General features: G+C 42.7%; 1 protein-coding gene across 1 annotated transcript; it reads left to right on the forward strand.

The window, feature by feature from the left end:
- Nucleotides 1-17815: 17815 nt before the first annotated feature.
- Usp38 (ubiquitin specific peptidase 38) lies at nucleotides 17816-44320 on the forward strand. Its single transcript, XM_052166292.1, has 10 exons — nucleotides 17816-18504; nucleotides 19972-20107; nucleotides 23979-24108; nucleotides 26776-26877; nucleotides 30340-30498; nucleotides 31581-31774; nucleotides 35420-35513; nucleotides 37683-37789; nucleotides 39096-40458; nucleotides 43048-44320. Exons 1-10 carry the CDS (start codon nucleotides 17823-17825, stop codon nucleotides 43207-43209), a joined length of 3129 nt encoding a protein of 1042 aa, XP_052022252.1. The 5' UTR covers nucleotides 17816-17822; the 3' UTR covers nucleotides 43210-44320.
- Nucleotides 44321-72089: the final 27769 nt, after the last annotated feature.

Genomic DNA, 72089 nt, shown 5'->3' on the forward strand with positions numbered 1-72089 from the left:
CCTCCTGAGTTCTGGGATTAAAAACATGTGCCACCCTACCCAGCTCATTTTTTTAACTAAACTAAAGATTTGGGGGGGGGGAGGCAATTTGTCTGAAACATGTCACTGGGAAGTAAAAATGGTGACTCAAATCACATACAAATGTGGGGTAGTCTCAGATTTACTATGGGGAATACAGGAAGAAGAAGTGTAAGATTTAAAAACAGAGAAAGTAAGACTTCCCCTTCAAACTTTCTAAAGGATGGTTCTTCTAGGACAGAAATCTGTTTATAAGCCAAACATAGTAGAAAACCTTTTTACCCTCAGCACTCAGGGGCAGAGACAGACAAGACTCTGTAAGTTCAAGAGCATCTTGGTCTACAGAGTGAGTTCTAAGCCAGCTAGGGAAGCAGAGTGAGACTCTACAATTGACTAGTGGCCAGCTGTGCACCCAGTTTAAACTCTTCAAGTCTTCTTTACACAAGCTATGTTAAAAAGAAATAATATTGATTGAATGCCTCAAATATGTTTTCTAATTCTTAATTTTCACGACTTCAGCAAATAGATATGACAGCCCAGTGGTTTATAAAACAATTAGAGTAATTTCAAACTCTATCATAACAAACAATGACAAACTAGCACATCACTAACCTTCTATTTGACATAGCTATAGATGTCTGTCAGATGTGAGGCACTATGATCCAGAAAAATCAGGGAAAGGATGCTATCCTTAGTAAGGTTATAGGTGAAGAAAGGAATTTAGGCCAAATATCTAGCTCACAACATGTCACAACACTGTCCAATGGTGAGCTGACCCGGCAGTTGGCTCGGCACTACTCTTGGGAAAGAAGAGGTTGCAATATGGTCATTCAGACAATCCTTTAAATAAAATTACAGTTGAGATGAGATTTAAATTGTCTTCATTTTAAAATAATCCCCTCCAAAACATCATTTCAGCATAGCCCACCAAGGCCTCCTCTGTAACACCTGTACATAACATTCCATAGGATCTCTTACAAACACCCCTTTTTAATCTCACCCCTTAAAAAAACTAACTTCTATTTGATCTAAAACTAATTTACATAATGGAAACCAAACTATTCTGAAGACGGAGTTAGAAAAATTTATTCACAGATAGACGCAGTTCACCTTGACATTTCATTCAGCTTTTATAGGTTTTGGTTTGCAGTTGAACAACTCAATTGAATCTTAAGTTATAAGCCTTTCACAGCAATAAAACATTTTAAGCTCCCCAAAAGTAAAAGCTGGATGAAGCTCTCTGAAATTTACAATATTTAAAGAACTTATAAATGTTATCAGTTTCCAAAGCACAGATCTTTGTCACCAGTGCTCATCACAAGGCTTGATACTTCTAGTGTAGATTCCCCACAACTATTTGTTAAATTGTATAAAGACAGAACAAAGGAATGAATTATGAGAGACACTTTGGGGGAAAGATACCAAAACAGTGGTAGCCCAAAAGTAGCTTGTATAAAGCTGTTTGAATATAAAGATTAAATTTGAGAGCTTGTGAGGTAGTTCAGTGGGTACAGAGGCTTGCCACCAAGCCCAGTGGACTGAATTCAATACACACAGATAAAGATACCACATGCACACACACACACACACACACACACACACACACACACACGTCAATGTCTGAGAAGATGGATGGATGGCCTAGCTCAGACAGGGGAGGGGGAGGGATGGAGGAGGAAGAGAGACAGAGACAGAGAGACAGAGTGGGGGAGGAAGGAAAGAGAGGCATTTTTTAGTTTCTGTGGTCCTTAAGGAACCTCACATCATTTCAGTCATCCTGCATACTTACTGTGAAACAGTAAACATAAGTGGTTGAACCTTTCTATACCTTATATCTATCTGCTATAGGGGTGAGGAAATGAGAGAAGCACTCAGTGTATGGCTGCACAGGCACAAGGCCCTGGGCTCCTCCCCAAGCAGCAAGAAAAGACAGCAAGGATGAAAGCGACTCCATGCGTGGCATATTAAATGATCCACCAGAGCCTGATGTGCAGCTCTGGACCTGTAAGACTCCGGCCCTCAGTCAGTAGTACTTACTTTAAGATGCCCCTGAGTGAGAACCCAAGATGCAAATCAATGCAAAAGCAAGAGGCTTATTTTCTAGCACATGGGGTCAACCTTCAATTAGTCATTCAAGACGAGCTACCAAGAAGGCAATTCTGAATGGCTATTAAAAGGAGTTTTTATACTTTTTAGGGGCACAGGTTACATCAGCAAGGTTACAATTCAAACCTATTGACTACGCATATTGACCTTTAAGTCTATTGGCTAGCAAGCCTGACACACATTTGAACTCCACCTGGAACTTTCCAGAGGGTCAGGTGATGGTCAGTCAGTACATTCTGAGAATTTTTTACTCAAGAATGTTTCTATGGGTGGAGAATGGAACTTGGTCTAGCCTTGACCTCAGGCAGGAGGGGGAGGCTGTAAGGAGGGCGTGGGACTGGAAAAAGCCCTTAGGGTCCCTTACAGGCAAGCTAACAGACATAGGAGAGAGAAAAGCCAAACAACCATGTGAGATCTCAGGCCGAGCGTCCATAGGCCACTTTTCCAGGCTGGAGGCTGGGGTGTGGAGCTGGTACTGAAGGTGGCTGAGCAACTGAAGATTAGGGCAGACAGAGTGCTGAGCTGGGAGTGCTGGGAAGGGCACGCTAGCCAGGGTGGATTGGAGGTACCCAGCAAAAAGGCAGGTTAAAATTGAACGTGTGTGTGTGTGTGTGTGTGTGTGTGTGTGTGAGAGAGAGAGAGAGAGAGAGAGAGAGAGAGAGAGATTCATCTAAGAATCCAATATTCTCTGGACAGGGTCCAGTAGCATGGCCCATTCCCAGAGCTTTATGCAACAGCTGAAAACTAGAGGTGACTGTAAAAAGAAATAATTCCATAAAAGGTTGTTAGTAAATAATGAATTGGAGTCTTCTTAAAACATTTTGGTCCTAAATCTATACTTCCTTTAGCTGTGACTGCAACCATATGGAAAAAAATTCTAGTATTCAATTAAACATAAACTGTTGGGGGAACTTGGAGGGTTGACTTTTTAGGATGGGAATCTTGTTTTGTTGCTCTAGCTGGCCTTGATCTAATAGGCTAAAGGGATCCTCCCACCTCAGCCTTCCTAGGAGTTGGGACTACATGCAGAGCCCATCAGCCTAAAACCAAATCTTAACAATTATCAGACAAGCATAAGTTATACTACTTAACATGAAAGTTGTAAAACTAAATGGGGAACCTATAAAATTGTTCCTTTTTCTACAAAATGATAAATAAAAGCTATAAATTCCTGGTTTCTTTTTGAACTCCATCTTCATATTACAGTTTTAGTATCACCACAGAGCCTCTATGAGATATCTCACCTCACTGTCCATTCTCTTTAGCTCTAAATAGGACACTGCTTCCTCTCTTACTTCATTCCCATCCAGGTGACCTCTTGAGAACTAATGTCACACACCAGAATTTTTACCCAGATGCTCCAAGTTAAGATCACTATTACTGCAACAGAACACCATGGCCAAAAGGCAAGTTGGGGATGAAAGAGATTATTTGGCTTACATTTCTGCATTGTAGTCTATCACTGAAGGAAGCCAGAACAGGAACAGGACAGGACAGGAACCTGGAGGCAGGAACTAATAATGCAGAGGCTATGGAGGTGTTGCTTATTGGCTGTCTCCACATGGCTTGCTCAGCATGCTTTCTTATACAACCCAGGGCCAGCCAAGGGATGGATCTGCATAAGGGGCTGAGCCCTCCTCCATCAATCACTGAGAAAATGCCTTGCAGCCAGATCTTACAGAGGCATTTTTCTCAATTGATATTTCCTCCTTTCATAGAACTTTAGCTTGTGTCAAGTTGACATAAAAATATCCGATACACCTGTATTATGCTGAAAATGTTTAAGTCAAAAATACATTAATTATGCTAAGGCTACCAAACATCATAGCTTAGTACAGTCTAGTTTACTGCAAGATTCTTTTATTACCCTATGTTTGGGCAAGATCATCTATCAATAACAAAGTGTTGACAGTTCTTACGCGTCTCACTTTATCCAGGGATTTGTTTTCTTTGCTGTCTTTAGTTTTGGTTTCCCATCATTGATCATGACCTTGAAAATATTAGCTGGAAATTTTCAGAAAGTTTGAAATTTGTGTACTTTTTTAAAGGACTGTGATGGAATCTTATACTATCCTGCTCCATCCTATTGAGTCTAGAACATGAATTACACCTTTGCCTTGTGTAATGTAGTGATGATGTATACATCACTAAGATTAAAGAGGCACTAGAGTGTGTATGTGCATTCATGCCTCTGTGTGTATGCACATGTGTATGCATGTGTACATGCCTCTGTGTGTGTGTGTGTGTGTGTGTGTGTGTGTATTCAAGCATGCATGCATCCATTTGTAGCATCCATAAAGGCTACTTAGCTGTAAGTAAAATTAAGTCCTGTAGTTTTTTGGTAATGGAGATCCAGTTAGTGGTGCCCAATGTTCATTTTCATTTCATTTTGCTCATCAGAAACATTGTTTTCTACCACTCTAAAAACATTTATCAAGTATTTACTATATGTCAGATGCTATGCTTGGAGCTGAGAATACAAAGGTGAATGAAAACAAATATTACCATTCCCCTTTGGATTCACACAGAGTGGACAAAGCAACAGAAATCTAATAACCATAAAACAAATCTACAAGGTAAGGGTACATGATGCTGTAAGAAAGCCAATTTACCAAAAAATCAATTTGCAGAAAGCCAATTTGCCAAAAGTCAATTTTCCAAATCACTGATTCACTGGATTCCGTAACAGACAACTCTCTGGAAGCTAGTTTGCCAAACGCCAGTTTCTAGAAAATCAATTTGATGAAAAGTATTCTGCCAGATGGTTGTTTCAGCAAGTGATCAATTCACTAAATTGATTTTAATTTAAATTTAAATTCACAAAATTGGCAAATTTTGAAGTCTTCATTCCATACTTTGAATACTTCCATGACAGCTCCTTGACCCTAAATGTGACTATGTATCTGGGCTGATGTCAGGCTCATGGTTTCACACTGTAAATGCCAAGCCCTACTCTGCAACTGCCCAGTGACAAATATTCCAATGTAAACATCTCCTTTAGTGTCTCAATTCTGGCTTCTGCCAGTCTCACACTGCCAGAGAGGCAGCTGCGGCAACCCTCCTGGATCTGGATGATGAAGTAATCTGCAGAGTGTCTGTTGCCAAACTGTTGTCAGCAGATTGGTCATTTGTAAAACTGACTCTGCACTGTTTCTCAGTAAAACTGCCTGAAGTCTATGTGCTGAGGACCTATAACAGAAGTCTTCAGACTCATGAAGAAGACTTCGTTAAAGTAAAAAAAAAAAAAAAAAAAAAAAAAAAACTGAACTCAGATGTGAAGAATTCATGAGGCTGGGCAGTGGTGGCGCACATCTTTAATCCCAGCACTCAGAGGCAGAGGGAGACAGATTTCTGAGTTCAAGGCCAGCCTGGTCAACAGAGTGAGTTCTAGGACAACCAGGGCTACACAGAGAAACACTGCCTTGCCAAACCAAAAAGGAAAAGAGAATACATGAAAACAATCAGAAGAAGGAACACAGGACAATGTCCAAGCAAAAACAAGAACAAAAGAGAAGACCATTTGGAAAAGAAAGTGGTGAAGCCGTAAGTGTTGTATTGCTTAGCTGCCTGCAGCTATTACGAACTGGGTTGCTGGAACAGAAGCTGAGGGATGGATGAGGAAGGGGCGAAAAGAAGAAGGGCCAAGACAATATTTCATTGATCAAGGCCGGAAACGTTAATGGCACCAGACCTTTTAACAGTTTGGGCAAACCCTTCCCCCCAGACTCCGGGCTGAGTTTCGGTGGAAGTTGTCTAGCTTCTCTTGGAGGTCCTCTAGGAAATGCTCCGGCAGCTGGGTGGGTCACCTGCTTAATTTGGGAATTCCTAGACCTGGAGGAACAATGAACTTAACCTTCACTGAACTTCTCTACCCTAGGATAAAAATTCCTGCTTTAACCTACTTCCCTATTATATCCTAACTGCAGATTCCTGCCTGAAGCCAGGGATTGTCCTTGACCAATGTCAAACTCAAACCCTGTGCATGACTGCCCCAATATGGCTCTGTATACATAAGATCTGTAGGAGCTAGTGGGTGGAGAAGAGTGCAAACCCGGCATAGATAGGATAGATACGCCTGGGGTCATGACGATCCCAGTCTTATCTTAAGGCTTGGAATCTTTAATGCATTTTAAGTAGGAAAATCACACCATCAGTCTTGTGTTTTAAAAAGATTATTTTACAAATGCTATAGATTTTAAGTGGACTAGAGTATTCTTAAATAGTCTATAATCTTTCACCTAAAATTTTTTATTTTGATAGTTTAGGGAAGAGATGATATTATTCAGACATGAGAATATGGAAGAGACGAAGCAAATTATAATAAATCACCTGTCAAGATAAGAGGTAGCAAAAATAGAATCTGTTACGGAGGCATTGCACCTGTGAGTGAAGAGGAGGAGCCACAGACAATCCTATATCCTGTTTGCATCACTGTATTGCAGTGCTGTTGCTAAGAGAACACTATCAGAAAACCAGGATTGCATGCTATTTTATCAATACATTGTCATATATGTTCTTATATTGTGTACCTTTTAGAATATCTTTTCAAATTTTTATTAAAAGATTAAATGTTTGGTCAAAGATGTTTCATAAAACTTAGTGCCTTATCTATATTGATAAAAAACAAATTATAACTCCTTTTAGGGTATCATTTATTTACTGGCAATTTCATACACAAATATGACAGTTTGACAAAATGTCCATTTAGCAAAACAACAAGAATAGCTTCTCCAAGAGCCTATGATCTCTTGTCCTCTGACAAAGTTTACAGGTTCAGGCATGAGTTTCTTCCTATGGAACAGGCTTCAAATCCAATAAAAAAAAAAAAAAGACTTCTTGGTTAGTCCCCCATAATGTATGTGCCATTAGGTGCACCACTTGCCTGGCAGTATGGTACTGCAGCATACAAGGATTACTGCTGGGTAATATACCATTGATGACCCTTCCCGCCCAGTAGCCAGCACAGCACCTTTCATTACCGTGAAAGCTAGCCAGCAGTGAGAAGTTTCTACTCCAGCTTGATTTCTGTCTTGCAACAAAAGTGTGTTGTGGCTTCAGCAATAAGGTCTTACCATCTAGCGATGATAAGCAGCCACAAGCGATGCTTTGTTTTGGAGGTTTCTGGAGCCAAAAGTCTCACCCAGCACTGCTATCTTTTCTTACTACACTTATGTAAAGCCTTTGTATATTAACACATGCATGAATTCCTGACACAGTAAGAAGAGATATGAAGAACAGTGTTGGTGGCCCTGGTAAGCCTGGACTGTGATGACTTGGAATGGATCTAATAAAGCTTGGCTTGGAACAAGAACTTTAACTGTGTGTGTGTGTGTGTGTGTGTGTGTGTGTCCCCTTTTTATTAAGATCAGTACTACAGTGGATTGTTATGGATTCAATGAGTTAATCTTGGGAAATGTCTAGAACAGCACCAACCTCATTTACACATCAAGTGCTATTATCCATACAGTAATAAAATCAAGGAACAATGGAGCTATCATTTATAAAGTGAGTTATGAGGCAGGTGCTTATGCATGCAGAGTGTGTTCCCTCATTACCAAAACCCCAAGTTCTGTTTTTGTGTAACTGTTAACTTCAGATTGAAACGTTGGCTAATGGAGCGGGTGCAACGCAGAAGAAAGTTACTCAGACAATCACTAAACATATGAGAAGCAAAAGGACTCCCCTCAAGGTGGAGGAACAAGAGTCTTCAGTGCTGTAGGTGACTGCCACATTTGTATGGAGCTTCCGGAATCAGCTTTTGAGTTGTCATGCATACCGGGTGGGACTTTTTGATGATATAGCAGAAGTCGCATACACTGTAACCTTTACCTGTTGATAACCCAAAAAGACTCACTGATTTGCCAGGCTCGACTTGGACAGAATCATAACTGTCCTTTCTGTGTGGGGTGAGTAGAAGCAGCCTCCCTAGGCAGCCATGCAGTGTTGCCCAGTCTGTAGTATTAACGGATTTGCTTCAATTATATTCTATTGATCTTTTTTCTCTGCCACACAAGCTACTACATCATTCTATACAAGGGGCTTGTGCTTGTTTGGGTTTTATAACCAGTTTCTCACCAATAAAAGGGGAAGCTATACTCCCTGAGTGCCTGTTAAGTCACATTATTCACGTTTCACTCCACAAAGCATTTCTGAGAATAGACTGACACTAACATTCTGCCAATGAATAACTAAAGATCCATGCAGTTTACCCAAGGCAACAATTAACTGGAAGTAAACCAAGTTTTGTCTGTTTTGGAAACAAGGATATATCTTCAAGAATCCACAACTCAAACTAGATAGAGCATTCAAGAGCAAGCCATAAAGACTGCCTGCCTGGGTCCCAGCCTCAGCCTTTGCGTGCCCCACCCCCCCCCACCCCCTGCAGCTGTATCCTAGTGAGAAGACAAACACTTCCAGTAAGCATTCCCTAATACTCAGAATATGAAAGTGCTTCGTCAGTGAGGTCAACTCAGACACCGTATCAGATAGCCCTTCCTGCATCACTCTAACCCAACAGACAAGCACTTTGACCTTTCCATAGGAAACGAAAGCTTTATTTTGGCTTAAGGTTTCAGATGATTGTAGTCCATAACCTCAGGGAAGTTGTCACAAAGCAGCTCAGCTCACATCGGTGAGAGCTGTGGCAAAGGCTCTCACATCACAATAGATTAGGAAGCTGGAAGCAAAGAAGGAACCTAAGGCCAAGTGTAGCCTTAGCAGTCTGCGCCTCCTGGCCTGTTCCTGTCATCTAGAGCCTGCCTTCCACTGTAACACTACCAGCTGGGCACAAGGACTGCAATCTGGAGTGAATACCTTAAATTCAAATGTAACAAACACCCTTATCCTACAGGACTAATACTTTCTTCTACACTGAAGTCTATCACATTTAGTTTAAGAAGCAAATCTTTCTGGTTGAAATATCAACTAATAGGCAGGGAGGGGGAGAGGAGCACTAATGAAGAAATGACTCAGTAGTTAAGAGCACTGGCATGAAAATAAATAACAGAACTATTACCTTAGAAACATACAGCGTAACATTTTGAGAAGAGGTGGAATATATACAATGTGGAAGTCCAAGTTAATAATTAGCATGGCCACTTTATGTCATCAGCTAAAATAACTGTTTTTGCAAGGACTTTAATAAATACTCTAGAAAAGCTGAAACATGGAAAATTTAAGTGGATATTTTAATCTCACTAAATATCTTGCTCAGCTTATTCACATACTTACCCTAATTATGCATATATTTTACATATATTAGAGTATAATTTAAGTTCTAGTCCTATAATTTGATTAAGTGACAAGATGTCTTTTTACAGACAACTGTAAAAATCACACAGTATACAGCAAACTACCACAGATTTCCCACAATTTCATCTTTCTGCCATGAAAAGAATTTATCAGGCAGAATTACTGCCTTATATAAGTGATTTTCCCTGAAATTATGTGATATTCCGTGGAATAATTACACCATTATTTGTTATTTAGTCTCTAACATTTTTATTCACACAATTATGAAATATAACTTACTTAGTAAGCGTATCCTGCCTTAAAAAATAAAAATGTAACCAAGACAAAAAAATGTGACTTTAGTGTCAAGAAAGAAGATAATGCAAAAGATTATTAGTAATATTTCCCTCCTTAGGGAGGGAAGTATCAAAGAGTAAAAATATAAAAAGAAACTTATTAGCATAGAAATAAGCTTTTCACTAAAAATTATAATTTATTGGTTTGGAAGTGTTTGCAAAGTTTTTTCCTGTTTGTTTTGCTTGTTTTACTGTTTGTGATTCTGTATATAAACCCCAATACCTATTACCTTATTCAGACTTAATGTCTGGATACAATTTTAAAAATTAAACTAAATTTTTACCTTATTAAGACATATGAGCTTTAATAGGATCTTCCTCTGACAAGGATGTTAGTATTCTGTTCTAAGCTCCACCCCACAATAACCTAGCAACAGCTTATAAATAAGCTGACCCACTTGTAAAAAGGGGATGTTTGCCCCCTCCTCCCTCTCCTACTCTTGCTTCCCTCTTGCCTCTCTCTGGTCTCTTGCTCTTTTGCTCCCCCCACTCCCTTCCTCATTCCCTTTTCCCCTCTTTCCACGTGGTCATGGCTGGCCTCTACTTCTCTACTCTCTCCCTTTCTCTGCTTCTACTACCTTCCTAACTCCCCTCCCCACGCCCTGAATAAACTCTATTCTTTTTTTTTTAATATATTCAATATATTCTTTATTTACATTTCAAATGATTTCCCCTTTCCTGGATTCCCCCTCCCCAAAAGTCCCATAAGCCCTCTTCCCTCCCCCTATTCCCCCATCCACCCCTTCCCACTTCCCTGTCCTGGTATTCCCCTACACTGCTGCACTGAGCTATTCCAGGACCAGGGGCCTCTTCTTTCTTCTTGGACATCATTTGATATGTGGATTGTGTCTTGGGTATTCCAAACTGTAGGCTAATATCCAGTTATCAGTGAGTGCATATCATGAGTGTTCTTTTCAGACTGGGTTACCTCACTTAGGATGATGTTCTCCAGCTCCATCCATTTGTCTAAGAATTTCATGAATTCATTGTTTCTAATGGCTGAATATTACTCCATTGTGTATATATACATTTTTTGTATCCATTCCTCCGTTGAGGGACATCTGGGTTCTTTCCAGCTTCTTGTTATTATAAATAGGGCTGCTATGAACATAGTGGAGCATGTATCCTTATTACATGCTGGGGAATCCTCTGGGTATATGCCCAGGAGTGGTATAGCAGGGTCCTCCGGAAGTGTCATGCCCAGTTTTCTGAGGAACCACCAGACTGATTTCCAGAGTGGTTGTACCAGTTTGCAATCCCACCAGCAGTAGAGGAGTGTTCCTCTTTCTCCACATCCTTGACAACACCCACTGTCCTGAGTTTTTAATCTTAGACATTCTGACTGGTATGAGGTAAAATCTCAGGGTTGTTTTGATTTGCATTTCCCTAATGACTAATGATGTTGAACATTTCTTAAGGTGTTTCTCAGCCATGTGAAGCTCTTCAGGTGAAAATTCTTTGTTTAGCTCTGTACCCCATTTTTAATAGGGTGATTTGGTTTTCTGGGGTGTAACTTCTTGAGTTCTTTGTATATATTGGATATTAGCCCTCTGTCGGATGTAGGGTTGGTGAAGATCTTTTCCCAATTTGTTGGTTGCCATTTTGTCTTTTTGAGGGTGTCCTTTGCCTTACAGAAACTTTGTAATTTTATGAGGTCCCATTTTGTCAGTTCTTGATCTTAGAGCATAAGCTATTGGTGTTCTGTTCAAGAACTTTCCCCCATGCCCATGTCCTCAAGGGTCTTCCCCAGTTTCTTTTCTATTAGTTTCAGTGTGTCTGGCTTTATGTGGAGGTCCTTGATCCACTTGGAGTTCAGCTTAGTACAAGGAGATAAGAATGGATCAATTCGAATTCTTCTGCATGCTGACCTCCAATTGAACCAGTACCATTTGTTGAAAAGGCTATTTTTTTCCACTGGATGTTTTCGGCTATAACCGTTGTGTGGCTGGTCCCTCGACGGGGGGTGGGGGGGGGGGGGTTGGGGGGGGTGGGCAAGAGATGCCTCCACTAGGCCTGATGAGACACTCCCTTCCCCCACACCTGACCACACTTCCATAGAACATATCTCCTATACTTCTTTACCTTTTTATAAGCACATCAAAGGATATGTATGTTATGTGAATTAACCCTTAGAAATATATAAATACATACATAATTTTTATGTTATAAAATGTATAATAGTAAAATCTTCTTGGCAAATATTTCTTTGAAAATAGACATATGAGCATATACTTCAAAGAACTTTTCTTACAACAAAGATCACATTTTAAAAAATCTTTGAGTGCTAAGTGCTAGGAGATGCTCTGGTGGGTGCTGGGTGATGAGCAGGAGAGATGAACCTTAACTATAAGGAGCTTATATCCTAGCACATAATAAAGACAGACAGGAATTATAGAAATATAACTGTGGTAAATGCTAGAAATACAGGACACTATGAGGATGTTTGTTAGAATAACTGGCTACTGCCAAAGTTTGGTAAAGTGTCCCTGGAGGCTGGTAAGATAGTTAGTTTTAGTTGTCAGCTTGAATGGATTTAAAAGCTGCAAAAAGGGCTGGGCATGTTGGGGCATGCTCCCAGTGCTTGGGAGGCAGAGGCAGGCAGACCTCAGTGAGATTTACATGGTTAATTTCAGGACTGCCAGGGCTAGGTAGAGGGATCCTATCTCAAAATAATTAAATAAAAAATTTTAAAAAACAGATTAGTACAGCTCTGACATACATATCTGTGAGGCATTTCTAAAGACAATTAGATTGTGAGGGCTCTGAACTAATGAAGGGATTGCTGAATGGTAGGATTAGTAATATGATGTCACTAAAGAGTTAGAAGGTAGAGCATGGAGCTTAGACGAAGTAGGTCACTGACATGTCCCTGAGGGCTTTATCTTACACCCTCCTATGCTCCCTTTCTCTAGTTCTTACGTCATTCTCCCACTTCTGACTGAGCACACAGGGCCAAGTGACCACAAACCGAAACCTCAAACTGTGAGATAATATTAGACAGTGTGTCACAATCACAAATAAGCTTGAAACACAGAGATATCTGAGCTGGCACCCTACACACACACCCTTTTCCCCCACTGTATCTCACTCCCTCACAGTCTCTATAATACCTTTTCCAAGTCAGATTCCATGGTCACTTATGCAGCCTTTTTACTGCTTTCATCTTGTGTGGGGAAATAATGGAGCTGGCCTGGTTTAGCTCCCTTCAGAGGACTATGTCAAAGGTTTTTCAAATTAAGAGTCTAACTCCTAGGGCAGTATGCCTTTGAGATCCTGAGAAACAGAGACACTCCCTCAGGATGTGAATCATTCAAGACACCTCTTTGTTTCTCTGTGTCTCTTAGAAGTCAACAAAGCATACAGAAATTTGACAGAACACTTGGTCTTAGACAATCTTGTATACCCTATACAGCTTGCAAACGTCATTGTATCCTGGCAACTACCTTCTATTCTTCCTCACAACTGCCAGTACATTCTGTTTCTGATAAAGGCATAAAAAGTCTGATTGCTTACAACAAACTTGTCTTCAATCTAGCTGTGATCCCTCCAACCTGTGCCAGGTCAGTAGTCATTTCTCACCAGCCAGATGAGGTAAGTAATCTTTGGTCTGCAAACCAGTGTGGTATTTACAATTCTGCTTCCCTGGACTTGGCTACATCATAAGTAGTTCTGACCCACTTTCTACTTTATTCTCTGCTTAGATTTGTAAAAATGAATATGGCTATATGCAAAAAAAACCCTAACTGGCAGGTCTTGTTAGCATTCATGATCTCTAACTTCAGATAGGTCCCTAATACTGGCTAGGAATCATTGAGCCATATGTAATTCCATTTTTCATTTCTTTCCTTTAAAAATATTAACTTATGCTGCCAGGTGGTAGTGGTGTACCTTTTTAATCCTAGCACTTGGTAGGCAGAGGCAGGCGGATGGATCTCTAATTATGAAGCCAGCCTGGTCTAGAGTGAGCCTGGTCTAGGACAGCCAAGGCTACAACTGAGAAACCCTGTCTCAAAAAAAAAAAAAAAATTAACTTCTTTATTGGCAGGTACCACAAGCACCTGTTGTGGGAGATAAAAGAACAACTTTAGGAAGTTCGCTCATTCCACCATGTAAGTTAAAGGATGTTGAGTCTTTGATTCAGAGTCCCATATAGCTCCGAATGGGATCAAATTCACCATGTAGCAGAGAAATATTCTGAACTCTTGATCCTTTCTGCCTCAACCTCCCAAGTGTCAACACCACGTGTGGCTCACAACACAAGGCTATTTGCTTCTCGGTCTGGAATTTTAAGATGTCTTCAATTTCTAAATCTTTCAAAGTGAGTTTCTCTCTTTACACACACACACACACAACCACTTTATTGCAGTTATACACCTAGGAACATAGAACCTGTACAGCTATGTCAATAATTGACTTAACCTGCTGTACATTTTTCCCTGATCTATAATGTAGTGCAAGAAGATCCTTAAATTAATGTACTCAAGCCTAACTAAGAGCTAGCATCAAGTGTACTAAATTTTCAGATTTCTGAGTTTCTACCACAACTTAAAGTTTAGTATCACCCCAGGTGATAAACTGATCTGATTTAAAAATGAGTTCTTTTTCAGGTATGAGCAAAATTAGTCCACACAATTGGGAAAACTGATTTCCATTGTGGACTACAATTTGCCCACCAAAAGCTAACTCCCAAATCTGTATGTTGAATTTCTTCTCTCCGTGTGATCATATTTGGAGATAAAACCTTTAAAATATAATTAATGGTAGCACTTAATCTAGTAAAACTGGTGTTCTTTTGGATTTGTCATTACTATGTTATTAAGCCTTTTATTTAGCATAGAGAATGGGTTTCATGACATTTTTATATATACAATACACACACACACACACACATACACACATATATATATATATATTTAACCCCCATGCCCTCTCTTGGCCTTCCTCCTTCTCATAGTCCTCTTCCTCCCCAGTTGCACTGCTGCTTTTACACACACACATTCATATACATATGTATATGATATATTTAATCTTGTTTCCACAGATAAGAGATAATGTAATATTTGTTTTTATTCTCCCTCTCATTATTCTTACCTGTTCTCACCTCTCATCTCTCTGGATCCAGTCTTCTCCCCACATAATCCTTGTTCTATTCTTATAAGACAAGAGAGAAAGAAGTGGGATGGAAAAGACAGAGCAGAAACTTTTCTTTCTCCTTGCACTCCATGTGTTTGCCCCAGCAAAACACCATCCAACACAAAGTGACTTTCCGAAGAAACTTTTCACTTCACACACTACCTACACATAGTACAATAGAAAAATCAGGAAACTGACACTGGTATGATGTATGTATGTGTAGTTACATGCCATTTTATTAAGGTGAAGAGCCTGTCCATCACAATGAATCAATCTACTCTTTCATAGTTATACCCACTCTCCTCTACCATCCTAAACCCTAATAATTATATCTTTCATCTCTGAGAATTTTACTTTTGGCAATACTATATAAAGGGACTTGGAGTATGCCATTGGAGCTTGCCTCTTTAACTTGGAATAATACCCCTGAGATCTGGTAAGTGGGTGTGCCTATCAAGCCTGTTGCATCTTCTTGTTGATATTCTGTTTTGAATGAACCAGTTTATTCATCCAGTTTAACCATTCCATTGATTACTATTGTTGACTATTACACATTAACCTCCTGTAAGCATCTGTGTATGATTACTTCTGTTTTAATATAAGTTCTCACTTCTGGGCTCCTCCAAAGGGCTGCTGTCACTTCTCCAGCTCTGCCCTCTGTAGCACTCTAAACTCAGGTTGATCCACTCTACAGCTACTGCTGTTCTTGGTGATAATCCCTTGATACTGGCATCTACAATACACTGGGTCTTCCACTGCAAGTAGGCTTCACCAATAGCCTCTCATAGGCTCTCTTCATGGTGCCAAGCCTCAACTTCTTTGCATGACCCCTTCAGTCCTGGGCTGTCAACTGCAACTGAGGCTGGACTTTCACCAGTGGTCTTCCATGGCCTCTCACAGTGCTAAGCCTCAGCTGCTCTTCCTGACCCCTTCATGCCTTCAAAACCAGTACCACCTGGGTGACTCTTCCACATTACCATGTTCAGCTGCAGCTCAAGGTCCAGCCTTGGCTATCTCTGGAAGACAATTCCCAGCTTCATTGATGCTGGTCTCTTCTTAATCACCACTAATGTCTTAACTCCAGCTAAGCAGCATCAATTGTCCTAGCAGTCCCTCTATTCTTGACTCTAAAGCCAGAGACACATGGCTGAAGCTGCCAAGTTCTGCTGCTTGCTGGAGCTGGGACATCCCCCCCACCCCACCACCCCCGCCGCCACCCCACCTTGTTCTATTACCAGGTTTCTGTTTTCTAACTCCCTCTCTACCTAAGCTTGGGTTTCCTGGAATTTGCTTGAAGTCATAGATCTGCATGGCTGTCTCCTGTAATGCTGGAACTAAAGGCACATACCACCATGCCTGGATTTAAGCTCTTCACCTAGAACTTGTTTTGTCCCAGGCTGGCCTTGAACTCGTAGATCTGCTTGGCTTTATCTCCAGGGATTAAAGGTGTGCACCACTACTCCAGGATCTAAATTTAGCTGGGAAGGATTTTGCTTATACACTGAACACTGAATACAAAAGCTCACTATTTTTACCACAACCTTGTTTCGAATCACTGCTAAACGTATGAGCCACCAGTACACTCTTTACATTAGCAATCGTTTCATAGGAAAAACCCAGCCATTTAAGGCAATGGAGTATGTCTGGGCCTAACAAGGTCTTTAAAAAGATTTCCCCAAAAGCTTGCTTTTTTTTTCTTATACTTTTCTCACTTCCTCAACCAGTGCTCTTCTCGCATCTCCAGAACCTTCTCAGACACAAGATTTTTAAAAATTAATAGCACTTCCTTGAATTGTCTTCATAAGCAACATGCCTCAGGCTATGACAGTGTAAAAGGGTTCCTCCATTTTGTCTGAGCTGGAGCCATCTTTGGTTTATGCTGAAACTGACACCATCATCCCCTGATGGAAGTGAAAAGTTCTGCACCCCAACCCTGTCCTAGAAACTCCGGGAAATGCCTCAGCTAACTGCACGTTTTGGGCTTCTATTACGCCATTTTCTTACTTTGTTGCCCCCTGCCAAGAGCAAACAAGGTGTTTCCGTGTTCTTTGCCTTTCAGAGCTCCCTGTAAAATGCGTTATTCGGGCTGCTCTGTGAGAAGGTTTTCTCCCCAGGCAGTCGCCAGCGGCTTAATAGACTCGATACGGTCGTGCCGAGTGCATGCCGAGACTAACACGCAGCACGTCGGGCGACAAGAATGAGTACAGACGCGCCCTCTAGACTCCCTTCTGCAGCTCCGGAAGTCCTCCAGTGACGTACCATACCGCCTCCAGTGACGCGAGAGTGGCCGCGTGACTCGCTCAATGACACCGCGCCTGCGCGCCAGGGAAGGGGGCGCGGCCTGTCAGGGGAGGAGCTAGATGGAGAAGAGGGGGAGGGGCGGGGCCAGCAGGAAATGGGTCGAATGTAGACGGGAAAGGACCGGAAGAAGGTGGGCGGGGCGAGGGCGGAGCTATCTGCTGTACCTAGGAACTTCACTTCCTATTTGCCGGTATTTCTGCTTCCGGGTTAAGGGTGTTCGGCGCTTCCAGCTCTTCTCCTTGGCAGATCGAGGTAGTCTCGTTGACAGTGCCTCCTGACTCAACCCAGGGCGGCTTTTTACTGCCCACCCGCGGGAGCCTGGACCCGGGACGCGAAGGCGCTCCTCACCTTCCAGCTCAGTCTGGAGGCCTGGAGGGTCCCTGCGCCCGGATGCTGAGAGTGGTCGCGGGCCCAGCGAGGCAGCCGTGTGCGGACCTCCGGCCCCTTAGGCGGACCGCGGGGACTGGCAGCCTTTCGGCGTCCCGGAATCCCCCGCTCCCGTCCCGGCTCGGATGGACCTACCCACTCGATAGATGAGGCTGCTGAGCCAGCGGTGGCGGTGGCCGGACCTGCTGCTGCTTGGCTCCAAGCTCACCCCCGCCGCGGCGCTTGGCTGCCCCCCGGGGCTGCCGCCGCCAGCTCCTCTTCCCCTGGGCCTGGCCTCGCAGAGTGGCGACGATGGACAAGATTCTGGAGGGCCTGGTGAGTTCCTCTCACCCGCTGCCCCTCAAGCGGATGATTGTGCGGAAGGTGGTGGAATCCGCGGAGCATTGGCTCGACGAGGCGCAGTGCGAGGCCATGTTTGACCTGACGACCCGCCTCATCCTGGAGGGCCAGGACCCTTTCCAGCGACAAGTGGGCCACCAGGTGCTGGAGGCCTACGCGCGCTACCATCGGCCGGAGTTCGAGTCCTTCTTCAACAAGACTTTCGTGTTGGGCCTCCTTCAACAGGGCTACCACTCACTGGACAGGAAGGACGTAGCCATCCTGGACTACATTCACAACGGCCTGAAGCTGATTATGAGCTGCCCGTCGGTGCTGGATCTCTTCAGCCTGCTGCAGGTGGAGGTCCTGCGAATGGTCTGCGAGAGGCCGGAGCCACAGCTCTGTGCCCGGCTGAGCGACCTTCTGACCGATTTCGTGCAGTGCGTCCCCAAAGGGAAACTGTCAGTTACCTTCTGTCAGCAGCTGGTTCGAACGATAGGTCATTTCCAGTGCGTGTCCACTCAGGAGAAGGAGCTACGGGAGTATGTCTCCCAGGTAACAAAAGTGAGTAACTTACTACAGAATATTTGGAAGGCTGAGCCCTCCACGCTGCTACCGTCTCTGCAAGAAGTTTTTGCAAGCATCTCTTCCACAGGTAAGGGTCATTATTTCAGAAAAGTGTGTCTTGGAGTTTCAACATGTGTGCCTCATAAACACAGTGCACTTTCTTCCCGGAAACATTCTTTTTTGGGGGGGGACTGAAAGGGTTTTGCAAGCGTATTTTGTTAGAGTAGATCCTCCAGTAAGAGACATTCTTGATGGAGAGCAAAACTAAATACCCTTATCCAAAAGTTTACTCCACTTGACTGCCTTGTTCAGAATGGTACACTGGAGCCAAAATGTTGAGGATGCCTAAGTCCAAAGACCTTTGTCACTGAGCAAGTCATTTAATTACACCACCTCTGCTCCAGTTTTGGAATTCTTCCAGGCTGACAGCCAGGAAGGAAAGCTTCTAGTCATTACTAATGGTCATAGATGATGCTTGCCACAGGGCGTTATTGACACTGTAACCTGTCATCTTATTGAAGGGTTTGTTTTGGTTTTTTTTCTGTTTTCCAGTGTTCTCATTTTTTAAAACTTCATGAGTTGGGCACAATCTATTATAAGATTGTCCCCATTTACCTTGTAGTGTTTTTTAAAATATCAGCATTTCACTCCACAACAGTGTATGTTACAAGAGATCCAGGGAGCATGAAGACAAGTGTCACAGCTTAGGACCACCTTGTCTTTATCATGAACTGCATCCTCAGAACCGAAGGGAAGGTCAGATGGCAGAGGATCACACTTAGAAAACCTCACCTAGAGTTTTGTCTGTGTCTGTTCTTGAAGGTGCTTTAAAATCTGTCAGTTGTGAAATACTAGTTCACAGCCAGGGTCAGACTGAGCTTTACAGAGCTACCTGCCTTTTCCTTAGCCAGAAATGAGGGTTAGGCTTTAAAGGCCCACATAGTCTAATGGGTTCAGTAAATACCAGGTGTGCTAGCGTCCCCTTCCTGTAATCGTGCTTGTAGTTCAGCGCAGCTGTTAAGAGTTCCCCCACCCACCCACCCCTTCCCCGAGTCTTTCACTGTAGTACAGAAGCAGATCATCTTGATGCCTGACATTTTATATAAGCAGAACCAGCCCCCTTTGCCTTAATCTCTACTCTTAAGATTTTTTTCAAGTATAACAGTAGTGTAATGACTACAATATATGAGTCTCTAACATAGAAATTAGGATATTTGACTGGTTCTTACCCGCCCATGATTACTGCTTTCCAAAGTATTTTCTAAACCCAAAAATGTACTATTAACAACAAATTAGCTTATTGAAAAAAACAATAATTTTTCTAATTTATTATATGGCTATAGAATGAGTGGTTATTGCTGTTTCCTCTTAACCTCTCATTTCTATGGTTTAACTTGATATATAAGGTAACATCTTAGAGCACCGTGTGTGTGTGTGTGTGTGTGTGTGTGTGTGTGTGTGTGTGTGTGTGTGTGTGTGTAGTTCATTTCTCCCTTGAACTAGTACTTCACTTTGAACCTTCCTGCCGTATTTGTCTTTCTTTGTGACTAACTAGATGCATCCTTTGAGCCCTCTGTTGCCTTGGCAAGCCTGGTGCAGCATATTCCTCTGCAGATGATCACAGTCCTCATCAGGAGCCTGACCACGGACCCGAACGTAAAGGACGCGAGTATGACCCAAGCTCTGTGCAGGTACTTTGTTGTTTTCCTGCTGGGACACAGGCTGGCTTTTTGGATAGTGAAAAACTTTGAGAAATTTCTAAAACTAACATCTAAAAGTAAATTTGTAGTTTCTCCAGATTAATTAGAATGATTTACCTTTGTATAGTCTCATCTGAAGTTGTGTGGTTGGGTTGTTTTTCTAGACGATTACTTACTGTTTCCTGTAGCCTACTTCCGTGGGGGGTGGGGGGGTTGTTATCCTTGTATGGTTCTGGGTTTGGTTTTGTTTCTCTTAGCTAGGTAGGGGCTTAATTTTTCTCTTTCAACAGGACTCCATAGGTGATACCTCTGCCCTTGGATGTATTTATCTTATTTTATGTGTGTGTTTTGCTTTTGAACATGTATGTGTACTATGTGTCAGAGGTCAGTTCCTGCCAGTAGAGGTATAGATGCTTATGAACCACCAGGTGTGTGCTGAAAATCAAACCTGGATCCTCTGTAAAGCAAAGTGGTACTTATCCACTGAGCCATCTCTCCAGCCCTACCTGCCTCATGAAATCTGTTTTCTCTCCCTTATTCTAGCTGTTTTCTTTTAACATTTTGAAAGCAATGCACACTGTCACTGGGTACCTGCTGTTGCTGGCAAGAGCTACTGCCAGACTGCTTGTCAGCTGTTTCTGATAACATACCCAAAGTGATTTGCAGCCTTACTCCCCAGGTCTAAATAGAAACTAATTTGCCCTTTGTAACACTTTTATGCTTGTCCTGTCATTCATTCAAAGTGACTCACTGAGTACCTAACAAGAGTGTCGGACCGCTCAAAATTCCCTGAGCAATTAATAAAAATAGCTGCTTTCTAGTCAGACCAACAGTAATGTAATAGCGCTTCATTGATTGCCTCATTTACCCTGATTTTAAGATGTTAACGTGTATAGAAATGGTGCCCTAGTTACAGGCCTGGCTTCCCTGCCATATTGCTGCATTGGTTTTGCTTTGGATTTAGGTTTTGTTTTAGAACATACAATAGATAAATGATGAATGTTTGTTGGAAACGGTAGACAAGAAGAGGAGTAGTCTGAATAGGTAGTTTGCAGTTGTCAGTAAGATGGCTAAGGAAGGGATTGTTGAGGTGCCCACGGCACTAAAGTAAAAGAGGAAGCCATGCTGTGGTTCTGTATTAGACAGGGCAGCACAGACAGTGTGTGACGTTAGGATTTCTCAACTTTCTGGTGCTTCCAAAACAAGCATTCCATAGAAGCCATGCTTTGACTTCTGAGTTCTCCTTTTCCTGGTCCACCATATAAAGTAGGAGGCTGTCTACCAGGTAAATACAGTATGCCGCAGCTCTAAGTCAGTCACACAAACAGGCTAAGTGCCCAGTATTCTCAAGTGGAATAGGTTGCTAAATCAAGGTGTCTGGTAGGCTGTTGTATTGGAGGTTTGTGACATTTTTCATTTACAGTAAACCTCCAGTGCTATGGTAAGTACAGGAGTACCTGCCTTGTCCTAAAACTCGCTCAGTTTCCTTATGACAGTGCTTGTCTGCAGTGCCTGACCCAGCTGCTGAGTTCTGTATTTCAGTGGCAGTGTGGTTTTCACACTGAGCTTGAACTTTATTTAGCTATTTAATTTTTGTTTAAGTGTTTCTGTCTTGTGTCTTTAGTCTGTTGAAGCAGGTGAGGATTACAGTGGCTTTGTGTCTCTTATTACAGTTCCATGAACCAAAGTATTCTATGTTGGGCCCTCAGAAAGTGCCATGTGCCCTGACACCACCTTCCACAACACAGACTCACAATAGCTGCTGCTTTGTGATGGTCAGTCAATGGAGCTAATTAATCTGTAACTTGTGCTTCTAATTTCTCAGATCACAAACCTAGACGCAAGGAACATCCTTTCTCTTAACTTTGATTAATATCACTAGTCCTTTGAATTCTATCTTTAAGACTACTGGAGAGATGGCTCAGTGGGTAAGACCTGCTCTTCCAGAGGTCCTCAGTTCAATCCCCAGCAACCACATGGTGGCTCACAGTCAACTGTATTGGAATCTGATGCCCTCTTCTGGCACACAAGTGTAAGGTGTAAATACAGACAGAATGCTCATATACATAAAATAAGTAAATCTTTTCTTTTAAAAAAAATAATAATTCTTAGAATGTCATTTTTCTGTCTCTACTGTTTTTGAAATCAAACCTGTACTGTTACAGTAGTCTAGTTAGTGGAATGTAAATATATTCCAAGAACAGGTATACCATTCAAGAAGGAAACAGACCAGGGACCATTGAAATGGTGTGGACTGCGCTGTATAAGCAGCTTCTGAGTGAGGAAGATGGCCCTCAGCCCAGGGGTCTCTTGATACTTGAATCTGGTCTTGCTGCCTCAGAATTTTCAAAAGAAGCCTCAAGTCAAATTATCTTTATAAAATATCCTATCTATAAAACCAGATAAGACGGAAAGTGGGTGGAGTCCTCAGGCTGCCTTGGAAAGCGAAAGTTGGTTTTAGATTATAGTCCATAACTTATGGTTAACTCATTTGTTGATTTTCAGAATATTGCCTGGCAGTGTTGTTGTTGTTGTTGTTGTTGTTGTTGTTGTTGTTTGGGAGAGGGGGCTTGGGTTGGGTTTTTTTTTCGAGACAGGGTTTTTCTGTGTAACCCTGACTAGGACTGGCTGACCTCAGATTCACAGAGAACCATTTGCCTCTGCCTCCCAAGTGCTGGAATTAAAGGTGTAGCTTGGGCAACACTGGGAGACCCTGTCTTGAAAGCCAAAAGCAAAAGAAAGTTTAACAAAAACGGTACTCCAGCCTTAAGGTAGATGATGGTTGTGTAGCCTGGTGTCATGTGCTCTCCAGGTCACAGACTTATGTCCTCGGTATTTATATCTGAGTTTGTTCAGTCACTGAGATGAGAAGGCTCAGATGTGCATTCTCCACAAGTCTGGTGACCTCAGATCTCACACTTTGGCCTCCTTGTGTGTGTTAAGGCACACATATGCACACACGTACATGTATGCATGCTCACATTAATAATAAACTTTAGAAGGATGCAAATTGCTCCTTGTGTTAATATTTGATGGAGGGTTACCATCATGATGAATCTTTCTAGTGTTAGAGTCCCCCAACTAATAAACCATGAATTGAGATTTTTAAGCCTTCAGAAATCTGAGGAATTTTCCTTACTCTTTTTATTAGTATCTAATCCATCTAAATAGATTGCTTCATCAGGTTTCATAAACTTGTAGCCTGGCTGCTTTCCAAAGAGCTGTACAGTCTTCAGTGTGCTATATATCTAGCTTTAGAAAGCAGCTCCATCAGAACCCAAATTACTTTGTCTTTTTTCCATTGAAGTGACATGATATTTAAGAAAGGAAATTGATGGTAATGTAAAACAGGTCATTAAAATATTTACATAGTCAGTGTTTGTTATGATTGGAGGTTTTCTTCTGTTGTCATTGTGTATAGGATTTTGAAAGGGGTATAGACACCTACTTCAGGATTCAGAATGTAGCCTCTTTAATGGTGTCTTTCACATTACATTGCTTACCAAAAAGCAAATTGATGTCTATATTTTAAACTCCTCTTATAATCTTTACTGTTGAACAAATTTTTGATATCCCTATATCAAGCATCCATTTGAAATTTGGCATTTATGAGAAGTGATCTCTTATCATAAAGTCTTATGGGACTATATTGAGTAAAGAAACTGTCAGCTTACAAGACCAGAAAGTGCTTCAAGACAGGCCACAGCTACACTCCTGTGTATTACTTTTTACTAGAAGCTCAGTAAATACTGAGTCACAAACTGAATGGTTCCTTATTGTAACTCTTGCTACTACCAACTAATGTTGAAAGTATTTTAAATACTGATAATTGTGTTTTGTTTTTTGTTTTTTTCTTTTCCAGAATGATTGACTGGCTGTCCTGGCCTTTGGCTCAGCACGTGGATACATGGGTAATTGCTCTCCTCAAAGGACTGGCAGCTGTTCAGAAGTTTACTATTTTGATAGATGTTACTTTGCTGAAAATAGAACTGGTGAGTAGAAGTGGACCATCCCATTGGAGTGCATAGAGTTCTGAGGATGTTCCTAGTTTTAGTTTTGTTTTAAATGGGTTTTAAGGACAAAACCCAGTGAAACAAAAGGTAGTCACTTGAAACCAGTTTGCAGTTTTCAAACAGTTTTCATGTTTGTTGTTTCTCTGTTCTTAGTGTTGATTTGACTATGTATGTTTTCCATCTTCAGGCTTTTAGAGACAGTCTCACTATGGAGCCCAGACTGACCTCAAACTCACAATCCTCCTGTCTTAGCCACACAAATAGAAAGGTTATAGATGTTTGGCACCATGCTCTGCTCCCAAGAGCTCTTAAATGCAAAATGTCAAGACTTCTAGCACTACACTCTACCTAACTGCTTGAGACTCTGCTTTCTGTGTTGCTAACCCAGGACACAATTGATCATCACATTTTTTGCTTTGGGTTTTGGTTTTTCCCCAGTGCTAGGAATCCAGCCCAGGGTTAGGCAAGCTTCACCCCTGAACTACATCCTCAGCCAAGTCACTCCCTCATTAAAACACTGTCTTTATTTAATTCCCAGGACATTATGTCCTCTTGACTCTAGTCTTTTACTGATATATCAGGCTCTGTTCTAACTTATCTTTGGTCTACTTTCTCCTTAATCCATACCTATTGTAAGTATTCTATACCATACAGTAACCATAGATGTTGCATGGATTTAAATAAGGTGTCCAACTTAAAGCATAACAGGTTTATATTTTAGTTCATTATTTATTCTTGAATTAGGTATTCATTTTGTCTTAGTATTGTATTGCTGTGTAGAGACACCATGACTGTGGTGATTTGAATAAGTATGGCTCCCATAGACTCACATGTTTATGCTTGGCCCAGGGAGTGGCGCTATTGGAAGGTATGGCCTTGTTGGAGGAAGTATGTGCTGGAGGGGAGGGGGCTTTGAGGTCTCCTATGCCCCCCATGGGTCATGTTCTGCCCAGACACAGTCCCTTTCTGCTGCCTGCAGATGAAGGTGTAGAGCTCTCAGCTCCAGCATCCTATCTGCCTATTCTCTGCCTTGCTCCTGCCATTAAAACCAGCCCCAATTAAATGTTTTCTTTTATAAGAGTTGCCTTGATCATGGTGTCTCTTCACAACAATGAAACCCTAACTAAGACAATGACCAAGAATGGCTCTTATAATAGAAAGCATTTAATTGGGGCTGGCTTACAATTTCAGAGGGTTGGCCTATGATTCTCATGGCTGGAAGCAGGCAGACAGACATAGCTCTGGAGCAGTAGTTGAGAGCTTTTTATCCTGATCCTCAGGCAGCAGACAGACACAGACAGGCAGGCAGGCAGACAGACAGACAGACAAGACAAGACAGACAGACAAGACAAGACAGACAGACAAGACAGAACCTGGGCCTAACATAGAAACTCAAAGCCCACACATACGTCCTAGTCCTTCTAACCCTCAAATAGCCCCACTCCTCGCTGACTACGAATTCAGATAAAGCTATGGGGGCCACTCTTATTCAAACCATCCCACATTTATTCAGTTATCTAACCGCAGATCTTTCTCTTTTGCTTTTCTTTTCTTTGGGGTGGCGAGGGGCTAGTGGAGATATTTTGGATTTTGTTTGTGGGGTTTTTTTTTTTTTTCATAAAAAGAGTTATTTTAGCAACAGAAAGCTAGAATACAAAGACACATGTTCTGACTAACTCACGAAGTGAATACCCTATATTGGAAAATATTAAATTCCTGTCATCCACACTCTCACTACTGATTTTTACTCCCTCTTCATAAATAGCTATCTTAAATAGCTTCCATCACTTGGGCCCTGGTCTTTGGAGCAGCCCTTCTCTTTTTATTCTCTATCAAGCACTGTCCTATACATTTGACTAACTTCAAATGCCTAGAGTCATCCTACGACTAACCCATTCCATCCCTGTTGGTGTAAAGTCGTCATCTAATATTACATTGATTTCAGCAGCTTCCTACTCCTGCCTTTGGTTCCTATATATGTTGCACAAGAGCTCTTGTTGCTGTCTTCTGTCATCCTAGCTCCAGATAACCCTGCCTTCCTCTCTCACTTCAGGGACATTGTCCTTAGCTGTCTGGATGGCCTGGGGCCTTTGCTGTGCTGTCTGTCTGTTCTTAATGCTCTGTCCTAACTGTCTGCAAAGCCCATGTCCCTCAGTTTACACTCAGCTGCCGTAGTTTTCTGGGTCATTTTTAACACCCTCTGGATTTTTAACATTTTTAACAGACTCCTTTGCTACCCAGTGTTGCTGGTCACTGTGCCCTGCTTGTATTTTTAGCATGTATTGCTATTTATTTCTTTTTGTTATCTTGTACATGTCCTTTCAGCCATAGCGGTGTATGACCCACAGTAACTGGAACAGTGCCAAATACTAGTAGGTAAATACTGACTGAGTAAACTGAATAAATAGTGGCCTAGGGGGCTACAGCCTTATTTACGTATTTTCACTTAATGTGGGAATTTTGAGAATTGTTTAAACCACTAAGTTCTCTTTAATTTCCATCCTGTTGTTGTTTATTTCATTTTCTTCTACTCATGTGTTATGATAGGGCTTTCAAGGAAGAGGGTCATTGGCATAAAGAGCTGTCAGCTGTAGGGAAGGGTTAATACTTAGCTGTGAACTCTGAGGCTGGTGTCTCCTTCTGCAGGTTTTTAATCGCCTTTGGTTTCCTCTTGTGAGACCTGGTGCTCTTGCAGTCCTCTCTCATATGCTGCTTAGCTTCCAGCATTCTCCAGAGGCGTTCCACGTGGTGAGTACAGTGCAAGCTCTCGGAACTAGAGATACGTGTCCTCAAAGTGTAGCTCACCTTGGATGTTCAGTGACAAGACTGTCATGTAACTTTATACATTCTTAACAAATTGAGCTTGAGGAATATCCTGACAAAGACAGTATTTTGACAAAGTTTGTACTTCACCAAAACTCTCCCACTGACAACCATTGCCAGCAACCAAAGTTACTGCTGTAGGTAGCTGTCACCAAAGGGTACCTTTTACACAGCAGCATCAAACAGTGCAGGATCAAAGTGGCAGAAGCCACAGAAACAGGTTAGACCTGGATGTAGGGCTTTTTCCTCTTTCTCAGCCCTTAACCCCATCTTAATGATAGTCACAGTTCTACTGATCACCCAAAGCCAGTTGCTTGCTGGCTTTGATTCGATTGCAGTTGTCAGTTCCTACATGTGAAGAATGACAACATTATCGGAAATCTGTTTCAGGAAACTGTTATGTGGTTATCTGCACTTCCAAGGTCTCAACCATGTTTTACAGGAATAGAAACTCAGCAGCAGCCCGTCCCACGTGAGGGACACTAATGCATCATGACAAGTCAGACATGATGAAAAGCGGAGCTCAGTTCCCTTGGCTCCGCCCAGCCAACAGGTAGCCTCAGCCCCTAGGCTCACACGGGCTGCCCAGTGCCTTGTCGTCGGGGAACCTGGGCAATAAGTCACTTCATTTCATATTTTGGATGAGTGATTTCTGTAGTAGTTGCTCTCATAGTAGTGAAACAATAAGATTCTTTGTTTATCAGATGAATTTGCATTTTGAGCTAGTTTACTTAAATATACAAACAAAATGCTCCAGAAGAGAAACTATTTGTTCCTGTCTTCTGATATCATCGTGTGCAGGATATTTAAGTAAAGTCTTCGTTTCAAAAGTTGTGGGACAGGAATTACTGCATACAGCCTTGCCCTCTGATGCCATTTCCTACCTCTGCGGAGAATCACGTTGGCTCTGCTGAACTCTTATTCCCTCTTACAGTTCATTAAAAGAAGAAAGAAACTTCCTTAGCTTTTGTATTGTTTTTTCCTCTATCTCTTTCTGAAAAGGGAAATTGAAATAGCAAAGATGAAATGCTTGACTGAAATTATAACTGCTGGATTAAAGCAGTTTTAAATCACCTATTTAAGAATTATCTAGGTTTGAAATTTGAAGTTTTTGATCTAAGTGAAGCCTGAAAATCAAGACCTAATACTGTGTGAATACTCTGCAAAACTCAACTAACACTAGCTTGGAGGCCAGTAATGAAGCTCACATGTGGCAGCTAAGCCAGCAGTGACTCCAAGTAACTCACTCAGGAGGATTCTGTGTGTAGCGGGTACGTCTGAGCAGCAGCCCAGATGAACACGGGAGCCATTCATGACATCTCGTGTTTAGAAATCTGAGAGTAGTCCAGTAAGTTGGGTTATGTGTGATTACAGGCCAGGTTTCTTTTCATATATTTTTATAAAAAGAAAAAATCATTTTAGACAAAGCTGTGGTACATAATTAAAATGAAAAAAACAAATACAAAATTAGTAATTAACATATGTATTTCCTCAGGTAGTTTAATAAATGTTGCAGTAATTTGTAAATGTATTTAATTTCATACATTAATACTTACTTTGGGGCTAGACAGATAGCTCAGTGTTTAAGAGCACTTGTTGAGCAATGCAGGCTCAGTTTGCAACACCCACGCTGTGACTCCCAACCGTCTGTGACTACGGTTGCTGGGGTGCTGACACCTTCTGACCTCCCTGGGTATTCACCTTTGTTTACATGTATACACAGGTAACACTCATACACACAAAGTAGAAGATTTTTTTAATCTAAGTTGGAAACATTTAGAAGGCATCAGCAGTCTGTGCTGCTGGGAAGGACTGTGTCTCATTTCCATGTTGGTGTTGAGAGTGGCCATTGACAATGTGATAGGAGACAGAACTGCATCCTGGATGTGAAGACCAGATCTCGACTAGAAGAGCTTTGGAAGACTTGAGACTGAAATTCACTTTTAGAGCCCTCCTCTCTCAACTTTCTTCCTTCACCTCTGAGAAAACAGAATAGTTTTGGATTTCATACTAATTTAGCAAGAAACTGACGATTTTAGTTTTATGAAATAGTCCCTGAGATGTGTTAGAAATGTAGAGATGAGATCTTGGGATGGTCTCAGTGATAGAGCACTCTTCTAAAATGCAGGCAGCCCTGACTTGTAGCCTCAGGGTGAAGGGGGTTGGGAGGAGGAAAACCAGATGTGGCAGCAAAAGAACAGACTCCTTTGTTGGAGCAGGTGTTTGTTACTACAGGTTTGATCTATCTAAGGTATCATTCCTGTTCTTATCAAACAATATACTCCTATTACCTGAGCACAGTTTTAGTGACATACACGGAGACTTTGGAAGTACACATTGCTATGTACTTTTTTCAATTTTTTCATTTGAAATTTTTAAACTTAACACTAGATGGAGCTCTTTCACTAATTTCAATTGGGGGGCGGTTAACATTGTTCTGTTAAACACTCTGGTTGGGTTGTGTGTGTACCTCACTAATAGAGCACTTGCCTGGCATATGCAAGGGTAAAGCTTGAGCCATAGTACTCAAAAGAGGGTTTTAAAAAAAAAAAATTGACCTATTCAATAGAATGGCTGTAGCACTTTCACCTGAAAGTGATTTTTTAAGTGCAACAATGACTGAAACTCCTAGTTTGTATTTTAGGTGGATTGTGTGCATCCTATAGCATACATACAGATCAAAAGACAATTTACAGAATTGGGTCTCTGGATCAAACTCAGGTCCCTAGGGCCTGGCAGCAAGTATCTTACCTACTAAGGCATCTCACGGACCCTTTTAAAAACATTTTATTTAATAAAAGTGTGTCTGGAAGTCAGAGCACAGTTTGACAGTGAGTTCTTCCACCATGTAGGTTCTAGAGATTGAACTTAGCTTGTTGGGCTTGTGAGAGAGAGGTGCGTTTTACTGCATCTGAAGCTGCAGGGGGACTGAGCTGCTGAGCTGAAGGGGAAGCAGATGAACTGCACTCAGAGGAGCTGGAGAGGGTCAGCATTACGAGTGCGTGCTAGAGGGCCGGAGTTCAGTTCTCAGCACCCACTTCTGTATGGTTCACAACCACCTGTAACTCCAGCTCCAGGGGAGTTCAACACCCTCCTCTGTCCTCTGGGCGCGCACACACACACACACAGACACAGACACACATAAATAAAAATTAAATTTTTATAATGTAAATGAAGACAATATTCAATAAAAAATTTTAAAAAATTAATTTTTAATGCAATTACAATTATGTGACTTAAAAAAATTAGATTTACTTTGCCAATTGAATAGCATGTGACTTTAAGAAAAAATTACTAAACATGCAGAAAAGTATGTGTTTACATGTAGCGATTGCATTCTGCCATCAACTTGTGTGAATTAAGAGTGCTTGTCTGTTTTCTCTTCAGATTGTCCCTCATATAGTTAACTTGGTCCACTCCTTCAGAAGTGATGGCCTGCCTTCCAGCACAGCCTTCTTAGTACAGTTAACAGAGTTGATTCACTGTATGATGTACCATTATTCCGGATTTCCAGATCTCTATGAGCCTATTCTGGAGGCAGTAAAGGTATGCTGGCTTTGTACCGGTCATTGGGAGCTACACACAAAATAAAGGACAAATTCAGTAAAATGTATGACTTTACTGTAATGAGGTACATACCTCCAAACTGTGCCTATTCCAGCAAGGCCTCACCTAATAGCCCCGCCCCCACAAGTGGTTGGGGGGCATTTTCTTTCAAACTACCACACTTGTCTAGAAAAGCTAATCATTTAAGCATGAATGACTTTTCCAGCACTCCTCATTGGCCGTTGCTCTGCTGAGGCATGAAATCATTTGCACTTAGATTTTTATTTTGTTATTTCCTGCTTTACTATGTAAGAGGACTGTGTGTAGTAGGAATTTTCTAGATGGCAACCATGAGATTACATTTTACTTTTCACAGTACTCCCTTTTCATCCTTCCCTACGTAGGCCACCATTTCTAAAGACTGGTACTGGGTGCACCAAAGTCATCTTCTGTTTTCATCATAGATGCAACTTAAATTCCTTGTTTCATTGACTTGTAAAGTATTGCATGCCCGTGATCTCAGCACTCGAGATACTGGGATAGGAGAAGTACTGTGAGTTCATGGCCAGCTTAGGCTACAGATTGAGATTTTTTTTTTTTTGTCTCAAAAAAAAAGTTAAAGCCCTTAACAAGATTGTGGGAGGCATGTGTCCCAAGTCTACTTTGTGGATGCTGTGATACGTGACTAGAAGGAGGAGGGGCTCCTGTCGCTTAGCCTGAGGGCTGCTCCATCCCTGGGGAGTCCTGGCGGCAGGAGCAACTCGCAGCTGTAGTGAGAGTTCCACATCTGAGCCCGCATTGAGGGTGAGTCTACTTCTAGGGTAACCCTCTAGAGACACCCTCACACACACCCAAATGCCCTCCTGCTTTTAATTCAGTAAAGTCGACAATTAAAATTAGCTGTCACCCTGTAGTGTGACGTTTTAAAGGCTGACAGAGTGCTCTCTGTCATGTACAGAATGAGTGAGAGAAAAGACAGCGCACACATCAGCAGGGAAGTCAGGCCCATGTCATGTTGTTGATTTGTTTAACTAAAACAATAGGTTTTCTCTTTTTAAACTGTTTTTTTCATTATGATCTAGGATTTTCCTAAGCCCAGTGAAGAGAAGATTAAGTTGATTCTCAATCAAAGTGCCTGGACTTCTCAATCCAATGCTTTGGCATCTTGCTTGTCTAGACTTTCTGGAAAATCTGAAACTGGGAAAACTGGTCTTATTAACCTGGGAAACACGTGTTACATGAACAGTGTTTTACAAGCATTGTTCATGGCTACAGAGTAAGTTTCAATGTGAACTTTCTGATTTGAAGTAGAAGTGATTATGTGCTGTGGAGATAGCAAGAGGAGAGAATCGTCCCCTCCCGTGTAAGCGCACAAGTGTTCCCAGTATCATCAGTTGCCTCAGTTTGAAAGGAAACTGCTCTTTAATGCCTAGGAACAGTTGAAATGCCGGCTTGTAGATTCTGACCAATTAGATTGTACATTGAATTTACAATGCCACCATTTGATTTTTAATCAGTATGACTTTTTTCTTTTTTGTAATGTAACCAAAGGGATTAACTGAGCCTACTCCAAAAAGTTTATGTGCCCTACAGTCCTGGTGCTTTTTACCCTGTTTCTTTGCTTCTACTGTCCCACTGTATTTTTTTTAATTCATATATCATGGCTTCTTTTTGCTTTTAGGAAACCTAAGCTTTGATTACATACCAAGATGTTGGTTCCTGAACACATATGAAAAGAGGCATGCTCTTTTGCATTCCTGTGAATTTTCTTTCAACCCTGTTTTCTTTTGAATGCAACAAACCTGAAATCAGTTCTTAGCTGAGTGACATCCTTATGCTGGAGACACAGTTGCTGGAGTGCGTGCCTCTGATGCGACGCTGGCCTGTGCGGGATCCCCAGCTCCTCAGAAAGCCAGACTTGCTGTTGCACATCAGTAATCCCAGCACTTAGGATAGAGGCAGAAAGATCAGTAGTTCACGGTGATCGGGTCTACACGGTGTGTGTAAGGCTAGCGTAGACTACATGAGCCTCTGTCCTCCAAAAAAATTGTCCTTGAAGATACAAAATAATTTCAACTTTTCCCTAAAAATAGTGCCGATTGAGCTGACCCAAAGATGGAAGCTGTTAGCACTTAAATACTTTTTAGAGGAGTAGACTGTTAGATGTGGGCTTGACTTTAGGGTTTTGTTGTTTGTCCCAGACTCTAAAGCTCACGTGTCTGGGCTTCCATTCAGTTTCATTGTTGGTTAGTTTGTATTTGACAACTTGTTTTAAGATAAAGCGGGTACTCTTAGACACACGTGGTGTTAAATGTAAGACTGAAGAGTCCGTAGCTCACCACCAGAGGTCACCTTGCTAGCCATGTCATCTTATGGAGGGTAGAGACCCAAATCACTTGTTACTGAAAAGTATTGTGGCAGCCAGTAATGCTGTCTCAGAACAGGAGGATCTCCTAAGAAATACATGAATTATTTCCTTGGTTAAAAAAAAAAAAAAACCTTCTAAAAACCAAGATGCATACATTCTCAAGAATGTCAGCTATGTGCATTTTTGAATTTTTTTGTATAGTTATCTAATACAGTTGCATATAATTAATGTATGTGTGCACACATCTGGAAGGAACCCTGTTGAAATTTTCCTTGCTGGTCACTTGACATGGTATTTATCATTTTTCTTTAAATGTGTTTGTTAGTGTTGGATGGAGATATGCACGCATGCTATGACGTGTAGAAGCCAGAAGAAAACTGTAGCGCCAGTTCTCTCCTTCCACCTTTCCACGGGTTCCAAGACTAGAACTTAGATCACCAGGCTCGTGTGGCAAACACCTTTCCCAGCAAGCCATCTTGCCAGCCTGACATTTCCTTACCTATAGTTTTGGTAAATATCAGAGTGTTTTGCTCATAGTTAACATTTGTCTAACCATGCACAGATGAGGCTTTCCTTGACTAGGATATGCCAGATCATTTTCCCTTAAACACTGCAGAGGCTGAAGAGCGTGCTCGCCCTTGTAGATCCACAGGATAGCTTCCTCAGTCACTTCTTGACCTTATGACTCCTCTTGGACCCTGGAGCTCCTCGCTGCAGCCAGAGCTGCTGGCCAGCAGTGTCCCACAATCCACTTGTCTCTGCCCCACAGTGTGGCATGAAAGAGGAGAAACTTTGTCCAACTTTCACATATGTGCTGGAGACATGAGGTTACCCACGGACCAGCTCCCTAACTCAAATTTGACCTTATATACCAATATATGATTATACCTGTGACCCTGTACCTCTGACAGCACTTGATTCAATCAGTCTTAAATTTTTCAGATTTTAGCAAATGTTATTCCTGTTTTCTTAGTTTAGAAAAGTAGGATCTTATCCAGACTGGCCCCAAACTCATGATCCTCCTGCCACAGCACTCTAAGTATTACATACGACAGATGCACCCCAGTTAGTTCTTATGTTCGTATTTGAACATTGCTGACCTGAGGCAGAATGAAGTAAGTGAGCTATTTTCTTTGTGTGTTTCTCTGTTGACTTGTTGTTTGGTTTACATGATATAAATCAGGTGTGTAACATTGTAGCACTCTTTCTTCCAATTGTGTGATTCAAATTTATGTTTTATTTACATATTTTTTGTTTTATATAGTCGTATCTTCAATTTTTGTATTGTCTAGATTTTAGACCCACAAAGAAATCCCTTTTTATTTTTGAGTGTTTTTTTAAGAGATATTTAACCAATTATTCCTATATTGTTTTTTGAGATAGTTTGTCTCTTGTGTGTGTGTGTGTGTGTCTCACACACACATACATATACACACACCCCTTTGTTTGAACAGATTCTCTTACCCTTCCTTCCCTCCAATGTTGGCCTGGAATTTATTCTGGTAACTCTAGTTTTAGTAGCTCTGACACCCTCTTGTGGCTTCCACATCACCAGGCACTAAAGTGGGGTACAGATAGACACTCAGGAAAAACATCAGCATAGACAAAGTAAAAAGAAGTCATATGGCGCCAGAGAGAAGGCTCGGAGTTGGGCTCCCAGCACCCATGTCAGGCAGCTCACAGCCACCTGAAACTCCAGCTCCAGGGGATCCTACAGCCTCTGTAAGCCTTGAATTCCTTTCTCTTCACAGAGAAGCCAGGTGTGGTGGCATGCCCCTGTGATCCAGCACTCAGGAGGGGAGGGAGAGTGTGAGTGCACACAGTGTGCTGATGCAGCACTCAGAGTGTGAGTGCACACAGTGTGCTGATGCAGCACTCAGGAGGGGAGGGAGAGTGTGAGTGCACACAGTGTGCTGATGCAGCACTCAGAGTGTGAGTGCACACAGTGTGCTGATGCAGCACTCGGAGTGTGAGTGCACATAGTGTGCTGATGCAGCACCCAGGAGGGGAGGGAGAGTGTGAGTGCACACAGTGTGCTGATGCAGCACTCAGAGTGTGAGTGCACATAGTGTGCTGATGCAGCACCCAAGAGGGGAGGGAGAGTGTGAGTGCACACAGTGTGCTGATGCAGCACTCAGAGTGTGAGTGCACACAGTGTGCTGATGCAGCACTCAGAGTGTGAGTGCACACAGTGTGCTGATGCAGCACCCAGGAGGGGAGGGAGAGTGTGAGTGCGCACAGTGTGCTAGTAACTTTGTTAGTAAAGAGCTAAGGCCGAGGATGGCCATCCTTAAACTAGCTTCCTCTTAGCTTCTTACTTTTTTTTGTTTGTTTGTTTTTTGTTTTTCGAGACAGGGTTTCTCTGTGTAGCCCTGGCTGTCCTGGAACTCACTCTGTAGACCAGGCTGGCCTCAGAAATCTGCCTGCCTCTGCTTCCTGAGTGCTGGGATTACAGGAGTGCGCCACCATTGCCCAGCTGTTTTTTTTTTTTTCTTTTAGCTTCTTTATGAAAAGTGCATGTGTGCATAGATAACATGTTTTGTTCTTTTTCAGGTTCAGAAGACAAGTATTATCTTTAAATCTAAATGGATGTAATTCGTTAATGAAAAAATTACAACATCTTTTTGCTTTCTTGGCTCATACACAAGTGAGTGTGTGTAACATGTACATGTTAACTGCATGATCGTGTCCTTTAAACTATATATCATAATGACTCTTTAAATGATGGAATTGTGTATCACGTGGCTTGCCTAAGATAACAGATCCCCTTCCAAATGCTCAGGGACCCTGCCTGGACACCTAGAACTCTTGTTTCTTCTTCCTGCTTCCCCTCTCTGCAGAGGATTATTATACTGACTGCTGGCATAAACCCTACTACTTCCTATAAAGACTACTTCCCTGGTGAGAAAGAATTTTCTTTGTGCGAAAAGCACTTTAAAGCTAGGCTTCATGTCACACACCTGTCAGTCTGGCACTCAAAAGACCGAGGCAGGACTCAGAGTTCAGGGCCTGTCTGGTAGCATGATCCTCTCTCAAAGAGACAAGAGGGGAGGGAAGGAAGGATGGAAAAGAATTGCCTATGGTTGGGGTTTTGTTTGTGGTTTACAGAAGACTGAATATATTGATATAATAATGAACACAAAATAATTGTGGTCTAGGCTGTTTCCTCTGTGGTCCTTTTGTTTGGATTTTGTTATAGTTTTGTTTTGCAAGACAAAGTTTCACTATGTAGCCCTGCTGTCCTGGAATTGCTATTCAATTTGTAAACTAAGATGGCCTTGAAATCACAGAGATCCACCAGCCCCTGCCTCCCAGGTGCTGAGATTAAAGGCGTGGTGCCACTACACCCAGATTTTCTCTAGTTTCTTTTAGGTATTTTATTGTAATTGCATATCTCTTTGTAGGTCATTATTCATCTCTTAAGCTCTTGAACTTAAAACTTTGTGGTGTTCTTTTATATCCACAGATTAATTCAGGAAAGTCAACTTGAGACAGGGTCTCTAGGTCCTGTAGTTAAATTCATTGAACAGACATTGAGAGGTCCTGTGTATAGTCTGGTAAGGATAAAGCAGGGATCCTGCTCTCAAGAAACCTCTAGCTCGTACATGTCGCTCATCTAGAGCGTAAGTCAGGATTCACGCTGCTTGCCGCTGTCGCACAGTGTGACTGTCATCAGGGAGGACAGCTTTCTAGAACTGAAATGAATGTCTCAAATGGAAAGAAGGAGAGCAAGTTTGAGATGACTGCAGTGGCTGAGTTGGTGATACACTCAGAGGATATGATTCACCTGGAGAAATATGTTAACAAATTAGCATCAGGACCCAGGGAAATGAAAACTGCCTCTTAGCCACACTTCTGTGTTTCCAGTATTCCCAGAGGTGGGGTAAGAGTCTCAGACGCAAGTCTCCAGCCAGTCATAATACTACAAGAGCAGTATTAGACCATAACCAAAACCAAACAGCACCAAAACCTCTGCCCCCTCTCCTGTTGCTTTCTACTAATTTACTAAGTTAATGTTATTCTATACTTACTTCATTCATAAACGTGTGTCCATTTGTGTAGCTATGTATTCTTTATTGATTTACTCAATCAGCCATTAGGAAAGAAAACCTTTAGGAGGCTTCCCTGCATTTGAGAACCAAGAAGGGTACTGTCACTTTATGCCACAAATATTTCAAATACAGAAAGAATCCAGATTTTTAATTTAACCAGGTCTATTTTTATGTCTGTTCTTTTTGTGAGAATGCCTGGGATTTGAGCCTGCATGACCCAGGTCTGTTATCAACTGTCTTTGTATTTCTGAAAGAAAGGGGTATGGGGAGGAAAGAAGGAGGAAAGTAAAGAAAGCAAGCAGAGAGAAATAAAGAGAATGAAAGGTCATCGCAGTCCCAAGCAGCATGCTCCCATTCGTGCACACTTGTATGACTTCTGAAAGACAGAAGTTTTCAGCAAAGTAAATATGTGAGCGCCTATTGCACTGCACAACACACACATCATTTGCCTTCATTAACATCATTCTCACACTGCAGTTTTTCAAAAGATTTATGGACTCAAAGCCATGTGTATCTGAGAGGGATAAAAGCAGGGACCTCACTTGGCAGTTCCATCTAAGCAGTCCCATGGTTTTTCTGGGTATCAGTTCTGTGCAGAATTCATTTGTGACTAATCTAATGGTTGCTTATTGTAAAAGTTGCCTCTGCCTCTGTGTTGTACCCATGCCTGGCATATCTTGGTAAAAATGAGAGTACAGGAATAATCTTTATGACTGGTTTGTGCTGTAAGAGTCACTTTCTTGCATTTCCTTTCCACAATCAAGAGGGAAGCATACGCACCTCGGATATTTTTTGAGGCTTCCAGACCTCCGTGGTTTACTCCCAGGTCACAACAGGACTGCTCTGAATACCTCAGGTTTCTGCTGGACAGGTACAGCTAGTTTAAAGTTCATTAAGCTATCTTTTCGTAGTACGTTACTTCCCTTGATACTGATTTCAGACTTGATCTTTAAAGCACCATGTGTGACTGTGTGTTTATAAAGTTATCCTTGTTCTTAGTTTGGTTTTTGTTTTGGATGCTTTCTCTTCAGAGTACCTGTTATCAAAATATAGCAACAGGATTCCTAAGGGGCTGCCAAAACTTCAGAATTCTGTCAGGTCCCCTCTTAACTACATATCTGTGAGAGCTCAGCTCTCCTTTACCTATTTCATCTTGTAAAAACAGATATCAATAAGAAAGAATGCAGATATCATATCCAGCTGTCTTCTGTGGTGCCACATGCTTAGAATACTTACAAAGTGTGAAGCAATAATGCTTACTTTAAAAAAGGTGGAAATTAATTTGTGATGGATTCATTTTAGATACATTGTTTTATATATTGTTTTTAATATAGTAAATACCTATTTATATGTATATGTATGTATGTACATACATTGATTTTCTATTGCTTGATAAAATACCATGGCCAGAAACAACACAGAGGGAAAAAGTTTATTTTGGTTCACAGTTTCAGAGAGCATATAGTCTGTCATGGCAGAGGATGCCTGGCAGCAGAAGCTTGAGACCCGCCTGGCAGTTGGGAAGCAGAAATGGAACAGAAAATGGGACCAGGCTATAAAATCTTCAAAGCTTGCCCGAGAATGTATAGCAGCAAGGCTGGCTCCATGACCGTTGAGAACAGCACCACCAACTGGGGGTGCTGGCTCCATAGGGTTTAGTTGTTTGGGTTTGGGGTTTTTTGTTTGGTTTTTGGGCATTTAATAAGTATTAAGGGGCCCTGAGACCAAAGTCTTTTAAGAACCAATTGGTAAACTCTAAACTCTAAGGACTTGGTATTTTGTGGTATCTTTTTCCACTTCGTTAACAATAAGGCCTTCTGTACCTGTAGGTACATTTCTTTCTCTGGTATGAATAACTAGTAAAGTTAGCCTGCACAGCCTTCCTTCCTCAGTGTAGTGCTGGTTTCTTGGTGCTAGGCTGCTGAGATGTCAAGCGCAGGGAGCTGTGTGAGGCAGAGCATCAGTGCATGTGACTGACTGCAGCTTGTATGTGTGCGCGCTGAGTGGAGAGCCAGCATGCTGTCCCCGGCCTTTCCTGCTAACTGTTCACACTCTTGCATAAGAAGAGAAAACGACTTCAGCATCTTACTTGACTGAATGAACATGTTTATAAGCTACCAAGATCTCAAATATGAATACCATTAATCTTGGCTATGTAATGATGTACCCTCTTTCAGACTCCATGAAGAAGAAAAGATCTTGCGAGTTCAGTCCTCACATAAGCCTTCTGAAGGTCTGGGCTGTGCTGAAACTTGTTTACAAGAAGTAACCAGTAAGGCAGCTGTGCCCACAGAGTCTCCTGGTACAGGTGACAGTGAGAAGACTCTAATAGAGAAAATGTTTGGAGGGAAACTGCGGACTCACATCTGCTGCCTGAACTGCGGGAGTACCTCACACAAAGTGGAAGCCTTCACAGATCTTTCGCTAGCCTTTCGTCCTAGCCCTTCTGTGGAAGATTTGTCTTGCCAGGATCCAGCTTCATTGCCCAGTGTACAAGATGATGGCCTAATGCAGACCAGTGTGACTGACCCAGAAGAAGAGCCAGTGGTTTATAATCCAGCGACAGCTGCCTGTGTCTGTGACTCAGTTGTGAATCAGAGACTGTCAGGCAGTCCTCCTGTTGAGTTTCACTGTGCTGAAAACTCTTCTGTTCCTGAAGAATCGGCAAAGAGTCTCGTTAGTAAAGATGTACCTCAGAACCCAGGAGGTGAAAGCACGACTTCAGTGACTGACTTACTAAACTACTTCTTGGCTCCAGAGGTTCTCACTGGTGAGAACCAGTATTACTGTGAAAGCTGTGCCTCTCTACAGAATGCAGAGAAAACTATGCAAATCACGGAGGAGCCTGAGTACCTTATCCTTACGCTCCTGAGATTCTCGTATGATCAGAAGTACCATGTGAGAAGAAAAATTTTAGACAATGTGTCACTGCCTCTGGTTTTGGAGTTGCCAGTTAAAAGAACTGCTTCCTTTTCTTCCTTGCCACAGAGTTGGTCTGTAGATGTTGACTTCACTGATATTAATGAGAACCTACCTAAAAAATTAAAACCTTCTGGGACTGAAGAAACTTTCTGCCCCAAATTAGTGCCCTACCTATTAAGTTCTGTTGTTGTGCACTCTGGTGTGTCCTCTGAGAGTGGCCATTACTATTCTTATGCCAGAAATATCACAGGTACAGAGTCTTCGTACCAGATGTGCCCCCAGTCTGAAAGTCTGGCATTAGCACCCTCCCAGAGTTGTTTACTAGGGGGAGAAAGCCCCAATACAGTCATTGAACAGGACTTGGAAAATAAGGAAATGTCACAAGAGTGGTTTTTATTTAATGACAGCAGGGTGACATTTACTTCATTTCAGTCAGTCCAGAAAATCACAAGTAGGTTTCCAAAAGACACAGCTTATGTGCTTTTGTACAAAAAACAAAGCAGAGCTAATGGCGTATGCAGTGACAATCCCTCCAGCGGCGTCTGGGTCAACGGAGAGCCACCCCTGCAGAAAGAGCTGATGGACGCCATAACAAAGGACAACAAACTATATCTGCAGGTGAGTTGCACAGGTGTCGTTTCTGAACAGTACTGAGTAACAGTTAATCCATGCTCTAAACCTGACACATTTCCCAGGGATACTGAACCTAAGTCTGTATGTATATATTTCCATTCGTCATACATGTAATATTAAATATTGCCAGTTGTGCCTCAGTTGTTTATACCTGCAAATGATGCCATGTTAGTTAGAAAGTATTATCAAATCATGCCGTACAGAAACTCCCCCCCCCACCCCCAACAGGGGTTTCTCTGTGTAGCCCTGGCTGTCCTGGAACTCACTCTGTAGATCAGGCTGGCCTCGAACTCAGAAATCCGCCTGCCTCTGCCTCCCAGAGTGCTGGGATGACAGGCGTGCGCCACCACCACCCAGCTAGCCTTACAGAAACTTAATGGAATGTAAATGTTCTGCTCCCTCCTGCCCCTCACTTCCTCCTGCAGGGAAAAGAGCTATTTTTTCCTGGTTTTATTTATTGTGGGGCAAGGTCCAGCGGTGAAGGTCAGAGGCAACTGTAGTGCCAGTTCTCTCTGTCTACCTCTGTGGGTTCTGTTGAACAACAGACCCTTAGGCCTGGCCTTCACAACACACACACTCAACCACTACACCCACATCGACTCCTACAGGCTCTTTTTGTCTGTATTTTAAGAAAAGGGTATAGGCATTCAGGTAAGTCAGATGAAGAACTTAATGAATATGTGAAGGATGTTTGTGTTCTTCAAAGATTTACCAGAGCCAAGAAATGAAGAGCATTTACTGAGGAAAAGCTATGGAGCAAAAGGTTCAGATGAGAGGGGTTTGTCATCAATGTGTCTTTTCCAAGAAATTACTTCCTTTGATGTTAATCGGTCCTCAAATTTGGTTTTGTGTGTGTGTGTGTGTGTGTGTGTGTGTGTGTGTGTGTGTGTGTGTGTGTAGTGTTTTCTCAACTTTCTGTCAACAAAGAGCCACCAGAAGCTAGATGTGGTGGTGCATGGCAGCAAGCAAGCCAAACAGGAAGGAACTGGAGGCAGGAGGATTGCCAGTTGGAGCCTGGCATATGTCACTTAAGGAGACCCTACCCTCAAAACAAAAAAGGAACCACAGTAACTTACAGATGAAATTACAGGGGTATTCAAAGGCTTTCAAATTTACTGAATTATAAACTATCCAGAGGATGATACATTTTAAAGGGATATGGCTATGTTCTAGAGTATTAAAAAAATTAATTAACTTTGCAAAATAATTAAATTTTAGAACTAGACTGACTTACCATTAATACTTATGCAGATGGCTTAATATCCAGGTAAAAGCAATAGCATGTATCCGGCCACCTCTTCCCTGCCTGTGTCACTCAGCATTACAGACGGCAGTATTTGAAGGCTGGGGGTTGTGAGAAGAGTAGAGCACCAGATGAAATAGGAAGATCTATAAAAGAATGTATACCACATACCAGGACGGCCTGCCTTCTGAAGAAAACAGATGATCAGCATTACGATGTTTCTCAGATGAGAAGCTGGCTGGTTTCCATGACTGAGCTGGCGAGCACGTTTTATAGCCACAGCTGCTCGTACTTGGAATATAGTCCAAGTCCGCGGAGTGCTCTGGCTTACCCATTCCTCCTGACCACATGGTGCTTGGCCATGAGCAGCCGTTCTTCTCATTGTTGATTTAGGTCCGGGATTGCACTCTACCGTATAATTCTGCCATTATTTATTCACAGTTGCCCTCTGTAAAGCTGAACAATTAATGATTTTAACTTCTTACCTCTTTGTGCATGAGTGTATGTGTGTGCATGCATGTTGTTCACATGTGGAAGTTAAGAGAAGTTTGTGGGAGTCAGTTCTTCTACCATGTGGGCTCCAGATGTGGAACTCATATCATTAGGCCATCTCAGCTTCTCAGTAACTAATGATGTTTTAAAATAGGAGCATTAGTGTTTATTAAACATCTGACATGTACTTGACACGAATTCAGACAATATTACTGATTTCCTTTAAACTAATAAATAGTGGGGGAGAGTTGAAGTACCCCTGTACAGAGATAGGCTTCATTTACTTAACACTGTTCCTCAAGATCTGCCTGGCTCTTTAAGGAAGCAGTAGAGGGAAAACTTTAGGCATTGGTGGTCATTTTCAATCTATCATACTCACACACTTCCAAAATGGATTATAGATGTTGAAGAATTCTGTTCCTTTTGTACTAGAGGTTTCACATGAGTTGACCCTCTTCTGTTGTAACGTGTCTGTCACTACAATTACATGAGGAATTTGCCCTCTCTGCCTTGTTTTCTCCAAACATGATTATGTACTTCAGAGAGAGCGATAGCAAACATAGATGCCAGTTTTTATTTTGTTTTATTTTTGTTTAGTTTTCTTCAAACAGGGTTTCTCTGTGTAGTCCCAGCTGTCCTAGAACTCTATGTTGACAAGGCTGTCCTCTGCCTCCTGGGTACTGGGATTAAAGACATGTGCCTGTCTTAATGTCAAGAGTTTTTAAATGAAGGATGCTTGCTTGGTAGAGACTAACACAGTTTGAGAAGGTGTGTGTATGCGCCATACTCATCCGTTCTACTTAGCTAATTAATTTCATAAACATTACTTTTAATTTTAGGAACAAGAATTGAATGCTCGAGCCCGGGCCCTACAAGCTGCATCTGCTTCATGTTCATTTCGGCCCAATGGATTTGACGACAATGATCCACCAGGAAGCTGTGGGCCAACTGGTGGAGGGGGTGGAGGGGGATTTAATACAGTTGGCAGACTCGTATTTTGACCCTGAGAGAATTGAAAATGCATCTGGTCACAAAACATCCAATACTGTGGCTGTTAAAATGTCAGGCTGTAGCCTATAGCATTTCTATCTTTTATTTTTCTTTTCATTAGACCCGAATACTTTAAGAAAATACACTCAGTGGTTGTTTTTATTTTCTTGACAAAAATGCATCATGGAAAAAAAAAAATCTACCTCTTAAACTTCCATTTGCAGTTATGGTTAGACATGTGCGGCCACAGGTGTGGAGAGGACAAGGCACACCTGCTTCCTAATTAAGCTGCGTTAACTTGGTAGAAGACTACAATGGTGTATGTTCAGTTTTACTGAACAAAATAACATTCTTTATAAAAGAATTGATGCTAGATATATATATCTTGTTTTAAGAAAAATGAAAATCTTTGTTTCTGATATAATTACCCCAATATTAAATTCAAGTCTTGAAAATATTAGAGATGGTGAGTCTCTGGAGGTGGAGGCGACTCCACCATCAACCCCAGCTGCCAGTCTGGGCTGCTGTCTCCGCTGTCCTCGGCATTGCAATCCAGTTTCAGGAACAAGTGTCACTTAAAGGATCATTTACACACGTTGCGAGTGAATTTACAGAAGGTGCATGACACCGTAGGGCAGTGTTTTTAACTGAACTTTGTAGTATTTCCAATTGTCCAAGGACTTTAAAAGCCTGTTCCAGGAAGTGTATCTCCTGTGTATTTTAAAGGAGGTGAGTCCTGTGTGTGCCTTGCAGTATGTAATTCAAAAATAGGTAATCTTTGGCTGTGGAAAGTTTTCTAAAACAAAGTGTTAGGAAATAATTTTGTGCTAACATTAAAATTATAATTTTTTAAAGGTATTAGATTTTTCAGAAGTAAAATCTGGTGATTCTAAACTAGTAAGTGTAATGGTAAATTTCTAACTCTTAGCAAAATTCAGAGGAAATGAAGCTAGTTTAAGTAAAAAATCTTTAATTGATTTGTTACTTAATCTTCACATTAAATATTGATAACATTTTTAGAGTTGTATATTTGTTTTTTTTTCCCCTTTGAGACACATGCCTTACACATAAAATATAATTGCTTCATAAAATATTAAAATTCCACACCCCACATCCCTACTATCCTGTTTTGGTTTTCCTTTTTGTTCCTGGGATATTTGCTATTTAGGTGAGAGTGTGTGTGTGTGTGTGTGTGTGTGTGTGTGTGTGTGTGTGTGTGTGTATTGTGGCAGGAAACTGGAAATATGCCAGTTCTCCTGGGACTTGATTATGTAGTATTCAAGCATTGTCCCAAAGATCTGTCTTCCTAGCCATTTTAGCATATCCATGCCCATGTATTGTTCTGAAGATCAGTCACATATTTATTTTGAAAACACTTTACGGAAATAATGGTCTTTGGTGACTTAAGGTTTATCTTTTTCCCAAGCTTTTGTGGCAGTGATTAAAAACAGCTCCTCATCTTCATCCTGCTGCCCCCCAACCCTAACCTGTCTCCAGTTACCAGGAAGATTCTGAAAGCAGGCTGCCCCCCAACCCTAACCTGTCTCCAGTTACCAGGAAGATTCTGAAAGCAGGCTGGTCCACAGCTGGAGTGTTGTACAGATGAATGATGGTTGCTCTTCCCTGTGGTGTGAGTGGATGAGCCTGTGGCTTCAGCAGTCCTGACAGTGCGTTCCTGAGTTACCGTGTTCAGTTAGCCACAGGCAGAATGGTAACTTATAACCAAACTGTGTTAGTCTTAGCGTTTGCGGAAATTGATAATTCATTCAACACTTGGATTGAAATTAGGTTAAGGTGCTTCTAGAACATCCACAAAGGCAGTAAGCCCCCAGGTTGACTTGTGACTACCAAATATTTCAAGGGCTTTATGTGTCAAACAATATGTATTGTATTGCATGTGAGAAAGTTTAAATTTGGATTGTTCACATTTTAGTTGACTAACCAATACCAAAGTTAAGGGCTTTCTTTTAAGATCAGAACTGTAGTGTACTAATAGCTCACTGGTTTTGATGTTTGACAATGGAGGCGCCCCATTGAGAAGTCCACCAGCTGACCTGCTCTGCCCGCACATCTGAGACTAAGTGCTGCCTTATTTATACACTAACAAGGCGTCCTCTTCTCCTGTGCCACCATGTTCATCTATGACTAAGATGTCATTAGAGTCGTTTGGTAGAGACACAAGACTCATTCGTTGTGTTTTAGAGGTACTGAGATCTTTCTGACAGTTTCAAGCAGCTCATTAAGTCACATCTGAGAAGGAAAAAAAATGATTCTTAAATCTGTATAATTTGGAGGACCAATGAGATAGGTTTGTGAAAAGGCTTGAGGACCTGACCTCAGTCCTGAGAAGCCACATGGTAGAGAGAGAGCCAACTTCTACAAGCTGTCTACTGGCCTCCACACACACGCCATGGCACAAACACACCCACCCACATACATTCACATACCAGAGGAAAAGTGTATGGTTTTCTATTTAACTGTTCTTTTGTGATGGTGTTATCTACAAAAATACTTTCTTTTCACATCCTAGCCCTTTAATGCTGTCCTACTATATGTGAGGATTGGCTGTTCTTTCAGCACTGTAATAAATTTAAAAAATGGGGAGGGGGGAGGACATCTTGTCCAGTCACCTGAAGTCACCACTATGTAATGTACTTATCTTGAACAAAAGAAATAATCATAGTATAGTCTATATGCTCTAGAGCACTTTTAAGGGAGTGTTTCAAAGGCAATAATACTGTGCATTTGTGTGTAGTGGCTTCTCAAAAATACTATTCTGTAGGGTCTGGGGTGTATAGTTCAGCTAGCAGAGTGCATGCCTAGCAGGCACAAATCCCTGGGTTTTCTTCCCAGCACCCACCCATAAAGCAGTCTTTAATGACCCACATCTTTAATCTCAGTGCTTGGGAAGTGGAAGCAAGAGGGTAAGTTCAGGACCAGCCTGGGACAAATAAAATTAGGTCTTAAAATCTGTTTTATATATATCACTGTTCATAGTGTTTCATTTCTATTGAGTTTGGATTTCTGAAACTATTCCTGAGGGTGGAAAAGGTGAAGTTATCTATGTTTTATTTTAAAACACCCAAGAAGTATGAACTATCTAAAGCTTGAGGGACATCATCTGGAAAAGGAAGGGTAGTCTCAGGTGACATTCTGTAATGACAAGCCAGGATTTGAAAACACTCTAAGTGAAAGTAAATTCTTTTACAGAGTCCTTTGTTAGAAATGAATGAATGTCAAAATGAACAGAGGAAATTTTTTTTTTTTACAAAAGGATTCAAAGTAAACAGTACTTAAAAAAAAAAAAAAAACTTGTTAAACTTCAACTTTCCCAGGCAAAGAGAGATTCCTACAGAAGTAATTTTCAAAGACATGAGAACTGACATTTCTATAAAATCAACAATCTGAGTTTCAGGCATTCAAAAGTTATTATGTAAAACCTTTAGCCTCGATGTTATGTAACCAGTGTGGCTGTAACATTAAAAATAGAATCTAAGAAGTCAGCCAAGTAAAGCCAGCTCTCTCAATATCTGTTGCAGCCTGCAGTTTTTAATATGTATATCTGGGTGCCATGAACTTCACTGATGGTATTCTATTGAGTAGGGAGGGATCCCTAGGCCCTCCTGTTATTATGGGGTCTGGGATGGAAACAGGGAGATACTCAGTGTTGGGGGCCAAGCTGGCACAGGGACTCCTCAGCAGCTGAGGGCCTCTCTCAGTGTCCTTGCTGGGGTGGGCGGTCCTGGGCTTATTACTCCTTGGAGGCCATGAGGTCCACGACCCTGTTGCTGTAGCCGTATTCATTGTCGTACCAGGAAATGAGCTTTACAAAGATATCACTGAGAGCAATGCCAGCCCCAGCATCAAAGGTGGAGGAGTGGGAGTTGCTGTTGAAGCCACAGGAGACGCCCTGGTCCTCAGTGCAGCCCAGGATTGCATTCAGTTGTCCCTCAGATGCCCGCTTCAGCACCTTCTTGATGGCATCATACTTGGCAGGTTTTTCCAGGTGGTATATCAGACCCACAATACACTGGGGATAAGAACATGGAAGGCCAAGCCAGTGAGCATCCCATTCAGCTCTGGGATGACCTTGCCCACAGTCTTAGCAGCACCAGTGGATGCAGGGATGATGTTCTGGGCAGCCCCACAGCTGCCAGAGGGGCCATCCACAGTCTTCTGAGTGTCAGTGATGGCGTGGACAGTGGTCATGATCTCTTCCACAATACCAAAATTGTCATGGATGACCTTGGCCAGGGGAGCGAAGCAGTTGGTGGTGTAGGATGCATTGTTGACAATCTTGAGTTGTCATAGTTTTCATAGTTCACATAGTTCACAAACATGGGGACATCATCAGGAGTAGAGATGACCCTTTTGTCCCTTCCCTTCAAGTGGGCCCTGGCCTTCTCCATGGTGGTGAAGATACCAGTAGACTCCACAACATACTCAGTACCAACATCAACCCATTTGATGTTAGTGGGATCTTGCTCCTGCTTCTCATTCTCAGCCTCGACTGTGCCGTTGAGTTTGCCATGAGTAGAGTCAGACTGGAACCTGTAGACCATGTAGTTGAGGTCAATGAAGGAGTCATTGATGGCAACAGTTCCCACTTTGCCAAATGCAGAGCAGAGAGCAACCCTGGTAACCAGGTGGACACCCAATATGGCCAAATCCGTTCACACTGACCTTCACCATTTTGTCTACAGGAAGAAGCTGGCCCTGCACAAGAAGACACGGCTCTCTGTGGAACAGGGAGGAGCAGAGAGCCAATAGATATATTTTGCTTTGTGTACTGCACACCAACACACTCACCCCTCTGCATTGACTTGGGGTGTGAAAACATTGGCTTTCACTTGTTTGTTTTCACATTGCACTCATGTTAAAGTCCCTTGGGAGCTGAGCATATAGTCATAGCTTTAATCCCAGCCCCCAGGAGGCAGAGACAGGCGGATCTCCGAGTTGGAGGCCAGGCAGGGCTATGTAGAGAGTCCCTGTGTCAAAAAGCACAAATCACTCGGGAAGTTTTTTAGAAGTATTCCAGGTCCAGGCCTCCCTCACTCCGGACTAATGTGGGCATGTGCATTTGAGGACGCAGAGTTAATATGAAGGCTCCTTGAGAGCTTGGGGTCACAGTGGGGGTATTAAGCCTCCTTCCTAGGGCTTTTCCCTAGGAAATTAGTGCAGTGCTGAGTGTCGCCCTGTGTGCTGCATGCTGAGCTTCTGCCCTAAACATCAGAATGAGTATTTTCCATGTCTTTAAAACTAGCTGACACTCAAAACTGGAGGAACACGACAGAAGGAAGTAGAACTTTCCCAGAGCACAGATTAATTAAAGGCTCGAAGTGAGCTCGATGGAGCATTTCTAGTCGGCCTGGTCTTTCTGCCCTCTCTCCTCTCGGCTCCCTGCTTTCAATGACTAGTTCCTGGTCAAGGAAGAGCAGGCTGAGCATAGAAGGGAGTTGGCCCTAAAGGACATGTAAAAGGAAACTTTGAAAGAGTCCAATTCTACTTAATGTATTGTGTGGCTAATAGAACAAAATCCAATAAATATTTAAAGTAAATACATAATGATCAAAATTATCATTCAAAGTCCGGAAGATGTGTTTTCACTCACAAGTGAAAACCGATTAGATCCAAAAATGAACTGGGAGGAGGGAAGCTGCCTGCTAGAAACTTAAATCTAGGAAAGCATGTGGAGAGGGTGGAAGATCCGAGAATTAACTGAGGCCGGCGACTAGGCCTCATGCCAAGGCCACCGCCATCTTGTTACTTAGAAGCAGTGATGGAGAAAGCCCTAAACACAGCTAGAGGAGAACATGCAAAACACCAGGTTTAGCAAACCCCAGCCCCAGGCCACTTCTGCACGAAGCAGACTGAAGCACTAGTCCCTGCTGGTGTACTTTTTTACGCGACTGTGGCAGTCTTGAGTGCTTGTGGCAAACTGTGAGTAGCAGAGTTATCAGAGTACTTTACAGAAAACCTCTGTGACTCAAAGACTAGGCACTGTCAGAACACACGAACTTGAAGGCGGCTACCGGACATCTGTAAAACCTCAAAAGAAAAACTCCCGGTGACTGTAGCCAGGGAAATTTTCAAAGCGGACATGAAGTAATTTTTTTAGAAGTATTAGTTACTTCTTGTTGATGGCAAACACAGAATAAGCACCCTGAACAAGGAAGGACTTGCTTTGACCCCGCTTCACAGTGGGCCATAGTGGACCACTGTGGCCATAGTAGGCATGTGTGCAAATGGCTCTGCGCTCTGGTGGTAGAAGCTTTGAGACTACTCAGCTCTGAGGCTGGAAAGCAAGAGACAGAAGAGCATGTGGGGCCAGAATGTAGGCCTTGTCCCTACTCAGGAACCCATTTCCTCCTATGGCCTAAAGGCTCCACAGCTCTCCTAAAAGAGTGCCGCCACCCAGGGACCAAGTCCCAAACACACAGGCACCTTACATCCAAGCCATAGATAGCACTGCACACACACACACACACACACATACACACACACACAAAGACCAGAACTTTCCTCAGATATTTGTCCTGTGTGAAGGAAAGGTCTTCAGGATGAAGGAAATTCTACCAGGTAGTAACTTACACCACACACAGAGTGCTGGAAATGCATTTGTGGCCACGCACTTGACTTACAGACCATCCAGGAAAGCGCTTTAGAAAGCCCAAAGCCACCGTCCACAAGCAAGCTTTGGGATCTCATCCTACATCTGTTGTGTGTCAGGCCCATACCACACAGAAGTAGGAACACAAACCAACTGGAGCTTGCAGGCCACAACCCATCCCTTATAGTTTTAAAAATACAGACTACTTTACATGAAAATATCTAACTTACATAGACACTTTTAGAATTAGCTTACCATTAAAAAAAAAAAAAAGTTAAAGCCAGGCAGTGGTGGCACACACGTGTAATCCCAGCACTTGGGAGGCAGAAGCAGGTGGATTTCTGAGTTTGAGGCCAGCCTGGTCTACAGAGTGAGTTCCAGGACAGCCAGGGCTATACAGAGAAACTCTGTCTCAGAAAAAAAAAAAATTAAGCTAATCTGATATTGAGAGTAAGATGTTACTCTTGAGGAAGAAATGGTCAGAGGCGTCTCTGGGCTGTATGGTAGTTAGATTTTATACCTATTTCATTTGCTGGGTTGTTCCTATTGGTACTTAGAATATCATGTGACTTCTATACTCTCAAAAGATTTTACAGATGAAGGTTCTTTTGAGTCAAGCCTCCTAAGGTGTAAGACTAAAGGGAAGGCAGCTGGAGAGATGGCTCATCTGTTAAGGACACTAACTGTTCTGTCCTGAGTTCAATTCTCAGCAACCACATGGTGGCTCACAACCATGGGATCTGATGCCTTCTTCTGGTGTGTCTGAAGACAGCTACAGTGTACTCATACAAATAAAATACATCTTTAAAAAAATAAACTAGAGGGAAGGAGGAATTTAAGGACTTGGAGGCTGAGTCCAGAGAATTGTGACTTTGCCTGGGCTACATAGCAAGCTCTTGTGAGGAGGGAAGGAAGGAGAGCAAAAGGAGGAAGGTCAGTCCCCAGTGAACATAAAAAGGAATTGTTTGCAGTCTCTAAGCTGAGTATCCACTTAAATGCAAATTAGGGACACTAGCCACAATTTAAGAGGCTCCTGAGGCTGGTGGCTACCCGCCATAAAGAACTCAACTCTAGATGGTGGTGACGAATTAATCACCGTTTGTCATTCTGTACTTCTTTACCATCTTGTCCACCTTCAGGGCATTTAAATTTGTTATCTATTAATTTAACTTATTTTTAAAAAACTACCTATTTAAATAATTAGCATTTAATTAAATGAAAACATTTAAATAAGTAATTTAAATTCTGTAATTATGAGATAGATTAAAATGCTTAAGGAAAATATCCTGGGTACCTATCTTTCAGGAAACATTGAGTTCAATTTAGAGACTAGACCATATATGAGTCTGAACAGAGAAACAATATTGATAGCTTTGCCTTGGTTAACACAGCAGACATACTTATTTTTTTTAAAGATTTATTTATTGTTATATGTAAATACACTGTAGCTGTCTTCAGATACACCAGAAGAGGGCGTCAGATCCCATTACAGATGATTGTGAGCCACATGTGGTTGCTGGGACTGGAACTCAGGACCTTTGGAAGAACAGTCAGTGTTCTTAGCCGCTGAGCCATCTCTCCAGCCCATAACTTACTTGTTAATGCCGCTGCTGTTGGCAGCTTATTTTCGATCTTTCCATGGCTATAATAAAGGAAATAACTCACAACATGTGCTTGACCCCAAAAGAACACCATGTCTTCCTTGGAAGTTTATTTTTATTTCTTAATTTTGGGTCATACTCTTTCCCCTGCTCCCTTCCAAGGACCTTAGTTTACTGAGATGGACAAGAACAGAGGTGAGCGTTTTTCCGGATGTTGCCTTGTGGTTGAAATGGTCTCAATATCAAAACAACAGAACATTCCCGGGCAGAGCTCTGAAGCCATTTCATCTCTAGCACAGTGTGCGCCTGGCTAAGCCAGGACACATTTACAAATCACACACATGTTGTGGTTTTGACAATTTCTATTTCCAGAGAACTCCATTTTCAGGTGTGAAAGACAAGCTTGGCCTTAACTTGGTGACGCCAGGAGCCGACTGTTTTCTCAAGCCACGGTCCAGAGTTAATGGGGAAAATGTTGAAATCTAGACTCGAAACATGGAAAACCAACTTGTCACTGAAATTGATGGTATGTCTCTGTGGGTCTGTGCTGAGCAGTTTCTTTCCCTAGATATTTTCTTCCCTCTTAGCTTCTACAACAGCAGAATCAATTTTATAAGTAGATCAGCTAGTAGACAAGTGTATTGCTTTCCTTGGTAAAGCTAAAACAAGCATAATAATAATAATAATAATAATAATAAACAATAATAAAAACTTGTATTTCCAGTCAGTGAAATGACTTGATAAATAAAGACATTTCCTACAAAGTGTAACAGCCTAAGTTCAACCATTGGGACCTACATGGTAGGACAGAAGAAGTAATTCTTGAAAGTTGTACTCAGACCATCACACCCGCATCATGACATGACCTACACACACACACACACACACACACACACACACTAACTAGTCTAATACAGTTTTAAAACTTGCCTCCCAGCTGGGACGATCTTCCCTTAATCCCCAACAGAATCACAAGAAAACATTCTAAGCTAAACTTAGATTCTTTCTTTGAGAATTGTCTGGAATATTTCCCTCTGTCTTCATTGAGGATGCTGGCTGTCAGTAATTAAGTCAGCAGTTGTCTGGAACAGTAATTTATTCTGCTTTCATTGGCATGTAATATTAAACCACCATAGTTAGGCAGTTACAAGTATACAACAAGCTAAGCGTGTGTTAAATATTAGTGATAATAAAGTAGATCAATTATGATCTGGCCGGCTATGTTCCCAGATCAACTACTGAGTCACAATGACAGTTTTAACAATCCCTACATCTGTTTTCCAGGTGACTCAGCATCGGTTAACACCTGCAGGGGTGATTTTGAAAAATGAATAAGTATGGTGTTTTTATAAAGAGGATCTCCCACTGGATATTGCTAAATAATTTCTTTGCCTGGATAATGTTTATCCGTTGGACCTTTAGTACTAGCAGAAGTAATTTTACAACTACATTAGCTAGTAGCTAGATAAAACTATATGACTTTTTTCACTTATAGCTAAAATGAACACCAAAGTGATTGTGATGATGATGGTAGTGGTGGTGGTGATGACAACATGATCACCTTTGGTAAGTTTGGTACTAATAATTCTCATGACTCATGTTAGTCACAGAATTTAAACAGATTATAAGCAAGGAGCGACATACACACACACACACATATGTGAGCATTAGTCTTAGTTCTCTTTGCCCGCTCACTTGCCTTTAGGAGAGGTTTTGGTGTTTTCGTTGATGCTGTTGTGATGGTGGTTGGTTCTGGAGATGGGACCCAGAGCCTCCCGTTTGCTAGGCAAGGATCCTACCACTGGCCTCCACCCCTGGCCATCCTTAGTCACTCTTACAGATAGGCATCCTTATCCCTGTCTCACACTCCACATAAACACTCTATAGAATAAAAATGCTGCCCGGAGTGATACTCAGGGCCTACTTACAAAACCTTGCTCTGTCTCCTGCTCCTTCAAGTTGGGTGTGTGGAGAGTCTCTTCCCAGAGACTGGCCTAACTCCTCAGACGACTCCTCATCTGAATCCTTCTTGTGAAAGCAGCACTAGAATCTGAAGATTTTCCCAAATAATAATGTGCCAACGAAGGTTTGCTTTGGTCACATGTTCCTAGAGATGGCCCTCCTACTGTATAGAAAGAATCTTTAAAGACAAAAATCTGAGATCCACTCCACATGTGTTAAGACACTGTTGCTATAAGAAACGGGTGGCATCTGGGGAACAGAATGGCTCCGAAAGCAGAGCAAAGGCAGGTAACTTACTTCCGTGTCTGTGGGGAGGGCGTGGGGCGTTAACTAGAACCAGGCGTGCCTTGGCTACGCCAGTACGCACCCCTCACCCTGCAGATCCGTGCTGCTGTTTGCAGGGTCCATGGCTGGGTAAGGCTCATGAGGAATTTTCACCTCCAGTAACCTGTACTGCACTTGTCTACGCTATGCTGTGGCTGCTAGCCAGCAACGTGGAAACTTCTAGGTCAGCCCCAGCTTGTATTGTCTGTGTCGTGTACCCTGAGCATGTGATATCTTCAGCACGAGGGGTTTATCATTTAGTTCTAGCGCGTGGCCAAGAGCAACGTCACTGAGAGCCTCTGTTGTTCCCGCAGCCTCTGAGAACTTCCCGCCACAGCTGGCTCCAGGCTTTTTACTGACAATATCCGTGGCTTCTGAGAGCAGCATTGTCCTTCTGTGCAGGATTCCTCCATGCAGACTCCTTTTTTAATTATGTTTTTTTGTTAGCTTCTAAAACCCGGTACATCCTGGGGTTCAGATGACCCTGCTTCTAGCCGTTTCCCTTCCCCAGGCTCTCTCTTCCAATCCCTGCTTGTCAACCCTCCTCTTCCCCCTCCACTTCCATCTCACTCTTTAAAATTTAAATTTTAGCTGATAAATAAAGGCATGAAAAGCATACATATCAGTGGGGTTCTGTGTATTATTTTGAAACAAGTATATCCTTAATTCAAGTACCTAGCTCCTTCATCCCAGAAGTATTTTGATACAATCCTAGGTACCACTTAGTCATTAAATATTTCTACTTCTGTTATTATGAAGTTTGAGTCACTTGTCCCCTATGTTAAGTGGCTTTCTGGGGAGGCTACGACATGTTGTCTTGCTGGAGTTAATGCGTCCCTGAGATCAGGGCTTGAGGTTCAAAAAAAACTTAGGCCATTTAGATTTGCTCTCTCTGCTTCCTGTTTGGGGCTTAAAGTGCGAGTTCTCGGCTAGTCCTGCTACAAGCAACAGTGCAGAGAAATTACCAAACTAGATCACCCTGTGGGTAGAAAGAAAAGACTTACTAGAGATCAAACTGCCAAGGCCTGTGGGCAGGGGGCAGAGAAAATAACAAAATGTTGGAAGAGAAAGCAGATTTTATATTTCTTCCTCTTATCTGCTTTTTATATTTATATTTCAGATGCAGGGTGGGGATTGACTAGGCGCCCTTGCCCAAGGTAATTGACCTTTGGGGGAAGGTTGAGGGAGGCTCCTGAAGGATTAAGGGGGGATTCCTAGCACAACGGAGCCTTCCATATGATATCAGTTTTTCTATTAAACAGAACTCTCTGCCTTGGCTTGTTTATCTGGCCAAAGCCCTTCAGTTTAGGACTTCCCCTGCACTGGCACTGGGGGACACCGAACACCGCCACCACACATACTTCCCCACTGCAGGGACTGGGAAGGCCGTAAGAAGTCCTTCCTTCTGAAGTTACCTTGGTTATGGTGCATTGCACAGCAGTGGGGACATAACCAAGACAGCATTATCTGGTGGGGGGCGGTGCAGAAGTATAGGGACACTTGTCAGTAGGCACCTAGTGGTAGACAGCCAACAAGAAAACCAAGTTCTTCTTGACCTGAGGCAGAAGGATGGCTGGAATTAAGTAGGAGAGAAGTTGCCCAAAGAATTTTCCTTCAAAAAAAATAGAATCAGGCCTTTGGCCTTTTGTCCAGATCTGGCCTACATGGAGGAAGTGCTGTCTGTGTGTCCAGCAAGGCCCACGTGACCCTCAGCTCACAGTCTGGGGCAGCCTGACCAAGCCTCCTGAAGCAGCTGCTCCTCCTGAGCTGCTATGTCACAACACAGTGCAGGGTCTTAGCTGCAGCATGTTTGGAAGATCAGTCCTATGAACAAACGGAGCTGTAGATTAGGTCACCTTTAATTTTTTTTGTAAAATCAGTGTTTAAACCCTAAGTGATGCAGGGCTGTGGTGGCACATGCCTGTAATCCCAGCACTCTGGGAGGCAGAGGCAGGCGAATTTCTGGGTTCGAGACCAGCCTGGTCTACCGAGTGAGTTCCAGGACAGCCAGGGCTATACAGAGAAACCCTGTCTCGAAAAAGCCAAATCCAAAAATAAATAAATAGATAGATAGATAGATAGATAGATAGATAGATAGATAGATAAATAAATTCTAAGTGATTTAAAACATGAAAAAAATACTAATACTCCCTCCACACCATCAGATTTTCAGCAGTTCTCAGGCCTCACCGTGGTTTTCTTTTGTCCCAGGCAATTCCCAGTCTCTGTGTTGTAACTGATGCAGGTGCTGTCTCAAACCTTTCAGTCTGTGGCTTTTCATCCTCGCCTTTCTCTCTTATTTTCCTTGTGAATTGTGTTGTCATGGTTGAAGAAACCATCTTTTTGTTGTGTAATTTCCCACAGCACACTTTCCTCTAGAGTAGCGGCTCTCAGTCTGTGGGAAGTGACAACACGGGGGTCACATACCACACGTCTTGCACATTGGATATCTACATCACGATCCATAACTATCAGAATTCCAGCTATAAAGCGACAACAAAATAATTCTACAGTTGGGGTCACCACAACACGAGGGACTGTATATTAAAGGGTCGCAGTGCTAGGAAGGCTGAGAACCCCTGCCTAGGTGTTAGAATCCAGTTACTGCCAGAGGCACTCCAAATAGTTATTCCCTGTACACTTTGCTTCTAACTAGGTACAGAAATAAATTACTTTGACTTTTTAACAATTCATAAGGTTTTTTTTTTTTTATGGTGGGTTTGTTTGGTAGTGGCTGTGGTGGTGGTAGTGGTTGTTGCTGTTGTTGTTGAGCTAGGTCTCACTATGCAGCCTGGATATCTAGAAAGTCACTTTATAGACCAGGCTGGTCTCGAACATGTAGAGAGCCACCTGCCTCTGCCTTCTAGGTGCTAAGATTAAAAATGCGTACCACCACACTTTGGGGAGGACATATGGAAAAGAGAACCTTTGCAAAACTTCAATAAGAATATAAGTTATTACAGTAACGAGTTAGAATAGTATGGAGATTTGTCTAAAAAAAATGGAAAAACAACTAGTATATGCAGTAAGCCCCATATACTGGCCCACACTCACACACACACACACACATATATCACATAATTGAAACCCCATAGTCATTGTAGCACCAGTCACAACACAACAGTAAAGAAACGAAGGGGCTGGAAAGCTGGCTCAGGGGATCCCCACCCTGTCCTGGCCTTTGCAAGTCTCTACATGCTTGTGTGCAAATAAACCCACAAAAGCACGAACACATATAGAAATTATTATAGTCACTGCATTTCATTATTGAGGTTTGTTCTGTTGCTGTGTGTTGTAATGCTAAATACTAGCCCTGGTTGCCTCGGAGACAAGGAGATCCTCGTGGACACCAAGTGATACTATGTAACCTTGCGCCCAAGTTATCCCTGATTGGTCTATAAAGTTGGCAACAGTCTTTAACTGGGCAGAAGAGAAGTAAGCCGGCCTTTGTTTTCCCTGTTTGAGATCTGAGCAGAGACCATGAAGGAGAGCAGGGCGGGGAAGAGAGAGGAGAAGATGCCATGGGGTGAGAGCCGTGGGGTAACGTGGATCGTGAGAACACAGCCATGAGGGCTGGCCAACCAGAGTAAGTGCAGCCAAGGCAGAATATGGCAAGTTATAACTTGGGGTTATTGACAAGGAAGTAGAGGGTTGACATCTTCCCAGCTCTAGTGCTATTAAGGCTTATTATAAATAGAAAAGTTTTGTGTCTTTTATCTGGGAACTAAATGGAACTAAATGATCCAAGGTGAGGTAGAAACACCCAATTAATTTTTACTACAATTCATAACATAACATATATATATATTTGTTTTTTGGTTTTTTGGATTTGGTTTTTTCAAGACAGGGTTCCTCTGTATAGCCCTGGCTGTCCTGGAACTCACTCTGTAGACCAGGCTGGTCTCAAACTCAGAAATCCGCCTGCCTCTGCCTCCCAGAGTGCTCGGATTACAGGCGTGCACCACCACCGCCCAGCTCATAAAATATTTTTTAAATGAAAACATATGACATATTCATCAGCCAAGAATGAATAAGGGAAATATGGTTCATGTGTATATACAATGGAATACTATTCAGCTGTGATAATAACAACAACAACAATAATAATAATAATAATAAATGTAAATCAAAATAATGAAATCCTACCATTTAAGATGACATGGAATTGGAGCTCACTATTTAAATGTGATAAGCCTGCACGGAAGGTTAAATACTGCTGATTTCAAGTACAGTTAGAATTTTAAAAGCTGATTTGGTCCCAACTTTTATATCTCCCACACAACTTCTACAGGTAAGGCTCAGGGCCCATGTAGGACAAGGGGGCAGAAGCACTGTAGGAGCCAGAGGATCAGAAGCCTGCTGTGAGATTGTGTCTCCTGGATGTGCTAGACGCTCTTCCCATGAAGTCTCACACAAGCATGGCTGCCTAAATTTGACCTGACCAAGGACAACACCAATAGACAGGCTAACAGGGGAACAGGCACACTAAGAAGGTGTCACCCCCAGACAAAGAAACACAGGCAACCAAGGGATGTGCAGAGTGAGAAAATGGTGTCCCCAGGAAAGGGCACACTCATCCGTTATCCAGTGCCAAGTGGCCAGCCCTGATAACATGTACAGGTAAGTAAAATGACATAGGCTGAGCAGGTTATGTTTATGTGTTTAGGAATGCACACACACAGATGTGCACACACACACACACACACACACACAGCACCACTACCACCACCACCATCAACAACAGCAACAATTAAAGAAGAGGCTGAGCTAGGCAGAGGTAGCACACACCTTTAGTCCCTGCACCCAGGAGACAGGGGCAGACAGATCTCTGTAGTACTGAGCGTGACGCCAGCCTGCTCTGTAGAGCAAGTGTCAGGACAGCCAGGGCTGCACAGAGAAGCCCTGTCTTGAATTTGGAAGAGGCGAATTGGAGTATATGGAAGGGCCTGGAGAGACAGAAGGAAAGGGGAGATAATGTAATTATATTCTCAAAAATATCATAGATATAAAGACAAGTTAATTCATGTAGAAATAGGAAGAACACGGTATACCGGAGGCCAGGAGAACAGGAATGAGTGCCCAGGAAGATGTTCAGTGAAGAGGGTGACCTTAGACGCTCTGGACAAGGCTGCGCAGTAGAGCGAGCACAGTTAACAATCCAAGAGAGAGCATAGCACACGTTTACAGCGTAAAGAAAAGGCTTCAGACGACAGAAAGACCCACCACAAGCCTTATACAAAATGAGAATGGGTAAAAAATATCACATGGTGCCTCACTTAATATATATAATTCTCATGTCTTTATTTCCACCAAAAATTAGCTTTCTTTAAAAAAGTATGGAATTAGACATCCATGTGGTCTTAAAGTTGAAATCTGAAAAGTAGAGCACCCGCTCCTCTCCCCACGCTGTCTCCTCCCTGTTCCCGTCCATCCTTTACCCTCTGAAGTTTCAGGTGCTTAAGCTTTGGGAAGGACGGGGTGCACGTGTAGCCAGGATCATGATGACCCCTGAAGTCTGAGGCTTGCACCTCTAGGTAAAGTCATTGTCTCTGCCTATTAAGTGTGGCATTGAGGGGCAGAGGATGGAGCTCTGGGTATAAGGTGCCTGCCTGGCGTGTGTGAAGCCCAGGATTCCATCCCAGCACCTTCTTCAGTGGAGCACAGGGGTGTACAGGGAAACTAAATGGAAGCCTATCCTCATCTACAAAGTGGATCTGAGCCCTTGTCTCAATGAAACAAAGCAAGGTGTTGTTGAGCACAATGCCTTGTGTCTTCCATCTACATTTTGAATAATTTTAAGTGTTCGGAAATTCTGATAAGCTAAAGGACTTGATTTTTATGCAGTGTCTTGAGTTTGGTTTCCTGGAAGCAGAGCCTGAGATAAAGGATTCTTTTCACTTGAAATAATTATTTGGGAAGTCATTCCCAGAAGAGGGGAAGAGGGAGGGAGAAGAGTGGGATAGAAGAAGGGAAGAAAGAAGGTGGGAGGAAAGGAGAGAAGAGGGAGAGGTAAGAGAGGGGAGCAGAGGGGAGGGAGGAGAAGGCCTAGAGGGGAGGTAGTATAGGAGGCAGGGGCGACTGCAGGGAAGCAATCCACAGACCACCAGTCTCTAGAGACTGACAGCCACGGCCACTGAACTGTGCTAGAGCCAAACTCATCTGAGGCGAAGGGTGTAGCTTCCTTCCCTGCAGTCACTGTAATAGGTCCATGCAGTTGGGGACAGAAAGCACGGCCAGCATCCGGATTTGCGAAAGTGCTAGAGCAGAGCCTGGCAAACTGTCAGTGCCTGTCACAGTGACCCAGGAAGGCAGTCAAAACCTCCACCGTGTCAAATGAACACGAACAGCAAAAGGTGACTGAGGGGGACTGCCCCTGAGGAGGAGCCCACACCTAGATTCGGGTCTCTTTTACTTTCTGTGACTTCCCCCTGAGAAGCCTCAGCATATTCCCTGAGCTAGGACACAGAAACTCTGTGGACTTAAAAGTGGAAAATAGGGTCAGCTCGACAGCCAGAAGGAAGCCAAAGCACGTCTCTGCCCTTTCAGAAAGATGTTTTAAAACGTGTTAAAGCTAATTTAACTCTGCAAATGTATTTCAAAAGGTTGCATGTTGACTGTGGAAGGGAAATTGAGCTAGGGCACAAGTTTGAAGTGTCATATGAAATTGCACTAACTGCTCATTAGCTTAAAAAATATTTTCTTGCCCCCACTTCAACCGCCCTTGCTTTCCCAGTAGGACTGGGATACACAGGCCAGGGCTGTTCACTGCCCTCCTGCTGACTGCCCTGCAGCCGGAAACATCTCCAGCCATGACTTTATATAACCAAAGCATTCACAATCTTCCTTTACTGAGGTAAATACAGCACACAGTATTAACAGATAGTCTGGGTGGGAATGGAAATTGACTATAGATTGACAGTGTGTACAGAACAGTGGGTCTCAACCTTCTCAATGCTGCGACCCTTTAATCCAGTTCCTCAAGTTATGGTGGCGCCCCCCCAACCATAAAATTACTTCATTGCTACATTATAACTGCAATTTTGCTGCTGTTTTGAATCATAATGTAAATCTCTGGTATGCAGGATATCAGACCCTTATGTAGGTTGTGACCCACAGGTATAGAGGGTTGGAGATGTCAACCATTGAACATTATGTTTCCGTAATTCTCAGCTTGCATAACGAATGGTGGCTCCTACCACCCTCCTGAGTTCCTTGGCTGAATCACAAATGAAATTCACATGAAACTAAATTTATATGAGAAAAATAAACAAAGTAAAAGACTCCATAAGGGTCAGAATAAAGCTTACACAGTGCCCTGCACCAGAGAAAGGACTGACTCTTGAGACTGCGGGGAGGGCACAGTAGAGACAGTTTCTCTGAGGCTGGGGCTCAAAGCGGTGGTCTTGCGATGTAGAAACGCCCTTCAGGCAGGGAAGTTGTCTAGAGCAGCCCCCAGAAGAGGGGGTGACAGGCATATGAGCGTGGTGTCAGTCTCAGATTCCCCTCCCAGTACCCTCACTGATGACAGTCTGGAAGGGTGGTTCAAGAAGACTCGTATGCGGTCAGTCTTGAGACAGGTGGGAAGAACTCAGAGAAAGCAGCTGCTGGAATCCTGCCCAGTGGCCTCAGTTCGAAGGAATCCATGAAGGGAAGCACTATTTTTGAGATGGCATTGCCTCAATTCCCCCAACACTTAATTAATTATGATTATGATTGTAATAATTATTGGTGTGGTGGTTTGAATAGGAATGGCCCCTATAGGCTCAGATATTTGAATGTTTTGTCATTGGGGAGTGGTGCTGCTGACGAGAGAGATTGCAGGAGGAGGTGTGTCACCGCACTAAACTTTCAGGCTGTACCAATTTGCAACCCCACCAGCAGTGGAGGAGTGTTCCTCTTTCTCCACACCCTCTCCAACACCTGCTGTCTCCTGAATTTTTAATCTTAGCCATTCTGACTGGTGTAAGGTGAAATCTCAGGGTTGTTTTGGATTTGCATTTCCCTAATAACTAATGAAGTTGAGCATTTTTTAAGGTGCTTCTCCACCATCCGAAGTTCTTCAGGTAAAAATTCTTTAACTCTGTACCCCATTTTTAATAGGGTTATTTGGCTTTCTGAGGTCTAACTTCTTGAGTTCTTTGTATATATTGGATATTAGCCCTCTATCTGATGTAGGATTGGTGAAGATCTTTTCCCAATTTGTTGGTTGCCAATTTGTCCTTTTGATGGTGTCCTTTGGCATATACCCAGAGGATTCACCAGCATGTAATAAGGATACATGCTCCACTATGTTCATAGCAGCCCTATTTATAATAGCCAGAAGCTGGAAAGAACCCAGGTATCCCTCAACAGAAGAGTGGATGCAAAAAATGTGGTATATCTACACAATGGAGTACTATTCGGCCATTAGAAACAATGAATTCATGAGATTCTTAGGCAAATGGATGGAGCTGGAGAACATCATACTAAGTGAGGTAACGCAGTCTCAAAAGGTGAATCATGGTATGCACTCACTAATAAGTGGATATTAACCTAGAAAACTGGAATACCCCAAACATAATCCACACATCAAATGAGGTACACGAAGAATGGAGGAGTGGCCCCTTGTTCTGGAAAGACTCAGTGAAGCAGTATTGAACAAAATCAGAACGGGGAAGTGGGAAGGGTTGGGTGGGAGAACAGGGGGAGGGAAGGGGACTGATGGGACTTTCGGGGAGTGGGGGGCTAGAAAAGGGGAAATCATTTGAAATGTAAATAAAAAATATATCGAATAAAAAAAAAAACTTTCAGGCTTCAAAAGCCAGAACCAAAGCCGGGCGGTGGTGGCACACGCCTGTAATCCCAACACTTGGGAGGCAGAGGCAGGTGGATTTCTGAGTTCGAGGCCAGCCTGGTCTACAGAGTGAGTTCCAGGACAGCCAGGGCTACACAGAGAAACCCTGTCTCGAAAAACAACAACAACAACAACAACAACAACAAAAACAAAAAACAAAAAAACAAAACAAAACAAAAAAAACAAACAAAAAGCCAGAACCAGGCCCAGTGGCTCTCTCTTCCTGCTGCTGTGGATCTGGATGTGATACTTTCAACTTGTCCAGCACCATGTTTGCCTGCATGACATCATGTTCCCTGCCATGACAACAATGGACTAAACCTCTGAAACCATAAGCCAGCCATAATTAAATGCTTTTCTTTGTAAGAGTTTCTGTGGTTATGGTCATGGGGTCCTTTCACAGCAATAGAACACTGACTAACACTATTACCATTATCATTTCATTTTCAAGAGAGGATTGCATTATATATATGGCTGTTCTGGAACTCTCTATGTAGATGAGGTTGGCCTGGAACTCACAGAGATGCGCCTGCCTCTGCCTCCCAAGTGCTGGGATTAAAGGTGTGCACCGCTACACGCCGTGTCCTTCAGCACTTTAAATCCCTGAAATAGCTCTTGGCATCCTCCTTTTCCTGTTGCTTTAAGACAATTCATTATTTAATAGTAAACTCTTGGTAATTTGTTTTCTTGTATTATAAAAAATATTTTCTCCCTTTGGGACAGGGTTTCTGGTAGCCCAGGCTGACCTCAAACTAGCTATGTAGCTGAGGATGACCTTGAACTCCTGACCCTCTCAACTCATCCTCCACGGAGCTAGGACTGCAGAACTCTGCTACAACAGGCTTTTACTAACTTTATTGTCTGTCTACCTACATATCTATCTATCTACATATCTATCTACCTATCTATCTATCTACCTACCTATCTACCTATCTATCTATCTATCTATCTACCTATCTATCTATCTACCTATCTATCTACCTACCTATCTATCTATCTACCTACCTATCTACCTATCTATCTATCTATCTATCTATCTACCTACCTATCTACCTATCTATCTATCTACCTATCTATCTATCTACCTACCTATCTATCTATCTATCTATCTATCTATCTATCTATCTACCTATCTATCTATTACCTGTGTGTAATATACACAGCTGTGCATGTGCCACGATGCCTGTATAGGATTCAAAGAACAGTGTTCTACAGTTTCTCCTACCTTCATGGGTTCTGGGGATCAAACTCAGATCATAAGGCTCTCATGGCTCCTTTACTACTGAGCTGTCTTGCCAACCCCACATCTTTTATAACTAATTTAGAAGTGTTTCCCATGACAATATGGTGATTCCTTAAGAAACTACAAACAGCCGTAAGTAACTAGATGCTTCAACTCACTCAGTTCTGAGTGTCTGAAGGGAGAAAATCAGCTTATTTCAGGGACACCTAGTGCCCAGACACAGAGTCTTCCTATTCATAACAAGAAAAATATGTAATCAATCTAGGTGCCCATCACATGCATGAACGGAATACTGTTCAGCAATTAAAAAGCAGCACACATGTTGATATAGCACACTATACTCCAGAAAATGCACAACTGTGGCATGTTAAAGTTTTGAATTGTAATAAGGTAGTATCCAGGCATGGTGGCACATGATTTTAATCCTAGCACTTGGGAGGAGGAGTTCAAGGCCAACCTTGGCTAAATAGCAACTCCGAGGCCATCGTGGGCTATGTGAGACCTCACCAAAAAAAAAATTGGTTTAAGATAATAGTAACGTTAGCCAACCAGACTCAGTCTTCAGACACAGGCATGGAATTATCAGACAGTACTCTGTAGAGTTATATATTTTAAATACTGGAAAGGCAGCAAGATAGTTCTGTGGGCAACGGCACTGGCCACCAAGTCTAATGATCTGACTTTGATCCCCAGAGCCCACATGACAGAGAGAACCAACTCCCGCAAGTTGTTCTCTGACCTCCACATGGATTCTGTGTGTGTGTGTGTGTGTGTGTCTGTGTGTCTCTCTCTCCCTCTCTCTCTCTCTCTCTGTCTCTCTCTCTCTCTCTCTCTCTCTCTCTCTCACACACACACACACACACACACACACACACACACCAAAAACTAAAATAGACCTTGTTTTTAAAACAACTTAATTTAAAGCAAAAATGTCAGAAGTTCTTCACTTCAACTGATAAAATGATTTAAAAGGCCTCCCACAATGTGGCTTACTGTGTGTCTGTATGTTCGTGGCTAAATATTTATGGGTTTGATTATCTGAATTTAATTTTGGAGAGTTCTATGCACACGTGCAATGCATTGCAAACACAGGCTGACTCTGTCCCAGTCCGAAGGTCCCTCCCTCTTCCCTCTTCTGCCCCTCCCCCACCTTACTTTCCTGACTTTTTTTTTTTTTTTTTTTTTTTTTGCAGGTTACAGCAGCTACTTTGTGCTACAGTCTAGGTTTTCTCCATATATCTTCCCTAAGTGTCTGTCCCCCTCTGCACACTTCAGCCTACTCTCTGTGCCAGCAGCCAGCAACACACAGTGAAATAAAATTAACCAACCTGGCTGCTTTCTCCTCCTGTTTGGACAAAGAATGAGACTCTAAGGTGTACATTTCGTACATTTCGCATCTTTGGGGCGAGAGTTCTGCTGTGTCAGTGAAGCCAGGTGCTCTTTGATACTTTTTAACTGTAGCTTCTTTTGAATAGAGCCAAATGCCAGCTGCCTCTGTGTCCCTCGGGTGGGGCCTGTCCAATGTTGTTCCTGGCATTCTCGGTCCCCTTCTGACTGGAGCAGCCCCCTCCCCACCCCCACCCTGCTCCCAGCCCTGCCAAGCTCAGCACTGTTTAACCAGGAAATAGAGGAGCTATCTCAGGAGCCTCAGACTCTCCTCAGCCAGGGCTAGCCATGGTCCCTGGATTTTTTTTTTCTAGTCATTCTTGGGGCCAGGTTGGTATATAGTTAGTGACTGGTTCAACTTCCTTCATTCATGAGTAGAAGAGAGATGTTTCTATGCAGCTTCTAAGTGAGCATTTCTCCCTGTCAATTACAAAGACATTCAAAAGGCAATACTTAGAGAGATGCTTCTGTCAATCACTCATAACTCAGTTGCTCATTATTGTGGAATATTTATCCTTGTTTAGAGTAACTATAACGTTATTCTTTGCGAAGGAAATGTACCAAAATTAGTCACAAGCGATGAGTCAGCCCAGCCCAGAAATCACTCCAAGATGTCGCACAGGGAAAGACAAGGAGGGATGTGCCTGACCCATATATAGGGCAAGAAATCACTTCACTCACTTATGACCACAAGGCCAGTATTCGAAATACCAGGCAAGAATCAACCTGACAGATGGCTTTAGAGACAGCGCCACAGAACATTACCCATCCCCGCAGACGGCTTGCCAAGCCTTGGAGAGACTGTGCTCGACTGATGCTAATGGAGAGAAAGTTGGACTTTCCCCACAGGAAGAAGCTGTCCACATCCTTCTGTGACTTCAGATAGTGAGGAAAACAAAGAGGTCAACACTATATTAACCATCCCAGGAAGGCAAGGTTCAAAGACCTGGCCCTGTAGTCTCTGTTTCTTCCTGATGTGGAAAAACAACTTCCTTTTCCCCTTTCCGTTCCATTCTTTCCCCCTTTCCTTTCCTACCACCCCCTCTTTTCATTTCTTTCTCTCCCCCACCCCATGCTTCTGCCACTTCTTTATCTCTATTTAAAAAACAAAACAAAACAACAACAAAAAAAAAAAAACCAAAAAAACATGGTCTAGCTATAGAGCCCAGGCTGGCTTCAAACTTGAGAGGATTACCACTGTGCACCACCACACTCAGTTCAGAAAGTCGGTCTCGTTTCTTCTGGGAAGGAAATCAAGATGCTTTACTTTAGGAGTAATTGCCTGCAGGGGAGTTGATTCTGGTGGTCTTCCTGTGCAGCTCCTGTCTCCTTAGGGGCCTGCAATCCTTCCTCCTATTCTTCCAAGAGTCCCCAAGCTCCATCCACTATTTGGCTGTGGGTATATGCCCAAATCAGAGTCATTTGGGAGAGGGGAGGGGTGGCAGGGACAGAGGCAGTAGGATGAGGGGAGGAGAAATGCAAAGGGAATGAGTAAAAAACATTAATTATTTTTTTAAAAGGGTAATTGCCTCAGTAGAGGAAGAACACCACACAGAGACAGATTGTTTGATGAATGGGGCAGAGGTGACTCAGCAGGAATTTTGAGGAACCTCTCTACAGATTTCCGTGGTGGTTGGAATAGTTCACAGTCCCATCAGCATTGCGTAAGGGTCAGTTTTCTTTTCTTTTTTTCTTCTTCTTTTTTTTTTAATTCACCAAGTAAGTAGTTTAGACCTACTGTGTGCAGGTCCATGTAACATCTAAGAGTCAGAGAGCTCTGGGACGGAAAGCAAGTCACAGGTGTGGGATCTATTGGGGGCAGGAGTGTCTGGGGGAAGTGCAGGGACTAAGTTGCTGCAATCCCTTCAGAAGTCTGCAGGAAGACTTAAATAAGGTGTGAATGGTTTTTACACGCTGTAGGGCTCAGCCACGCCCCTTTTGTAGACCGTTACTCTCTTCCTGAAATTCTGTTCAAGACTCTCTCAGAAACACATGCAGTGCAGGGCACTGGTCACTTGTGTCGTTGCTGTGGTTAAATGACAAAGCAACCGAAAGAAGAAGGACACTTTGGGCTCAGTTAAAGACACTGTCTGTCTCAAAGGGGAAGGCATGGGAACAGGTAAGGAGGCAGCAGGTCACAGCGAATCTGCTGTCAGGAGACACGGAGAGGCAGTGTCGGTGGCCAGCTTGCTCCCCCTTTGTATTTAGACTGGGACCCCATCCCACAAGATGGCACCCCATCCCACAGGGTGGCACTCCCATGCTCATGGTGTACCACAATCAAACACTTCTTGACCCATCTAGTTGGCACACCTGACATGTATTCCCATTGGTGATTCTAAGGCTTGTCAAGGTGACCATGAGTTTTAACCATCACAAATTGGATACACTGTTCCAGTTGTTAATTTTTGCCCCCAGAATGGACAGAACTGGTGAGCAGTTTGCCCGTGGACTTCTTAGTTAAATAAATTTTTATATATGTTTTGTCTTTGTGTGTGTATTGTGATATATGTGTTCATGTGTGCAAATGTGGGTGCAGATGTAGGACAACTTCAGGTGTCTCTCCTTGAATCTCGTCTGATCTAGTTTCTTGTTCACTGGCTGGCTGTGAACATAAGCTAGCTGGCCCGCTGGCTAACAACGAATCTACTGCCTTCCAGGCCCGTCTCACTGCTGGAGTGCTGGGATTATACACTAGTGCTCCGTGTCCAGCTATCCATGGGCTCTGGGGATCCAGACTCCAGGCTTACGTCCTATGCTTTATACACTGAGCCATCTCCCTCAGCTCATCAACCGGTTTTAACAAGGCCTTGTTCCTTACCCGGTGGCTGGCCTGATGAGCAGGTAAAGTGTATCGATCTGGGTGGGACAGCTGTTGTCAGGGACAGCTTTGCAGAGAAGGAATGACACTTAGTAGGTCCTGAGAGTGACAAGATCATCGTTGTCATGAGCATTGGAGATGGAAGCAGATGTGATAAACCTTTACCAGAGCAGTACAATGTATCACTGTGGTCAAGTTACCAGAGTTTCCTGGGTCCACTCCATACTTGTCAATACTGTTATCTGCTGGGAAGGACTGGTGTAATCTTCCTATAGAGAACAGAATAACATTGCACCCATTTAAAATAACAGAAAACAAGAAAATAGTTTCCATCAGCCCTCCCACCTTGAGCTCCCAGTTCATGTCTGAATAGTGAGAGGCGACTCTCCAGCTCACCTGGTCCTGACCTCACATCTTCCAGGGAGGGTGTCTCTGACCACCCAGGCTGTGAGCTCTGTTCTCCTTGGGAGGCAATGCCTCTGGGGACCAATCTGTGGCCGCCTACATGGAAGAAAGCGCCTGCCCCTTCTCCTCTAACCAGTTGCCTCAGGTTGGGGAACTGCTGAGACACCACAGGGAGAAAGGAGTTCTTATTTTGATTTTTAATCTAAGAAAAATATTCTTTTATCTTCTCCTGCGTTCTTACAGGGCTTCTCCTCTCTAGGGGGGATGGAAATTCAGGCTCCAAAAACAGCCAGCCTCTAAGGTCCACAGCACTGTCTCTTCTGGCGGTGACTGTCTCAGGAGACTGAGCCCAAGGCCACGTGGCAAAGGCTGGCAAGAAGGAGAGGGGACATGGAGATGGTTTCTTAAGAAGCCGTGGGTGGCTGCTGCAGATGAAAGTGGGGACCAAGAGGCCAAAAGTGCACTGAGGGTCCTTTCAATGTGACAGGAAGGGAAGGGGGTAGGAGGGAGGATACTGAATTATTTTAAACAAAGCTAAAGTATTTGCTATGAGGACACCTGTGTTTAGAATTGATGACACGTTCAAATATATTTTCAATATAAAGAAGAGATTGGAAGTAAGTGGATAATATTTCTCTTCCCAACACATTCACTATCCCTCAGTCCAAGGAATGATGTGAATGATGTGCCTACCTTTAGGTTTCCCTCTTTATATAATGCAGATGACAAATTAAGGATGATAGACTCCCTCTCCTTTATTAGTCCTCTGTGACCCAAGTGATAAATTAACTGCAGGTGAAGGACAGTTGAAAGCAAAAGGCTGAAACCTTCAGGCTGCACAGGGTCATGTGATCGTAGGAACGGTCTGCACAGAGTCATGTGACTGTAGGAACAGTCTGCACAGACTCATGTGACTGTAGGAACAGTCTGCACAGTCATGTGACCGTAGGAACACTCTGCACCAAACTACTGATACGTGAGAACTAAGAATATCTTTCTGCCCGTCAGTCCATCGTGAGATAGTTTTAATTAATAGTCTGTCGTGCCATGTGTACAATCACATCAGCACAAACCTAACACTTGCCAGCAAGTAAAGGAATGCGTGAGGACTGAAGATGGTCAGACTGTGTTAAAGTAAGAATTAGAATAGAAATGAAAAGTTCTCTCTCTCTCTCTCTCTCTCTCTCTCTCTCTCTCTCTCTCTCTCTCTCTCACACACACACACACACACACACACACACAGAGAGAGAGACACAGACACACATCATTAAGAGTACCATCCCAGAAACCCCAGAAGTCACAGCACCTAGAAAAAAAGTCACAAAATCTGAATTTCAGCAGAAAATGTTTTTGAGACCTGACTTTTGTTTGTTTGTTCTCTTGCTTTTGTTTTGACTTTTAAACTCTCTCCATATAGCCCAGGCTGACCCTAAACTCATGACCCCCAGCCTCAGGCTCTGGGTGAAGCGTTGCAAGCATGAGCCACCATCAAAGTCTGGTTTTCTCACAGAGGCACCATTTTCAGATTTGACAGCCTGCCAATTGTCCAGGTTCGCAGAACTGTAAGGGTCTCCAGCAGTCTCTCCTCATACACCAGAAGCCTTTCTGGGGCTGAAGAGATGGCCCAGAGGCTAGTGACTATTGCTGCTATCACAGAGGACCTGCGTTCAGTTTCCAGTATCCATATCAAGTGCTTTGGCCCCACCTATAAATCCAGTTCCAGGGATCCAATAGTTTCTTCTGGCCTCTGTGAGCAACAATACTTATGTGAACATAGTCAAACACAGACACACAGACACAATTTAAAATAAAATGAATCTTAAAGAAGTATTTCTGATCTGTCTGGGAACCTGAGTTGAAACTTCAGACCCCACATCAAAGGTAAGTCAGACATAGCAGTAATTCACACATGCTTGTAATCCCAGAACCATGGACCAACAGCCAAGTCTACTTCATCAGCTTCCAGACAGTGAGTAACTCTGCACTGGATACAGTGGGAGCTGGAACGGTGGATCAGTAGGTAATTTGGCCTGAGCTCAAATCCTAAGAACCTACATACAAAGCAGACATGCTAGTGAGTTGTAGCCCCAGCACTGGGTTGGGGGTAGGAATGGGGGCAGTGGGGGAGACAGATGAATCCTGGGAGTTTGAGGGCTAGCCAGCCTAGCAAATGACTTTCCAGTTGCGGTGAGTACTCGGTAATGCTCAAGGCAGTAAGAGAAAAAGGGAATGGTACAGGAAGACCCCCGATATCCTCCAGCATCGTAGCGTGGGCACGTACATCCAGATTCGGGTTCACAGCACACACATACACATGTCACACACAGAGACACACACAAACACGTGTGACACACAGACACACATGTGACACACACAGGCACACAGGCACACACACATACACACATGTGACACATCCCACCACACACATACATATATCACATACACACACACATACACACACAAACACACCAAATAAAAAAGGAAGAAACTGCCCTCAATTCCACTTAATTCCACAAAGTCTTTCTGAATTGTTTCCATGTATCTTCCAGATCTCACCTACAAATCATGATACATCTTAATATATTGAACTTTAAAAAAGAAACAATATCACACTTTTGATATTTCTACCTGCCAGGAGCCAAACTGACCTTACTTTATGTTTAGAGTTCATTTTAAAGGTAGGCTTGGGTTTTGACTTCTCCTCAGCTACAGACCTTGGAGAGATCAGGTGGTCAATGGTCACTGTGCCCTCCCAGGAGAAGAAGCATCTTCAGCTGCCAGAGATTCACCTTGGCAGAATGCTCGGGCTACGTGAAGAATCCCACTTGCCTTACTTCTTCCCTGCCTGTATAAGTTCCCTGAGAAATACAGTTTTGGGGCCTTGAACAAGTTGGTCTTGGCCTTGTTCTTCATGTCTCCTGTCTCTGTTTCTCTGCCCTTCTCTTCTAGGGTCCCCTGTCGAAAACCCCCGCAGGCCAAGGCATCTACCTTATTTACATAACTATAATGGATGTATATTATTAACCCTGTTGTTGATAGACTAGAATTTACTAAATTCTCTTGTTTTTTCCTGTCTCGGCTTCCATTAATATTATAGATAGAAACATTTACTCCACATTTGTCAATGTGGCATCTTTATTTACCAATCAGAATTAACTTAGGGGCAGAGTCCCAGATCTTGGAGGCTAGCACTAAACATTACAATAAACAGCAAAAGACAAAATCTCAACAGTATAATATTCCAAATGTCTAAAAGAAAGAATCGTTTTGTCCTTGTGCAAAGGACCAGCCTCTGCTTGGAGGATTCCTGAGAGAAGGGGTGTTTGAGACTAGTAAAACAGATGACTTAAGGTTAAAAAAATGGGTTACAAACTGATGGTCTATGTCCTGCTGGAGACAGCTTTCCTGATTGCTCTGAGTGTGTGTGTGTGTGTGTGTGTGTTCTATTTGAGAGAGCTTTTCAGATTTGCTCTCTGTTCTGCTCTCTCAAGAAAACTTTCTCTTGCTATTCTAAAACCCTCTAGATAGCTCATCTCTTGCAGATCAAACACCCAATCTTTTATCTTACATATCAATTCAGTCTTTACCCCAGGTTCCCTTTAATTATCCCATGAATAAATATCCCATGATGTTTAACCCAACCCCTTGATTCATTGGAAAGAGACAGCCAGCATGGGCACAGACAATAAGATAGCTGGGTGGGACC

Source organism: Apodemus sylvaticus, chromosome 21 (genome assembly GCF_947179515.1).
Source record: "Apodemus sylvaticus chromosome 21, mApoSyl1.1, whole genome shotgun sequence".
NCBI lineage: Eukaryota > Metazoa > Chordata > Mammalia > Rodentia > Muridae > Apodemus > Apodemus sylvaticus.

Excerpts from the sequence above, each read along its gene's own strand:
- Usp38 (XM_052166292.1), top strand. The coding sequence starts at position 17,823 with ATGGACAAGATTCTGGAGGGCCTGGTGAGTTCCTCTCACCCGCTGCCC. Across the intron at positions 18,505-19,971 it reads TGCAAGCATCTCTTCCACAG|ATGCATCCTTTGAGCCCTCT; the intron begins GTAAGGGTCATT and ends GTGACTAACTAG. Across the intron at positions 37,790-39,095 it reads CTCAGGTTTCTGCTGGACAG|ACTCCATGAAGAAGAAAAGA; the intron begins GTACAGCTAGTT and ends ACCCTCTTTCAG.